General features: G+C 38.4%; 2 protein-coding genes across 2 annotated transcripts in view; one reads left to right on the forward strand and one right to left on the reverse strand.

The window, feature by feature from the left end:
• Window positions 1-12,124, forward strand: part of atrnl1b (attractin-like 1b) — a 57,670-nt gene extending 45,546 nt beyond the window's left edge. Inside the window, exons 27-29 of the mRNA XM_078278859.1 lie at window positions 4,591-4,698; window positions 10,531-10,645; window positions 11,432-12,124. Coding sequence (XP_078134985.1) covers window positions 4,591-4,698; window positions 10,531-10,645; window positions 11,432-11,556 — 348 coding nt within the window. The 3' untranslated portion in view covers window positions 11,557-12,124. The remainder of the gene's footprint in view (window positions 1-4,590; window positions 4,699-10,530; window positions 10,646-11,431) is intronic.
• A 9,804-nt stretch (window positions 12,125-21,928) lies between these two features.
• On the reverse strand, window positions 21,929-47,640 carry gfra1b (gdnf family receptor alpha 1b). Its single transcript, XM_078280000.1, has 10 exons — window positions 47,029-47,640; window positions 46,346-46,654; window positions 45,375-45,458; window positions 32,981-33,159; window positions 32,365-32,537; window positions 32,065-32,174; window positions 29,489-29,623; window positions 27,471-27,670; window positions 25,277-25,324; window positions 21,929-24,627 (listed from the first exon to the last, which is right to left on the reverse strand). Exons 1-10 carry the CDS (start codon window positions 47,066-47,068, stop codon window positions 24,490-24,492), a joined length of 1,416 nt encoding a protein of 471 aa, XP_078136126.1. The 5' UTR covers window positions 47,069-47,640; the 3' UTR covers window positions 21,929-24,489.
• Window positions 47,641-72,089: the final 24,449 nt, after the last annotated feature.

The following is a 72,089-nucleotide window of genomic DNA, read 5'->3' on the forward strand; positions in this document are numbered from 1 at the left end:
AAAGTAACATTTAATTAATATTTTATGTTAGAATTTACCCTCATTACTTTTACTATTACTGCAATATTACATATTATTCATGTCTTCTAATGGGTTCTTAGTACTTAGACACAACACCACACCAATATCACATCAGTGTGGTAAACAGTGTCAGTCTACTAGACAGGATATCTTTATTTAGGGAATTCCATTAATCCCAGTCTGTGTAGATTGTTAAAGCATTTGGTTTTTTTTGCATTATATTTTTATTTTAGTTTTTTTATTCTGCTGAGCAGCGCCTGTGGGCATAGCCAGTGATCTTTGAAAAGGACAAAGTGACCTGCTTAGGTGTAGAATATGCTCAGAGGCGGGATGACACTTACCCTTTTATAGAATCCAATGAAGGGAACAAAATGCTGTATTCACAAGATGGATAATTCATGCACCCACTTGCCAAATTAATCAAGTTGCATAGCAATGCACTGCATGCCCACCCTTATCACAACCGTGAATGGCTCCAGCTTGTATTCTTGACAAAATCAGTTTCATTGCACAAATGTTACTTGCTTTTGCAGAGTTCACTCTTGCCTTTTTTGTCATTAACTTTGCATTCATTTCTAGAATCTCTCTGGACTCTTTCGATGATTGTATTCCCAGCACAGTCTTTGATGCCTGTGCCGGACACAGAGCAAAGCGCCAGCATTCTCTGCCTTTGCTTCTGATCTCATGCTTTGTTGCTTTAAATGAATTCTGTAACATGATAAGTTAACATTACTGCTATCTGACATTTAGAATGAATGTTCAGGTTAGTAGTTGGATTTGAAGCTCTTGTGTTGGAAACCATAATAAGCCGTGAGCTGTTTCGTTGTTTTGCAACAACCCCGCCGGGCCCTCCATCCTGCTTTTATCTTTTCGAAAAGGGCAAAAATTCTCATTTCGACCTGCGGTGGCCCAGCAGCTCAAATCTATCGGTTTGGTGTTGATGTTTAATAGTAGAGATGTACAACAATCCAACATGGGCCCTCAGATTTAAAAAAAGTAAAAAAATCAGAGCTACAAAGGGAAAAAATCAATCAGGTGATCAATCTCAATTTCATATGGCTGTTTTTTCTTTTCTTCTCAGCTTTACCTCCCCCTGGGGAATGTTTTCAGAGTGATTCAACAAAACTTCTTTTGTTCTTTTTGTTGTTACATAGAACCCACCTCAACCCTTCTCTCACTCCCCATCAGTAAAGCTGTACAACTAGTCTGTAAAGGAACAGTTAAATGTTCAAAATGCTTCAGCATGGGCTGCATCAACACAAATAAGGCATTATGTATGATACACACATAACATATATAAAACACACTGACCATTTTTCTAATTTTCATCCTTTTTGCATGTTTGTTGCTTTTATTTACACACATCAGAGTGGGGAAACACCACACATTTGACAAATATGTTATACAATACAATATATATTGTGAGCCTGTGCAAGATCTTTTTTTAAATTCAATCTCTATAAAAAAGCCGCAGCTGATTGAGGCTCTGGCTGAAAAACTGCCCGTGTAAGTACTAGTCATGAGTCACTGTTAGCTCTCAAGTATCTAATCAAGTGACATATTAATTGAATACCACCCTTTCCATCACGTTTAATGTTTTCCTGTGTACACCCTCAACAGAGCTATAACAATTTGAAAGAATGAATACAGTGCTCTGAATTACTCTTTTTCTAACCTGACGTATAGATGGAGTCATTGATTCCCCAAGACGTTAATTCAAAGCGCCATCTTCCGAATTTCTTTTTACCGCTTGTACAATGCCATCAACCTCTCCAGACCTCATCTGAATTTTTGCCAATTAATAGCCAGACTAATGAATACTTTATTGAATTCAGAGTGAGTGAGGGTGGGAGGTCTGGACACAAGAATACCAGGGTTCATCACGACACCAAGGACAAATTCCTATTCAGGATTGAGACCACCAGAAAACTCAACATTCTCATACAGTTGACCCAAACAGGCACATTATCAGAGGGATAATGTGAGATAATTGGAAAGTGCTTGAACAGTCTAGCGTTGAAAAATAAAAGATTTTCTTCTTTCGTGAGCCAGTGGCAGCATTGCAGCAATATAAGTATTTGGGCACTGTCCTACGGTTGTTCTTTTGAAGTAAGTTGTGACGTTTTAATGTGGACATGACACTGATGAAAATGTTTTATTTTCTTTATTGAGGCCAAACTTTTTTTTCCTTTTTTTTTTTTTTTTTTTATTATTTTCTGGTTTTGCAGTCTCAGTCTTTTAAAATAGGAACAAACTGGAAAAGAATGTCAAGCTGTGCAGTGCACTTTGGACCCTCAACATCCTTTACATGTTGAGTTCCAGATGCTTCCATCAAGGCGGAGGTTTTGTCTCCCCAAAGGTAGCACTAATAGATACTGATTGTCCTTTGTTCCATCTGCTATTGTTTTTTTTGTTTTTTTAAACAAACTATAACCCCAGATGTTATGTCTTTTTTTCTTATTTTTCAATGATTCATGGTGACAGTGTAGGAGATATGGATCTTGTGCTGTGTATGTATTTGTGTTGGACTGTCTGCTGGTTTTTAAATCTTGAATAGATTTTCTTCTTTTCAAATTTTGGCAGTAAAATGAATACTTGGATTTTTATTATGTCCCCTTAGTTACTCACATGGCACACATGCAGTTTACAATGATAACGGTGGCATATTTACCATATGATATTTATAAGTCTTTTTTTAAACAATGGTTCCTTGATTTTAGACGGCAGTAGATAAAAGCAGTCTTCTTATTTTTAGCTGATTCATCGCCTTTTCAGCTGAAATGTCAACAGATTTTATCAGCTGTAGCTAGCTATCATTAGCTACAGCTGAGTTGAAAACATCGTCTCTGACTGACTTTTAATGTCTCCATCTGACACATTTTAAAACAAGCATTTGATATACATAATACATATTACATGATAACATGCTGCTAGACTGACGCTAAAGCTAACATGCAAAAAGTCAGCATCCTCACCATATGTATAATACTTGTAAATAAAGAAACAACCTTGTTTGTATTGCAGTGTTGAGGTAGTTAGAGTTAAGTATGATAAGGAAAAATGTAGTTAGCTAATGACATGCTCCTTGGCCTTGGTAGTAAGCTAGTAAGCCAGACATGCTAACGTTTGCTGCTTATGTACATTGAGCAGACAAACACTGTATTTCTTACACTTTTCTATGCTCAGTTTTTTTGGTTTTGAAAAGGCTAAGAAAAAACATATGGCCCTCCAAACTATTTAAGTAGCAAATATCATTCTTTGTACAGCTGCACGCACACAGCTTCAGCATGTGGAGAAATCCAAAGTGTGACAGGTTTGCTGTGTTTAGTTACAGTTGCTAAACTATGGGTTTATCATTTCTACTCGTATTAGTTTTAAACTACTATTTCTACTTAGTTTTAAACTTCCTCACATACATAAAGTGTAGAATGTTACAGAACCCAGAACATCCAGCAAATTATTTTCTACATATCTACTATATAATGTGTATTAGTATTACTTTTGTATGAGAAGGGCACATGACGATGCCGATCATCACAACCGCTTGATTTGCTTAGTAATCTGAAGTACAATTAGAATCCTAATGCAGCACACTTAAGCTCATCACAAATCCAATAGTAATCAGTGATGTCCTTGGTGCTAAAATGGTGGCCTGTGTAGATATTGATCAGACACGGCATTGCTGATGAAAGTATGGCGCTAGTTGTTTTACAATATTGATTAGTGGGGAACAAGAGATGCTATTTTCTGTTCAGTCTAAGCAACAGAAAAGGTGTCACTCTGAGGCAGTAACCTAAACAGCATTTCTGTGCAGAGAGAATCGTCTGGATAGTTCTCTGTGGTGGTGTCCTGTATGTGTGTGTTGATTAGATCAATATACCCATGAGTAAGTTAAGAGTTCTAAGTTTTTAATGTTAATTTCAAATTAGATTGTCTAGGTTTAAGGCTGTTCCTATTTCTAGTATTTGTAGTGGGGATGGGTTATAGTGTTGTGTCACTGTAGTTTGCGTCATATTCAAAAAAAGGTTTGGAATAATTTGGTACTTCGTGTATGAATGGACAAAATATTTTAAATTTCATCAAATATAAAAAAATATTTCAGTATTCAAGTCAATTATAATGCAAAATGAAAGAACACACAACTGGAACTCCTCATATAAAGTTGGAGCTCAGTGAGTAATAATAACACAAAATAATAATAATAATCTACATATTTTGAGTAATAATAAGTATATTTTAAGGAGTTGGATTGTATTTAATAACCCTGACTGTCAGATGTGTTTGTTGTGTTTTTATGGAGTAACAGGATAGCGTTGGATAGTGACTGTAAGTTCTTTATAATGAAGGGCTGAAATTCAAAAGGTTTCTTTCAACTTCATTAGAAATGTAATGTGTTGAAGGTTTTTATATTTAAGATGTATATTACATGTAAATAATGTATGTACTATTATGTATTCATATATTATTATTTCACTAGAGCATATTTCTCGTAATTCTCATTCATGTATTGTTTGATAAGACTACGTTCTATGTTCATGCTCATCTGTCATCTGTGTTTGATTTTTACAGCAACTGATGAGAGAGCGTCAGCAGATGGCCAGTCGTCCATTTGCTTCAGTTGCGCTCGCACTGGACGCCAGGGGCGAGGAAACAGAACTGTTGCAGCCTGTGGTTGACGTGAGTCCTGCTTGTTTTCTCACACACACACACACACACACACACACACACACACACGCACGTTTGTTTCACTATCTTTGTGGGGACCCGTCATTGACATAATGCATTCCCTAGCCCCTTACCCTAACCTTAACCATCACAACTAAATGCCTAACCTTAATCCTTACCCTCACCCTAACCTAATTCTAACCCTAATCCTAAAACCAAGTCTTAACCCTCAAACAGCCCTTTAACCTTGTGGGGTCCAGCATTTTGGGCCCCACAAGGCTGTGCAGACCCCACAAGTATACTGTATTCCCCAGTTTTTGGACCCCACGAATATAGTAAAACAAGCACACACACACACACACACACACACACACACACACACGCACGATCATTACACAATTTTGATTATTGTGAGTCCTGACAAGCACCAACAAGTTTGACCATGTATCCCCCTTTTGTCATCTTTGCACATCTGTTACAATCAATCTTAGATTTGTAAGTGCTTCTACTGACATGCATACAATAGTTTTGTAGTGCCACATCATTGGACTTTATTGTGATGTACTCAACCAGCTCATGTGCTCCACTCATAAGATGTCAGCCTTTTATCCGCTCCCCACATCAATAAGAAATCTGCCAGTGATGGTCCTTTCTACTCATGTCGTCTTTATATATATATATATATATATATATATATATATATATATATATATATATGAATTGTCCTCTGCAATCAGGGCTACAGACTGACATGCTGACATTTTTCAATCAATGTTACACATCTTTTATATGAAGTGATGTCACGATGCCAATTATTCAAAAGATTTGTATAGATTTTTCAAAAGTTAAAAAAGAAAAATCTAGATTCTATGGTCGTTTTAATCTTCTTGCAAAGAAAATAATGGTTGTTACTTTGAAAAGCATCACTGATTTGGAAAGGGATTGCTCTGATATTAAACATATGACATCAGAATGGTTTTATTTTATCGTTGTTCTTCAGTGTGCATGTTTTAATTTTGCCTAATTTGTTCTCCAGGGTTGTTCACTGGGAACATACTGCACGTTGATTTTGCACTCAGATTTTGATTCATATGTCATTATACCTCACATGCTTTTGCACATATGAAATGTTCTGTACAGTTGCTACTTCACCTATTTATTCCTACGATGTGAATACCTCCCAGACAAATAGAAAGTAGAGAAGAAGTCTGACGCAAAGCACAGTCTAGGGCTCTATGACACATGGGATAAAAGCATAGCTTAAACACAATATAGGGAGCTATATATACAAATTGACATCGGAGGACCAACAGTGTTTCCTCAGCCAGAGCCACCTCTGTGTCATCTGCCGCTGAGAGAAATAAAATCACTGTGGCAACCAGGGAAGAGGCACTACATTAGCTATCAATGTATATTACTGAGTGGTACTCAGTGTGCATTATGGTGTTGTGAAAGGCAATGTAAAGAGAGAAAGAGTAGAAAAACAATGCTTCTTAGCTCTCTGAGTGCACTTTTTGAGTTGTGCTTTCAAAGCAGTAAGGTACAGTCTGAATCTGAATGGTCTGAGTGGAAACCACTGCTTTGCCTTTATTTAGGTAAAATGTTAATTACAGACTTGTCAGTGGGACGTGTGTGTCAATCTGTCATTTAATCATTTATTCCAGTAGTGTTCCTCCCATTTCTGCATACAATCCAAAAACAGTGTTGTTGTTATAGAGCGCATTAAGGCAGAGACTTTGCATCCACTGGAGAGTTTTGCTGTAAACAATATCCCAAGCTGTTTTGGAAATGATTACTGGAAAAACAATCTTCAGTCTTCTGTTTCTTGACCCTTTCAAGATGCAGAATGAACCTATAAGCACTTGACTTTCAATTTCACTTAGATGTCCATACAGCCTTTAAGGAAGTTACAATACAAGTTTTGTTTGAGAAAAACACCTGAGAACTCTGATTTACATGCTTGTGTACTAAATGTATTTCTCAGTTTGTATGCTGAATGCTTTTCAGTAGCGCCTAAGACAAAGTACGCTGTAACTTCAGCATACAACTGTACAAGCAAGCAGTTTTCCTGCCCAGTATGTTGCCTAAATGTGTTTTAAAAACACATCTTATGGTGACAGCCTTAATGGTAAATCCTGCACACATCTAATTCGCCAAGCAGCTCTTAATTAAGTGTTGCTTGGTTAATCATTTACATGTCATCATTACATATTCAGCCATAGCACAACGTAGCTTTTGACAGCTTTTTAAATATGTCCGTGTATTTTGGATTCATCCCAGAAAAATCCAATCTATACGGTTTCAAATGTGCAAATGCACATGTTGGACCACATACAGCTCCATCACATGCCTTGGCTCCAGCTGAAGGTGAAGCATATGAAACGAGTCTAATTCTCTTTTATAAAGGTTAATTGGTCAGCATCTGGCACCACTTAGCTATTGGAAATATTTGTTGATTTCAAAGAGGACACTGATGTCACGCTAGCACCACTGGTTTCCTATTTCTTTCACCAGCTCTGTTTGTACTTTTAAACTCAGGCCCACTCACTCACTGAGTTAGTGCAGGCAAGACAAACTGTACAGATAATGTACGTTTAGATGCAGGCACATTGATGTCAGTCTTGAGGTTTGCTTGAATTTTTTTTATTTACGGTATTTCAGGGACAAAGTTTAAAGCATATTTTAGAGGATCATAACCACACTAAGAGATGATGCAGCTTGCACAGGAAAAAAGACACAGAGGGGCTGCAGTATGACCCCATGACCAAAATGACCCCTCACACCCATTCCAACACATGAAAACATTTAAGACCCTTTTTTCCGATTGTACTGCCAGCACTGATCTCACTAGTTATTAGTTATTACCAGTTGTCTGTCACTAAATCTTTGCAGCAGGTCCCAGATAACCTCACAACAGCCTCTGTGCCCATTTCCTCTATTTGTGGTTGGTTTAAACCCCCAAGAGATGGACATTGCTTTTAGTGACCAAGATGTCAGCAGCTGTTGGACAGAGAGCCAATCAGGGTCCAAACACTGCAGGCCTAGGCCTCAATGTCACAGATGTCTCTATTCACTATGGCCGGCATTCAACATATGGAAGCACTAACGGACAGCTAGTATGATGGATGACACCTGTCAGCAGGAAAGCAGATACTCTGTGTGTGTGTGTGTGTGTTGTGTGTGTTGTGTGTGTTGTGTGTGTTGTGTGTGTGTGTGTGTGTGTGTGTGTGTGTGTGTGTGTGTGTGATTATGAATGCCCATAATGCAGCTTGATTAATGCATAGTAGAGTTGCAGGCTGTGTAAACCTTCTTTGAAAGATATGAAAATGGAGACAGCAATTTTAAAAAGCTTTGATAAAAAAAAAAACTATGATTGAAATTATTTATTGATGGGGTTTTTTATTTTCCCCTGCATTTTTGGAATCTTTCTATTATCCCAGGTTAATAGAAGAAGAAAGGAGGTGGTTTGACTTTGCTATTATCGCTGCCTTTCACACAAACAAAATGTTTTTTTTTTTTTTTATGCTTTAATGGCAAAAACCACAGCATTGGTGTGACGTTACTTGTGCAGTTCAGTGTAGTTCCCAAAAGAGTGCACAACAAACAATGTAATGTGGAATTGCACGCTCCAAGGAATAGACAGCACTAGGTTACAAGCAATTATAGCTCTACTAATAATACTACCAACATTTATATTAATACTAATACTAGTGATATTATCAACTTTGTGTATGATCTGTAAATTAAGAAATATGTTCAGATTAACAGAGCCAGTGTAAACACAGCCCAACAGTCAAACATGAGGTGATGGTGGTAATCCTGCATATTTAAAATGTACAATCAAAGGTTCTACAGTTACGTTTGGAGTGGCAGTGCAGAAAGGATGTGTAAACAAATGGTCTTTTAATGTAAACAGAGCTCATTTGGAGCCTTTCAGTGATTAATGTAAAGATTGAGACAGTATTTCTACATATACATGTACCATACAGCAGTGCTGCAGCTTCTGTTACAAGAATGTTGCAAAACCTATGTCTCAGTGTTAGGAATTAGTTTGAAACAGCTGTAATGATGTTTCACCCAGTGGTCCATGTCAGTAGAGCTTAGAGTGAAAGCTGCCTTAAAAGCTCCCTTGCATGAATATGGCTTACATACTGTAGCTATTGATTAGCAGAATCACTTGAATGGTCATGAAATGGCTGGCAATTTAATTGCCCTTGTATGTCAGTGGTAGATCTAAAATGTAGGCCTCTCTCGATCATGAATGCAGCTGAAAAGATGCATGAGAATTTATTCTGATCATGTGGTTTAATTGGGTTGAGTAGCGATGCACATAAACAATATCTGTCAGTATCTAGCCTGCCTGTAATACAGAAACTCTTGTACTCTTATGTACAGTATGACTCCTTGTGTTTAAAATTGAAGTTTGGCCTCCTTGTGTTTGCTTTCACACGGTGCCTGTGAAGGTTTTAAGTCCTTCGGAGCATTACATGTAGTATAATCATATGTAAGAGGCAACAAGACTAATGAATGTATCTAGGTTGTACTTACAGTTGACCCAGGGTTGCATGTAAGTTAATTTTAAAACTAATGAAACAAACAGTGATAGGGTAGATGTTTGAAATCAGGCCTTGTAATGTGTGCACTCATCAAGTTTTGTGGCCTGAGTAAAAACTTTACAAATGTCGGGCTTCTTAGAACAGTTTAACAACTGATTAACAATTAGAGTTTGTGTCTGTCACATTTAATGTACTTTCTTTTTGTACTTTGGTTCTCCTCATCTTTCTGTCCCTCTGTGTTAGTTCCAGCTGATTAGTAGTACAGGCAAATGGAAAATAACGCAGGCCAATGTTGACAGCATTCATAACCTCAGCAAATTAGTTATGCAAAGAGGTTTCTCTTTTGATGAAGGACTAATCCAGTACCTATCAGAATCAACTTCCAATAGTTTCTTTCAATTTTTCAAGATTTCAATTTCTTATTTGCTCCAAATGTTATACTGTTTGTATAATGAGGTTCCTCATGTAAAATGTCATGAAACACCTATGTCACCAAGTAACAAAGAAACATATTTTAGTTGTGAACTACGGCATTTGAATTGGCAAACTTAATTGAAAGTTGCATGGGAAATTACACTCCAAAATCTGCATGTAACTTTTGTGTCACAGAGAGAGAGAAAAAAGTCAATTCTATTCAGACATGTTATTATTCCCCAATTTCTATCCCCTCATCCAAAACATGCTGTGAAACCCTTGATATTTATTATCAGGATGGCATGTTTTTCACGCTTGAGACAAGCCGTTTTGGCCATTAACTGAGAGGGTAGGTCATTGCCTCAACACGTGGACTGTCTGACAGGGACACACACACACACACACACACACACACACACACACACACACACACACACACACACACACACACACACACACACACACACACACACACACACACACACACTCACACACTTTTGTTGTGTGACCAATCAAACCATTTGTCTCAGGAGGAGGTGTTCTGTGTTTAATGCAGCAACTTCAGCAGCTAATATCACTGACTGTTGGTCTGCTGGTCGATTCCAAGTGTGACTGTCACATCACTTTGATTTAAGATGGGTTGGTAAAGAGATCCTGGGTTCTTGTACCAATCAAGTCAATAAAGTACTTCTATCATGCGTCCTGTCCGTCACACCTTATCTCAAATCACTATAATTGGTGTCTGTACAGCTGATAAAGCTATTTTATTTACCGTAAAATCCAAATAAACCAGTGAACATTGGAAAGATGTCTTTCTTAGTCGTCCGTCTTTAAAATGTGTAATTTTTTGTTGTTGCTGTGTCTCTCTTCTCAGGGTGCACCTAAACCTGTAGCGATTGAGCCGTGTTCAGGAGGGAAAGCTGCTGTGTTGACTGTCCTCATGCGTCTGCCCTCTGGGCTCTCAGACTTACCTCCCCCAGGACAGTCAGGTAACAATTGTGTATATATGGTGAAGTGTGGTTACAAAAATAAAACCGCTCTTTTACTGTCGTCATGCTCACCATACTCTGCTTAATTCTGATAAATGTTAATCAGGTTTGGGTTGCACCTGTTGCATTGACAATGCCGACGGCGTCTCAATTAATTACTGCACTAAACATCTATTTATGAACATGTTGCCTGGTCAAAGGCAGGCACATATTACTGCATATAACATTAAGCACAAACTCTACTTCTCTCATCCTCATGGCCAGTGATTTTACTACTTTGTACTACTTTCACTCAGCCTATGTTGTGTATGTATAAGACATGTATTTCCCCACACGCACATGTAGCGTGGTTCAGTGACCCATAAGTCTGTCGCGTTGTAAATATATTGTATTTTTAGAGTGAGCAGGCCGCAGTGAGACTCATTGAATCCAATTTACTTTTCATAAAGCAGGTCCATCGTTCAAAATAAATCATTTCAAACATCACAAACAGCCATCCTGTACACCATCAGAAATACATATATATATATATATATATATATATATATATAAAGCAAATGTCACACATTTGCACACAAATAAATATATAACCATGTCCTATTTACTGATGTTACTACTGAAAATTTAAATTTTGCTCTTGGAAGCTGCAAAAATATTCTACATAAAATTGGGTGTTTTAAATATTATAGACACACCTGTAATCCTTCTTTCTGAGCAAAGAAAAATGTGTGGAAATTGCCTGTTTTTCACCACCCTCACAATTTTCTTGCTCTTTTCCGTCTTTAGGACTCATCATTGCCAGCGCGCTGATAGACATTTCACAGCAGAAACCATCAGATTTTAAGGACAAGACCCAGGGTTTAAAGAACCGAAAAGCCCTTTTTCCAGCACACCAAGGCACCTGTGTCTGAGTCTCAAGCTGTCAATCCAGTTGGGTCCCTTTTTTTATACCATCTGAGGTCACATTATTTCTCTATGGCGCAGGTCCCAGTTGGAGGCCTTTCCACAGACAAGACATTGCTTCATGTAGAAGATTACATTCGGCTGCTACCACTCAAGTGTTCACTGAAACTTGCCGAGTCCACAAGAGCACAACCTTGCTTACCTTTCCTGTCCCTTTGCTCTAATCTGCACACATCAACCTCTGGTCCAATCTCTGAAACAACCTTTCTCCACCTACTGGCCGCAAAATTGCTTCCCTTCAGCTTGGGCAGTTATCATGGCAAAACTGTGTCTGCTTGTTGTCTGCGCTAAGAGGGAATCCGCCTGACATCAGAGTGACATCAGAGACAGATTGAATGAGGGGGATCTGCACCTATTGGTCGTGACTATTTTGTGACACCTCATCGTCCATCTGCTCAGCATGAGAGAAAAGCGAAGGTGTCTGTACCTTAAGGTATATGAAAGTTTAATTGATCACATCAAGTTGGAAATACAAGAGATGATTAAAAACATGGCTGGTAGATATCCAGCACATGCTGCCTGTGTTTTTTTTGTTTTTTTTTGCTTGCCAACAAGTGGTATTCTATGGTGCTAAGGCATTCCTCACTTATGAGAAGCCTTTGCTGTATGGACTGATATCATTCTGCCTTTTCGTGGGGGAAGCTATGCGCTAGGCTAGGACTCTCTTTAACACCCCGTAACCACATGATAGGGTTTTGACAACATATTTTCGTCACACCACTTTGCCAATTACCATTAATGATTTAGCATTTACTGTACATATATATCATCCACCCAGCTGAAGCTAACGTCTGTATTTTCTGTGGAATACATGTACAAATGCTGCTGAGACATGAGACTGCAATCACTACTACCAGCGGCTGCATGTAGGTGAAGACTGCAAAACTGAAAGAGGCACGAACAAACCATCGGTCATAAAACTAAAGCATTTTAAAACTCCAAAACGTAAGAAAAGTTAGATCCATTTTTATTAGCAAACTGGAAGTTTCATTTGTTACAAAAATCCAGATTGTTTTTTGTTCAGTGTGCTCACTGTTAAAGAAGTTATATAATGCAGATTAACACTGACGTTCTGGTCAATTCTTTACCGTAGCTGGTTATTGGGTCATTTTGCTGTGCAACTTGCTGTTGCCCTTGGATTTATGTGGTGGGCGGATGCCATTTAAGAGAAAGACTGCTTAATAAAATTAGACCAGGGACATCATGCTCCTCTGGCTGGTTACTAGTTTGTTTTGTAAGGTTTTTTTTAGGAGCCCTCTGACACCATGACTTTATTTCCATCTTTGAGTACAATGAGTTACGTTACTTTTTTTATAATGTTTCCATGGAAGGAGGGGGCCTGTTGATCTGCAGAATTTTAAAAGCTGTCGACCATTTTTAGCCCCGACCTCCACCCTGAGCTGTACAGTGTCTTGTTGGAACAAATGTGAGTCTTTGGCCCTCTTATCTCTTGAGATTTCATGCGTTTGTCAGGTTTTTATGACAAAATGGCAAGAGATTATCATTTATTTTAGGCCTTGTCACCTGTTACTATTATATATATGATAAATTGTAAGTCTTTTGCTAAACTTGTGAAAAGAGCATTTCTGTTAATATTTTTGTTTTGATATTTAACAGATTCCTGTGTAATAGCATTTAACTTGATTTTATTGTTGACTTAAATTGGTTGTGTTAATGTCAACTCCTTTTGAATTGTGCATCTGTAAGGACTGTACGGGCATTGTCTTGCTTTTTGTTGCAAAGTAAGTTGTCGTTATGATGCATTTCATAAGGATAGTATGCCAGCTAATGTGTTTTTATTTTGTGTTTGTAGAGTAATCCTATAACAGTGTCATTACACAGGAATCAGGGTCTCACTGTACCGTGTAAAAAAAGATGATAATCTGCATATCAGTAATCTTCAGTGTATTTTAAAGATGGACAACATGCCAGAACATTAAAAAAAAAAACAGACCTAAAAATCTTTTGTGCTTTGAAGTCTTTTCACATACAGTACTTGTAGTACAGACATTGAATTGTACGCTTTTGTGTCTGCCTGTCTGGTGTTTTTGTCTCTGAAGTTTAAACCTACAATTTGTAATTGCGTTCTGGTGCCTGGTGTTCAACACGGGTTGATTGCCTCAACTAAAGATAATTATCCCCCCTGAAAGTGTCTGTGAGAGAAACTCAAACCCAGACCTGAATATTGGTGTATTTTGTGCCTGTGCAAGATTGAAAAAAAAGATATTTTCTACATAGTAATTTGTATAAATGTACAGTATATAGTGAAATGATTTCTTGGATGATACTTTCATAAACCTGTTATTAAAAGTGATGCAACTAAACATTGTTTTTCACATCAATCAATCAATCAAACTTTATTTATAGAGCACTTTCATACATGTAAAATGTAGCACAAAGTGCTTTACAGTTAAAAGCAATTGACCCCCTACCCCCCCATCACATACATGCATCCCAAGACACCCACAGACACACACCCACCGCCAACATCCACACACACCATCTCATACACACAATAAAACTAACATGTGACTGAGCACGGAAAAGCTAAGTTAAAAAGATGGGTCTTGAGCCTGCTCTTAAAAATCTGAACATTCTCTGCAGACCTGAGGCCCTCCGGCAGGCTGTTCCACAGACGGGGGCCGTAGTACTGGAACGACGCCTCTCCGTGAGTGTGTGTCCGAACCTTGGGAATAATCAAAAGGCCAGTACCGGAGGACCTCAGGGTCCGCGAAGGCTCATAGGGTAAAAGCAGTTGCGAAAGATAAGAAGGCCCAAGACCATTTAAGAAATTTAAAAACCAGTAAAAGAACCTTAAAATCGATCCTGAAACACACGGGGAGCCAATGCAGTGATTTTTAAAACCGGCGTAATGTGTGCCTGCCTTCTGGTCCTCGTCAGCATACGAGCGGCTGAGTTCTGTAACAGTTGGAGAGGGGAGATACTCTTTTTGGGGAGACCAGAAAGCAGGGCATTACAGGAGTCAATGCGACAAAAAGCAAAAGCTTGCATCAGTGTCTCCGTGTTGGCCCGAGAGAGAATAGGGCAGACTCTGGCTATATTTTTGAGGTGGTAAAAACCTATTTTAGTTGTGTATTTAACATGTGGGATAAACCCAAGCTCAGAGTCAAAAATGACGCCCAGGTTTTTCACTTGTGATGATGGATTTAAGGAAAGTTCCTGCAGTTTGGTTTAGGGTTTCTCTCTCTGAGCTTCAGGACCGATGATCAAAACTTCAGTTTTGTCTTGGTTAAGCTGTAAAAAGTTGACTCCAAGTCAAAAACTGAATTAAAATACAAACGGATTAAAAAGATACCAATAATAAACCCTCCTTTTAAGTGTTTTATGACAACCAGAATGAATCAAAACCCAAATGCAGGTTAGGTTAAAGCTAGTTTTAACATTGAATATTCTGCAGACATGCAGTCAGAACAAGCAAAAAAAATGCAAGAGACTGAGTAAAATAAAATGAAAAGATAAGTTGATTAGACAAATACATTATAAAAACCAAATGATCCTGTAACAAACTTTTTTTTAAATTCAATTTCACCTGCAAGGCTAAATGTGAAGAAAAGAAACATGCTCCGTTAAACTCTTTTAAAGATCAGCCTGATGTTAAAGCAACACAAAAGATTTTTTTGTACCTTTTAAAATAATGTTTCCAAAATCGTTTCAGTGGTTCATCAACTCGTAACAGGGTGAACAGCACTTCTGCATTCGCTTTGCGGCTCTCTATTGGCTATAACCGCACTATGCAAGTTTGCCAGATTGGATAGCTGATCTGTAGTTCGAATGAGACAGCGGTAATGGACAATTCCGCTTCCAAACTGTAGGGGGACTGAAGAGGAAAAGTGCTTTGGTGTTGCTTTAAGAGGTTTGTCCTTCAATGTACCAACACCTTTCAGAGTGCTTGTGCTCCCTCTTCAATGTCAGTGGTGTGCATTTGAACAAGGATGTAAAGCCAAAGAGCTACTCCGGATAATCCTCATTTATACTCATCCTCATATATAACAGTTTACTTATTAGCTGCAGGCGCTCTTGGAGAAAAGCCACCATAGTTCCATAAAGGAGTGTGGGTATACTGTATTATAATATGGTGGATGGCAAGAAACCTGACGAGATGAACCCATTAAGTGCTACTGTATATAAGAAGTGCACATGTATATTGTATGTGTCCTTTATGAAGATTTTCTACTCATATTTCAGATGGTCTTAGGGCTCCATTGCGCTTTGCAATTTTGTGAATGCTTGTGACTGCCAGTCCTACTTGTGTGAAGTGAAGTGCTGTATGCCTCCCATGAGTTCTCCCCTGCTGTTTTAGTCATGTTGACAATAGACATGTCTTCAAAAAATCGGTACATTAGTGCAATCTTTGCCATTTGTGGAGCAGCCAATATAGTCCTATAGTGAATAATAAATGATAATAAATGAAACACTGTACAATCAAAACTGATTGCTACAAAGAAAAAGGCGCAGGTTATTGCAGTGAAAGTAAAATCAGGATAGGGACATGAATCCCAAACTACTGTATAATTGTGTGTAAAGAATAGAAAATCTTCAGAACATGACTGAGGTTTTATGCCAGGCATATGAATAATTTCTAAGTAGGCTATATGAGGTACACGAGAGCAAAGTGTCAGGAAAAAAACCAAGAAAAGAAGAGCTGATGGCGGTTCTCTTTAGATATGTCTAAAGCAGCACACTATATATGTTATCTACATTTTTTATATTGTAGTCATTGACATGGTTTTTAAGTTGTTTGCTTGTGCACATGCATTTACACACACGTTTGTGCACGGCTTATAGTTGCATGTGAGCGCCAGGGCCAGCTGATTGGCCCTGGGTCTGACAAAGATCCAGGAAGGCACTAAAATCAGATTTTGACCAAACAGGCTACTGACTGTTCCAAGGCGTGACTGGCTGTTATTTTTTAAAATGACAGTTGAATGAACAGAGGTCATTGCTAAGCACTGGAGGGGGATGTGCTGAAAATATTCAGAGTGACTGCTGTGCTGAGCCTGAGTCACTGTTGGCAAACTGATGTCCAGTCTGGTCCAACCCTGATGGGTATTATTGTCTGGCTTTTGAAAAGATTGATTTGTATTTTAACTCTACCTAAGCCTGCTAATAATGTTAATAATAATAATTTCTAGCCAACAGCTCCTAAATGATATACAGTCATTACTTGACCTCATCATTCAAAGCTGAAATCTAAATTCGGATATCTGATTTTTGACTTGATCCCTCTCTATACATGACTACTATAAAAGCAATTGCTTAACCGAAACACTCATACAATCCGTTTGTGTCATATTAGTTTTTCTCTTCTGATGACCAAGTCAAATCACTGTGTATCAATGTCAATGTGTGTCCCCTTTCTTTTTATAAATAGGACCTAATTCAGTTTCCTTTGTCGTTGCCCTGATAACATTACAAAATGTTCCTGAGAGAAATTGGATAAAGTCGGGGAGACCTTGGCTTGAACTTGTCTTTTTGTGTAACTTGTCACAATCTACTTAATTCAACCCCAAATCTGCAGGTCACACAGGCTATATCAGGTTAAGAGTTCACAAACACGTGAATGGGCGGATTGCCTCAGATCAAAACGTGTCAGTGTAGACATTAACGCTCGTGAGTTCCCTGATTCGCTTATGATAGGGGAGTATGGGTTTTTATTCCTGATTGTATTAGTTCTTCTCCAATATTACCATAAGATGGTGATAAATACGTCACTTTCAGCTATATAATTCATGGGGGTGTGTCAGAAGACAGATCTGCCAAACCATCCAATATAATCCTGCTGGAAGAATTTGGATGCCAGTACATAGTGTAAATCAAAGTGTCCAGGCCTTAACTTGCTAATGTCAGTGTGCTTTACATATAATGGGGAAGGTAAAAGCAAGAAGAACTATCTGGGAGGTACTGTATGCCATTTATTGGTGATCATGACTGCCTCTGCCACCTCATCATTGGAATTCCATCTTGTAAACGTTTTGAGTGGCAAATATTATATTCTTTAGAAGTTAAGATCCTATTCTGCATTTCCATATTAACCTGCAATTTTTGGCAAAGGTGATAGGTAAGCTAAACTTGGTTCCAAAACTTTTTGCGTCAAGGACCCCTAAACTGACACAAATCAGACCACGGATCTCCATTTAATAAGGTTTTGTCCCAGGTTCCTGCATCTGATAGGATTTTTGCTTATATATGCTTTATTACAGAAAGTGTATGAAAGCCATGACCAAAAATAGTCATGCATTCTGTCATTGTGTTATATTTATGGATTAAATTATAGTGAAATCAAAATATTCCCCTATTTGTTAGGGATACCCTGGGCCCCCCTTAAGGACCCCACTTTAGGAACCAATGGGCTTCTGCACAGGAAAATGTAGGCCTATACCGCTGCCTCCAACAGTCCAAGTCAAGCTCTAATGCTGCATTCAAGCCCTGATGGCAGAATGGGAAAAATGAAGAATATCCCTTTACCCTTTAGTCAAACCAAATAAAATAAAATATAGCCTAAATTTGTCATCTGTATCATGCGATGTATTTGTAGCAGTTCGTTAGCAAGGTAGCCTATATAGCTTATATAAAAAAACTATGGTGGCCATATATCCTATTGTTTTTAAATTGCTGCATATTGATTGTATTAAGATAGTGGACGCCATTTGCGTTGAACTTCCGAGCAATGGCGCCAGGTATAGTTAGTGAACACCTGTGTACTGTGTACGTTGAAATATTTTTTCGGCTTTAGTGGACATTTTCCCTTACCTGCTGCTCATATAACAGTATTTTATTTACGTACGATATTACGTGAAAAACACACAAGGCGGGTTATGTTAAAGTAAAGCTGACTATAGTTTCTGATCTACTCGTTAACAAACTCTTCTGTAACTTAGCTGCGAGTTCACCGCTGGGTATGTAACATTAGCACTATAAGCTAACTTTGCTCTCCAACAATACTCTACTGTCGCTTCAAGACAGCTTTGTGAGAAATTAATTGAATAATTTGTTATGTTTACAGTGAGTTGATGGCTGACTCTATTTAGTTTATGTTAATGTTCCGTGGCTGCTCTTCATGTTTCCCACATGTGTCTTGGCATGTGCTGGTTGCTAATTTCTTTTTTTTATTCTGCTGCCTACAGTACAGTGTGCAGTATTTGCTTGGTATGTTTTTTGTGGCATTCATCTTTTGTTGTTTGGAAAGTGCATTATGGTATTTTGATTCACATAATAGTGAAATATAAACACTCATATTTAAGTATCATACATCTGAATTGCAGCACATTTCCCCCTTGCTGTTCCTGTTGTTTTGTGGGGTCTGTTGGCTTACTGCAAGCTTAGTAGAGGGTAGTATTGTATATTGGCTCAAGGGATGCTTAATAGTTTGTTTTCTTCCAAACTGTCTATATGCATAACTATTTATTTGTAATATTAGTTTAATGGCAAAGGTAAAATGGCTTACGTTAAGTCGTTATCTTCACAATTAGCCTACTCTACACACTTAATATATGTTAAACATTAATAACACATTTAAGTTAAACTAATGGGTTTATGTGAGCTTGCTTTACTGTTTTTCGTATCATGATTACATCTGAAGTGCTGAGCAGGTTCTGTCCATGCACTCATTGACAACCTTAAGTGGTGTACTTATGGTCATCTGCTACATACATTCATACATACATTTCAGAACAATATTTTTTTTTGAGCGAAATATCTTTAAGTTAATTATCTGCTGCATATCTGACTTTTTCTTTTTTAGATTCATCCATTGCCAAAAATACTTTTGCTGTTGCATTCCCTAATTTCTGTTGTGAGTGCTGTACTTAGTGTATGCTTGCGTTAAGTGACAGGGTCAGAGGCTAGTTGCCAACTATCAACTCTGTACTTGGTTTTACACATTACATCTGTTATATGTGAGTTGCCTGCTTGCTGATATTAAGTAGCTTGAAAACACGTTTACTCAACTTGTGTAATTTAAGGTATCATGTTTGTGTATCAATAAGCCACCAGCTGGGTGCACACCCCTTTCCATGAAGGACATGGCCATTGTGTTAAGGTCTCAGATGTGACCGTTATAAGCAATACTGCCTTCAAAATGAAATCACTCTTGACAAACAAAGAATAACTATTGTGGGGACATGACAAACTTTTCAAAATGTCATCAGATGTATTGTTGTACTTGACAGAACACATTTGCAGTAGGAGATTTCTAATATGGCATTATGCTGTATTAAAGCTGATTAGTACTTCCTTGATGAAGGCGGTGTAGGCTCAAATGCAGCCATTTTGTGCCTAAACCAGAAAGACACTGCATTAGTAAACACACAGATAGGAGGTTAGTTCTCACCCTCTCATGGACAATCAGTAACCATCTGTAATTTAAAGGGAAGCTGGAGGTTATTCTCATGTGGGAGAGTCATTACTGTGATTGAGAACAGCTGGTGTCATATTTTCCAGCTTCACCCCAGGTTGCCCTTTGTGGAAGTGGCGCTCTCCGTGGTGCTGAACAACTGCCTAAGCGGTACGACAGTCTTATCAGAATCAGAATATAAAGAACGTTTTTTACACATACAAGGAATTTCTTTTGGTGTTGTAGGTGCATGTCACACATTCTCTAAAATAAGAGGTTAAACAGAACAAAACAATATAAGTATATAGAAATAATGCCCCTACAGAAGAACCTGGGTCATTTTCATGAGTTATACTAAGCACTCCACCTCTGGCTCTACATGCCACTGCACTCTATCTGCTGTAGAGCCAGAGGTGGAGTGCTTAGTATAACTCATGAAAATGACCCAGGCTCTTCTGTAGGGGCATTATTTCTTTATTTTTGAGTTTAGAAGTCCTTTTTTCCATTTGATCTTGACAGAAGAAAGCCTGCAGGGGTGCAAACCCACTTTACTCTCTGCTGTGCTTATCGACTACTACAGTCATTTGGAGGTTCTACACACACAAAAAAAATCTTTTTATAGGGGCAGACTACGGCAGGGAATTTAGTTTAAAAAATTGTGAGTGAACCTTCATCTAGTGGGTCAGTTAGCCAATGAAGAAAATAATAGGAAATTAGTGGGCCTACTAAATAACCTGAAGTATTACCTATGTTACTGTGTTTCCAGATTGTTTGTAGCAAATGGTGGTGATGCAGATTCTTCTGTATGATGTAGCCACAATGTCAGATGATAAGTCATCAGTTTACTGTATCATGAAGTCTCAATAGTTTAACATGAATCTTACATTATGCCATGATTGACTAATGTCTTCAACTGAAATGCCTTTGCCATTCTAGTTGTTCATGCAGGTTAACTGTATTGTTGAAATGATTAACCGTCAGTAATTTTGGTAATCCGTTGTTTGTCATTTATTTAGTGGAAATACCAATCATTTCCTGGTTCCAGCTTCTCCAATGTAAGGTCCACAGTTGGACTGGTCAATTCAATAGCTCATATTCTGTTGCACATTTCTTAAAATAAGATGACTTAAGTGATGAACTCCTATCGAGGTCAACAGGTTAATGTGTCTCTTTCCAGCCGGAACAATAAAAGGTCATCTTCAGCTCTCATATGTTCTTAATCTGTCCAGTAATTTAAAACGTTTTCAATCTCTTCCATCTTTTCAAGTAGAGTTTATGATTTTGGCTTCATTGTGCAACCAATGAATAGATTTATTATCTCTTATCTTTGCCCGTGCACCGCTCTGGAAAACATGCGAGAGGAATCATCTCAAAATAACTGATGTAGTGTTTACTGCGAAAAGTCAGGCACACCCTGACATTTGGACACAACAAAAAAAGAAAGTAATAAAGTGAAATTGGTGCTGCTCTCCTGGTTAATAGAAAAGGTGAAATCCACAGAGTAGTTTTGAGGTGCTGATACAATGTTGCTGGAGAGGTCAAAGTTGCAGTAATTAGATGTGATCCCCACCAGGCATTGCTGCCATGATTGAACTGTTTTATCAGGACTCTCTTTAATCTATGCCAAGGGTTAACATTTGGATTGAGTAGACCTGCAGTGGTTTTATAGTTGTGGGAGGAAGAGTCTCAAAACACTATCTCTCGGCCCTGAGGGCTTTATGGCATGAAACAGTAAACCTGGTGAGCAATAATATTTATCATGGGTTTTAATGACAACTATTCTTGTCTCGAGGCTTCAGTGAACTATGATGTGTGTTGCATTCTAAGAACCTCAACAGTTCAATTGTAATGTCAGTCACATCTCTGAATGTAATGGTATTATAATCAAATCCCATGAAGAGGTTCACGAGTTTGGACATTTGAATAGTGCTGTGATAGTTTGAGAGAGTTTCTTTATTTACAAAATGCCTAATATCCATTTTCAGAATCTGAAACAAGATGAACATGACTTAAATGAACAAGCACACGGACATTGAACAAACAAAAATAAAAATGGCCTGTTAAACATTATTTTAGACTTGTATTTCCATGGTAAAGACCCCTGTGCTTGATTAGTGCCACATGTCAAATGGTGGATATCTACCTTTTATAAATGAAGCTGGTGATATACAGTCTATTTGTAATTTAAAACATCCAACATTGTGTTAGTCTATTGTTTAATACCTAGAGACTTCCCTATCCTGTCTGTGACTCCAAGCCCCAAACTCATTTCACTCCTACTGAAGATCTTTTTTGAAGTTTTTCTACATCAATAAAGCTCTAAGGCACAGAGGAAAAAGCATATCTCCCAATATGTTGAACGATTCCTTTTAAAGTGCACCATTTCTAACAACATGTTTTGTATAGTCTCAAATTATTACAAGGATTTGTTAGAAGTAACGTGTTAGATTCTCCCCAATCACTTTACTTCCCTCTTATATCAGTTTGAATGGACAGTTGCCATTTTCATCTCATGCATAACATGAGGAGCATATTTTGTCTCTTTCAGTTCTGTGACACGTCTAATAAATCTTAGGCTCTCGCTCTCTAGGTCAAGTGTTCCATCACTGTGCCAAAAACAGGTGTGTCATGTTCTTGGCGAGACGTGTCCCCGTCCTGTCCACTGAGCAGTCTGTCCTCTACAGGCTGCGTCCTTGTCCGCCTGTGTCACTCTGCACAGGGACTGATGTGATCTGACTGACAATAGCGGTCTGTCTGCCTGGTGCTATCGTATAATCCTGCTTTACAAGAGTCCATCCCACAGTAGTTGCTAAAAATACAGATAAACTAGCATTGGGGGGAAAGGATTGATATAAGCCCAAAACAGAATGTATCATTTGCTGTTGATTGTAGAAACCAGCATGAGTCACTGTTCACCAATTTTATTTCAGCTGTTTCACTGTTCACCAAATCTTAAAGTATTTTTCATGGCTACTTGTACATAAAAGTGGCCTCCTTTATGATATGTCTTCATGTGTAGGCTGGTATGGCTAGATGTCTACAGGGATCAAAGTGATTTTAACAGATACACATTTTCTTTTTATTATTTTTTTTTTTAGAAATGTTAGGATGTTTAAAAACAAGTTTTTAGTGTTCATCGTCATTATGTTGTACATCCTTTGAATGTCTGATAATTAGGGGTTTCATTACTTTTATAATAATTATGTACTTGTTTTTAACTTGGCCATTTGCATCAGTAGTAATTGCTAGCAATTTATGTCTACTGGCTTTTGTCTTTTGGCATTTGCTCTACTTGTGGATATGTACACTACACATTTTTTATTCATCAAACCCTTGTCCTTTTGCTCTCTACCAGGACACAATAATGTGAAAGTAAAATCTGGCAGTCTGAAGAATCTGGATCAAACCATCAAAAGTAGGACAGAAAAACAACATTTCTTTTTTTTAGCCATTAAAGACACTTTTGTAATGTTCTTCTTATTGTTACAGATTCAGAATTACAGAGTTCGATATTCCTCAAGAAAAATACTGTTTAAGATAACATTATGCACTTTGCAATCAAAATATAATCACACAATAGTCATATCTGTAACCACATTATTAATGAATCGTACCCCGTCACACTTTATAAATCATAGCTACACTGGATAACGCTGAGAGGCCTCAGTCACCAGATACTAACATAGACTCTCAAAAACATTACAGACAATATGTTACAAGCTAACAGCAGCATACTGTAATAGTGTACACTTTATGTATCATATGTACAAAATGTTCTTTTAGAGGTGATGTGATAAAACCACAAACCACCATAACAATCAAATCTACAAACCGGATCTATACCTAGTATGGAACATGTAGAAGAGAAAATTGTAACTTTTTTTTTTGTTTTCGTTTGGCTGATATGTCTTTGTCCTTTGAGGAAACTCTGACAAAATGTTATGGGATTTTAAAGGAGTTAAAATGTTTTATGAATCATATTCCATACAGTGTGTCTATGAAATTTGTTAGCTGTCCCTTTTGACATATTATAGACCAGCACTTTTATATCAACACTTAGTTTTCCTTTTGTTGAACTAAAGCATGTTTATTGGCTGGACAGATCAAAGCACAGTTATGCAGAGAATGATCCACTTTCAACACTGTTAAGCATTTTGGCAGTCCATTCAGTCAAATGTGCACTAATTGCAACACATTCAAAGAAGTGAATTTATTCACATGCTTATCAGATCACAGGGTTTAACTCCCAAAAAAAATGTGTGTTCCTCAGCGTGAATCTCATTCTTGAAGTCACCAAATTGCCCCCACGAGGCATGGAAGGCGAATGAGCTGATATCTCAGCTACAGTAAACATGGACTCCTCAGATAATAATAATCCACTGTTGTCTATGATTTTAGTGCTCTTACCGTGCTGTGTTTTCTCATTTCCATTTCAAGAAAAATGTAGGTGTTGCACTTTGGCAAATGTCTAAATCAAAATGAGTTGAACCACTTTGAGAGAAGAGGGTTGATCCACAGTCCTCAGATCCTACAAAAGCTGGAAATCTTCAAGCCGTAATACTATTGGCGTTAATGCCAAGGCTAATGCCAGGTGCATACTTGAGAGTTCAGCTGCTGAGCTTCTAGCACCGGAATTGGAGTCACTAGACTCATCCAGTTGATGGTTCTGAGGGAAAAGACCAGAGTTTTAGTGTTACTATGAGTGGAAAGTTGACACACTACTTTGAAATGGATTTTTTTTTTTTGCTGAGGGCTTCACTGTGAATATGTGTAGCTTGTTTAACAATACATTTATTTTGGATTATTTTGTAAATTTGGATACCAATGGCATTGTACATGTAAGACAGGTCAGAAAAATGCTGGAAAAAAGTTTTTACACCTGACTGAGTTGGAAATGTAGCGATTTAAAACCAAAATGTAATAAAGTGGGCATTTATTTGCTTTTTCTTTTGCATATTTGGTAAAATTTTGTCAACTGAGCTACATTTGGATGGAACAACTCGTTACACAGATTAATTTGTGTTTCTGCATTTGTCAGTTGTTGCATCACAAGACATTGCAGTACAGGAAAATTCTATAAAGATATGTTTGCAGTGTTGCCTTTACGGAATTTGTCTACCAGAGAGCATCTATACGTTTATTTTTAGACTGTAAAATGTTGAGCTCAGTGCATATTTTTGTTCTTTAAATTTAAGGGATCCACATAAAAATATTTTATATCAGATTTCTTGTCACTTTCAAATATCAATATCTTTATCGGGCTCACAAATATTGTTTGGGCTCGAATGGAATGGACTGAATAAAACAATTCTTACCTCACATTGAGCAGTATCCACTGTTAGATTTGACACCAGTTTTTGGGCCTAGAAGAAAGAAAACGTGGAGGAGAAGGCAGAGAAACATTAACTTCCATTATTTTTTTTAATTGTTTTTACTTGTCTGTCAAGATCACAGACTGGCTGATGATGGTGCAAAAATCCTATAAAAATACAGCAGACATTATTATTCATTAGCCAGTCTCAGTGCAGTGGAATGAAGAAATTGTCTTTGTCTGGAAGTTTAACTGTGGCTAAAGGAAGGGCAGAGTCTTCAAAGTAACGCAAGGTCGAGCAAAATCATTACTGCATTGAGCCAAACTGCCACTGCCACAGTAGCAAATACACACAATGAGATTTATGATAATACTTGCCCCCCACCCCAATTCCCATAGTTTAGACCGACATAAACCTCTTTGTATAATCATCCTCCTCGAGCAAGACTTGTAAGATTCGAGTGTGTGTTTGTGTAAAAGTTTGTTTGTGTGAGATCCTCTGTTTGTGCCAGCTCAAGGTTATGATAGTTTAATACATTCAAACTTTTTTTCAGACTGCTCCAAACCTTTTGAGCCACACACACTGTAAATATACCCACATACATTTGCACACACACAAACAAATGCACACTCACAGATACAGATGGAGTACAGAAAATGATAAAGTGACTCTATGGTGGTTTGGGAACATAATGAACACTCCACGCGTTGGTTCTTAAGTAGAAAGAATTCTGTGAACCAGGATTCTGGAGAAGAGTGATTAATTGCTCTATAGGAGGTCTTTCCTCTTGGGAGGATGTTTTTACTAGTGATAAATCATATTATCGCTATTAAAAGCCAATATGATAGATAGTCTCCCTTAAAGTATGTGATATCATCTCATTTAAAAAAATGTAGCCCCATAGTATTTATCAGAAGAGAATAGCAGAGGTCTGAAGTGTGTTGGCAAAGCCAAACCGTTCCAAAGGAGCTGGAGTACCTATAAGCACATTTAAGCAAAACATGCAATTTATGATACTAAATGTCAAAATCAGCATACTGAATTGATTTTCTACAATTGCGATTGATATTTCAAAACTAATAACCATTTTGCATCGTGTGACTGCTATAGACATTTCTGGTAGCACTTTTTAAAGTCACATTGGAATTTCTGGTAAGCAAGGTCTCTGAGACTCATGCATACTGTATGTTTAGACACATGTTGAATTAAATGAGTTAGATCTAAGAAGAAATGTCAGTTTACAGGGAAAAAACTATAACTAGTACCTGGGAAACGGTAGTTCAAATAACTCAATGGAGCTGAAGATGTAGACATTTACAAAGCATGACAAGTGTGCAAACATCGTCTGCTGAGGAAGATCGTGCGATATGATCAGAATGTCCATTAATGGACCTTGTGGTGAGGTTGTTTTGTCAACCACGGTTTTTGCAAGGTCAAAAATAAACTTTCGATCTATACTTTTGTAGGCTTTAATTTTGTTGAGTCACTTTCAGAGGAACTCAGTTTACTCATAATTATGTTTATATATATATATATATATATAGCAGCCATATATATATATATTTATATATGTATGTATAGGTTTTACAAAGCTAACAGGGATTTAAGTAAACTAAAACCTCAATCTGGGGTATGTGCTACATCCTTACAATGACACTGCGTACACACACACACACACACACACACACACACACACACACACACACACACACACACACACACACACACACACACACACACACACAAGCCCTGTGGGCCATTTCTGATGTTACTGTGGCAACCAATTAGCTTTGACATGACAGCTTTGGAACTTTGACTCCACACTGACGTCTCATCTTTCTGCCCAGGAGGGGGGATTCTGTGCATGCCACCATAACACCATCCCTGATCCATCAAGGTGACAGAGCCAGGCATCTGACACTCAGACAGATGCTCTGAATAGATCTGTACCTGATATTTAGGTCTCAATTTAGAGTCAGGCACTTTCACTCAGAAGTTTTGAGAGGTTTCTGATGACTTCAAAATTTACACGGACGAAAAGCGCGGAAAGTAATCAAAACATGTTGTGGAAAGATTCCATGTTTGTTCTTTTCCTTAAAAAAACCTCTGTGTTGTAAGTTAGCAAGAAAGATGCATCCTATATTTAAAACACAGAAATGCTACTTTTTAAACTCTTACTTTACTTAAAAGAATTCACCTGTAAGGTCCCACAGATGTGATATGATGAGTCGTCATCAAGATCCAGTTTGGTCATGTCTGTCAGTGCATCCAGTGCATTATTAGTTCGTTCTTTTCCCTTCCGAGTGATGCTAGGCTCTAGTACAGTAGGCTGAATCGGGGGTTGGGGTTGCCAAACTCCAACATCAGTGCCATTGCCAAATGCCTGGATGGCATTACCTGCAAGAAAATAGTATATTAATCAGTGGCATTCTTTATCCTGTACAAAATCTATGAATTACTAGAATACATCATGTAATGAAATGAAATGTGACAAAATATGCATCCAATGTCATTACTTTGATTTAATTATAGATTGTTATAAGTACCTGTAATAAGCACTATCTTACAGTGGCCCTGAAGTGCAAATCACAACAGCAAATAGAAAAACGCAACAGCAAATCATAAAACACGACGGCAAATATGAAAACATAACGGCAAATATGAAAACACGACAGCAAATATGAAAACACGACAACAAATAGGAAAACACGACAGCATTAACTTCTACCGGAAAAGGTAGGGCCTATCTTGCAGAGGACGGAGCCTCCTGATTGGACAGACGGACTGTCTCTCTGTTAAAAGTAGGCGCTTTTCCGTGTTTTTCACCTCTCCTTCCTGTTAAAAGACAGACATGCTGTCGTGTTTTCCTATTTGTTGTCGTGTTTTCATATTTGCTGTCATGTTTTCCTATTTGCTGTCGTGTTTTCTTATTTGTTGTCGTGTTTTCCTATTTGCTGTCGTGTTTTCCTATTTGCTGTCGTGTTTTCCTATTTGCTGTCGTGTTTTCCTATTTGCCGTTGTGTTTTATGATTTGCTGTTGCGTTTTTCTATTTGCTGTTGTGATTTGCACTTCAGGGCCACCGTACTATCTACCAGAATTCACCATAAACCTTGTTTTTAATAATATAGTCTGCACATCAACATAACAAGTTAGCAGATGTTTGCTGTCCTTTTCTTAGAAATAAGTGGAAGTGGCATGGCCAAAAACATTTTGTTCATGTCCAACTAAAAGCTGCTTATAATTAATACTTTAGATAATTGTGTAGGGAAATAAATCACTTGACCTTCCTCAAGAGCCTTTTTTAAAAGCAGTGTCTGCATATAATGGCTATGGTTCACAAAAATGAACTTCATAACCGCCTGAAATAAGAAAACTTCTAAAATTATGTAATGTAAATTTCTCATTTATTTGACATTTAATCAAAGATACCTTTCCATGGGCAAAATAAATTTTATACTCTTATGACTTGGAGTTTGAATGTAGAAATGCCACTAAATACCACTCATACTCACATATGAGTGAAAAACAAACAAAATAAATGCTCAAGACTAGGTTTGGGCATCGAGAACCGATTCCTACTTGGAATCGTTTAAAAAAATTACGATTCCATCGGAAGAGTTTCTTTATTGGAATCATTTGGAATCATTTAGAGGATTTGGTTTGATATCCGATCATCGCTTCCCAATTTAATATGTGCAAGTTTTGGTTTCTGTAGCGGCCAGGCGCTTGTTGTGTTGCAGCCTTGGAGCACAGTAAGCAGCGCTCTAGTGTGGCTTTATTTTACATTGAAAAAGCAGTAAAACAGCAAACCACCATTGACTCAAAATAAAACGTTCCTCTTTTTTGTGAAAATAGACATGTGACCCGTTTCAACTCCACCCCTCAAAGAATCGGAATCGAGAATCGTCGAGAACCGGAATCGAAAAGGAAGAATTGGAATTGGAATCAGAATCGTTAAAATCCAAACGATGCCCAACCCTACTCAAGACGCTGTTCCTTACACAACAGTCAAAGTAACAGAAACTGTATTTGAAGGGAGAACACATGATAGACCATCATCTACTACTATTGCAGTTTCTAGTCATCATCTCCCAGTCAACAATTTCAAAAGGCCAATTTAAGTCTAGACAACAATACAAATGGTCATTGCCCTATGCGGTGAAGAATAGTGCAAGGTTGGAAAGGAAATTCATTTCTGCAGTTCGGGAACTCACGTAGGCATCGATTGTTGGTGAAAAACTCAGCAAATCTGTCACAGTCTGGCTTGCTGTTCCCACTGCTGCCGCAGTCACACCATGGTGACAGGGTAAGACCAAGGGATCGCACATAATTTGGTGTCATCACTGTACCTGCAGCATAAAAGAGAAGTCAACAGTCATTGTAACTGTAGTCTCATTATCATAGTTGAAACCCTCTATAACAGGGCTCTTTTGGTTTCACACATTTTGAATGTTTAGGTCACTATAGGTTATACAGGTCCTGTATAAATGTGCCGAAATTGTGTTCATTGTTCTATGTTGCTGCAGAACAGGAACCTGCTGTAAACCAGTTTTTAAACTGAGTCAGGCCCGTTTATTGTAACTTAATTGTTGCTCTTAAATTTTCCTGTATAATAAATGAAATTGACTCATTGAGAATGAGCTTATTCAATATTATAGGGTGCCTATTATAGACTGCACAATATATTGTTTTTATTTATCATCGTCGCAATATCAACTAGCACAATATACATATCGGAAAGGCTGCAACATATCGCGATAGACACTGAGATTTTTTGTGTTAGTTGAAAGAAAATATCAGTTCACTAAATGTAAATTAAAATGTATTGAGTGGTGCCTTTTATGTTCAATTCAATGTTCAATAAAATAATGTTAGAAATGATTTCCTTTTATTTGTTTTAAATGTAACAAGCAGTTAGTTGTATTTTGGCAGAACACTGAAAATATCAGAACTGAGTACACTTTAATATCTTAATATCTCAACAACGTTATCGCATATCGCATATTTTCCTCATATTGTGCAGCCCTAGTGCTTATGATAAGCCTCACTGACTTGTACAGTATCCCCATTATTATGTGACATGGCCTGTTCAACAACATGTACATTTTTCAAAGATGTAGTGATGTCAGCAAAGGTGGCAAACTGCAGCTCTGGAGAGTGTTGTTAAAAGTGTTTTAAGGGCTGCTGTTGCTTACCACCTATTGGGAGTCAACAGTGGTGACCAAACTGGGGCACATTGTACTTCATGGGCAGAAAGCCACATTAAACCATTTCTGGCTATTTTGTCATCTTGATGTAACTGAATAAATCCGTTGCCTTTTTATAGGAAGCATGGGGGTTGAGTAGGCTCATACTTATTAGCTGTGCAAGTACATGCAGATTTCTGTGTGAAGAGACAGAGATAAGTGTTTAAGCCATGGGGCCCCATTAGAGGGTGTAACCTGTGTGAAGAAGCATATGACTGGACTAGATTAAAATGTCTGCCTGTTGAGTTTGCAATTGGTCACTGTTGCCCTCCATTCCAATCTCAATTATTAAAACATGTTTCCTTTCTACATAATGGAACCTGCTGATGGAAGAAAGACTGAACAAAAGGAAGTAAGCACTACTTCTGCACACTGCTATAGAGAATAAATTAAGATAAAGTTATTTAGTTGCTAGTTAACATCTGTAAAAGAACTGTTACATAGCTTGTGGGTTAGCATAAATGCCTACAAAGAAGCAGTGCCTGTGCAACAATGTAATCTATAATAAAACACCATAGTATGTGTAGAGTGTGTTGTCATATGACAATGGTGTGTTCATAGTTTAAGATTCAAGAGTTTTGATTCACGATGACATACTTGTACAGAAGTGTATTCATTCTTTAACAAGTGTAGCTGTGTGAACAAGTGAATTATCCAACCCTAACTGTGTGAAGAAGGCCATAGCTGTACAGTGACTACGTCATGGTAAAATGTTACCACTGTACTTTTAGCTATAAAGAACTAGGTTATAGTCTATCTTATAAAACTTATAAGACTGTTAGGGGGGTAACAATGCATTGATCTGGATCAATATATTGATTCATTCCTCAACGATCCAATGTAATCGATACAAAGTGAAAATATCGATAAATGTCATCATCTTTAAGATGCACCTTTATTTTGAAATTCCAACTTTGTATTTATTCTTTTTATTAAAAAGAGAAGTTTGTTTTTAATTTAAATGTCTGGAACATCTTAGTAATGACATTTTGAAATCACATTTTAGTTGTTTTATATATATATATATATATATATATATATATATATATGTATGTATGTAACTGATTTGTTAAATGGGCATATAATATTGTGTCGTATCGGTCGCAGGCCCCTGAATTGAATCAAATCGAAATCGTATCGTGGCAGACTTCGTGATATCAAAATATTGTATCATTGTCCTAAGAATGGCTATAATATGGTGTTGTGATATACTGTGTGATTTACACCCCTAATTTCTCTTGGTGTAGGAAAAAAATCTGATTAAAGCGTTATCCATCATCACACTGCTAATAATGAGAAAAAATAGAAACAAGTTTAATAGCTTAATGATTGACTGACATATAATGTCTATGATTTAAAAAAAAAACTTCCTTGCAGCAAGTTTATCTGAATAGATTTCACAGTTTGTTGAGCAATGGGACGGGCACAAAGCAAATCTTAAAAAACATCATTAATAGTCCAGCTATATGTCCAGTTACCAGTCTAGCTTTATAATTTATCCAGCAAATTCTGAAGCCAATTTATAAATGCTTCAGAGAACATACCAATGAGACCTGAGTAAGACAGCAGACAGTCAGCATAGTTCTCCCTCAGACAGCCGGATATGGAGTGAGCTTCTGGCTGACAGTTGCTCATGAAGTCTGCCAGCCTTGACCTAAAAACAATAGAGATACAAATTATAGATGCTAATTTCCTGATGCTGTTGTCAGATGTCAAGCTTATACTAGGCTAAGTGCTTTGTCACATTTATAAGCAATGGTTCAATAATTTAATAGTAAAAACACACGCTGGGATAAAGAACATTAGACTGAATATCTATTAAGGATCCCTCTGTGCCTTCTGACCTGCAGATGTAGTTGGTCTTGCATGTGTTCTGAAGAGACAGACAGTTAGGTTTGTCTTTATCCTCATAGGAGCAGATGGGTACAATTGTTTGTCGCCGGCGTTCTGCACATGCTGTCTGATCCCCCGCTGGACAGGAGCAAAACAGCATCCCATAGCTGTATTTCGTTGGAACCTTTATTTTTGGAAAGAAAAGATAAATAAGGTGTCCATTGATATCTGCAAAGTTGTCCTCTTTCTTGCGTCTAAAAACATCTTCAACTTTCAATGCAGCTTCCACCTGTACAAGAGTAGTTATTGTAAGTAACTTTCCTTACCCAGTTACCTTGTAGTTAAATAGTGACAAAACATGAACATAAAGACTTTAGACCCACTATGGCTTCCTCCCAAGTTCCCAACGAAAATAGTAGCGTTAATTGGAGTTACTGTAAGCGTTATGATAGGTAACAGAATTTTACCGAGAGATTGGATTCAAATTCGGCTCAATGTGAAATTGCACTTACAATAGCATTTTTCATTTGACGTGGTTGTGGTTTAGATGTTGATTTGAGCAGTAACTACAAAATCAAACACACACAAAAGCTGCAAATAGCTCTCAAAATGAACATACTTAATTACCTTGTCAAAGAACTGCCGCAGGGCCTTGTGGCATTTGCGCTTGTTGCAGAACTCAGAAGCAGACACCCTGCTAGTACAGGGGTTGATGTAAGCCGAGCGGTATTTCTTACATGTGTCATTCAGGTTGCAGGCCTTAGCAGCGTTGAGACAGTTGTTCTCCTTTGTAGATGCAGGCTCAACTAAGAGAGGAGAGACGCATCGTTTTGTCATGTCAGAATTATTGCTTTCCTGGACAGGTTACATTGTTGTTTACGCCTCATAAATGATCAGTACATCAAAATGACATAATTGTGAGTAAATGACATAAGAGGATACAGTGCAAACAAGAGATGTAGAGAATTATTTGAGTCGTTTCAAATGAAAAACGGAAAGAAATAATATTGTCCTGAAATGCAATTATTTGAAAGGATGTTACATTCATAATCCTCATTTTCATCATGTGTCCCTGACAGTTTAACCCTCTGAGGACGAAAGACGCTACGGCGCGTCCAAACGGTGTTTGACAAAACTCCTAATCAAAAAGCGATATTAAAAAATGTCATTTCAGACTTCATTTACTATTTTAATCATATACGTATAACCTTAGACTTTGGTAAACTCATTTCAAGCATCAAAACAATTCGTACGACACATCATAAGTTAAGGTTTGTTTTCAAAAGAGATTTGAGAAATTTCAAATAGCCAACATCAACATTTCAACTTTAGTGCCAAATTATCTCTTTACACATTGCTCTAGAAAAGATGTGGGCTTCACTATACGGAAAGCTGAGTTTGTTCTGAACATTCTGATATGAAACAAAATATGAATTAGTTATATGCAAATATCTTAAAAAGTTAATTTAAGAAGATATGTGAAAATGCCCTTAGACCTCAGGGAGTTAATTACATTGCACCTGAAAAATTGCACAACTCCATTTCTATCCACAGTCCTGAGAAAGTTTCTCAGTGTCTCTTAGGTGAAAATACACTCAAATGTAGATACAATTCAATCTATTGTGTCACTATTGACATGTGTTTTCCAAATGATGGGAAGTGACCATTAATCTGTTTTATGTATTTAAAACCAGTCCTCACAATTTTTTACTAGAATTGCATAATTTACTATATGCCTGTTTGAAACTGGAAAAGAGAAATTGTATGGGAGCTGAGCTATCGCACAAATTGGTTGTATCTTTTGCTTTGGTACACGTTTGAACTCAAATTCTCCAACTAAATGGTGTACTTCGGGTTGTTATCAGATCCCCCTTTCAGACCTAATTAGGTCTGGCATTTATGATCAAACCGCTGTCTGAGCAACATAGAGACACATTTATACCACACTGACCTCTCATCTCTCTGAATTAGACAAACACTCAAACCCTTAGTATTCAGAGCATTACCAAACATTCCACTACTCTTATCTGTATATTCCATTGTGTGCTTGTGTGACGGCTGCTGTTTTCTCTCATCAGATCTTATGCAGGTAAATCACGGGTGATTTTGTTTTCCTTAAATACAAACACCTGCTCCCTCGGAGGGGGCTTTGAGTTTTTAAGTCTTGCTTTGCCAGACCATCCACACGCTGCGGAGCGGAGGAGGGTCTAGCTAGTCCACATAGCATTCCAGAATGGGCGAAAAACATGCTCTGGTTTATTGGCATTTCTTTAAACCAATCACAATCATCTTGGGCAGCGCTAAGCCCCGCGCAGAGCCGCTGTGAAATAGTCGTGCAAGAGAAAACTCTGATTGGACAGATAGTCTAGCTAGCTGTCCCATTTTAACATGCAGAGATCTGAGGAGCAGTCAACCATAGTCCTCATAAATCCACCAGAGTTTAAAATTCCAACACAAAGAAAGCGGAAGGAAACGGACATCAGCGAAAATACCTGTTTCCTGTGGCCCCGGAGCAATCCATGAAGTGGAACGTCAAGGATATAGACTAGAGTTGCATAAACCAAGTGAACTATCTTTGCTTCCGTCCCTCTATGCCTGTTTTTCCATTATAGCACAGCAAAAGCACTCTTTGGCCAACATAATGACTCACATCTCATTTTTTTTATTTGTTGGTATAAAGTCCTTCCTGCTCGACTGGGTTCTGCATAGTAACGCAAACTGTATCCTCAGCTTCGACATGGAAGAGTGAATTCTGTAATTCTGCCTTTTGAGGTGGAATTGACGCTCACTGCACTCTTTCATGCACCACAAAAACAGCCATGATTAAATCTGAACCTTGGGTTAATCACATATTACAAAACCCATTACTTACATCTGACAAGTGCCTAGAGATGTGGGCTGTGATCCTTGAGTGGCTGTTTGTAGCTCTCGAGCCATAGGTGTGACAGTTCTAGCTTAATTACAGTTACCAACAGCGAAATGCTTACCTTAGTTGTATTAAAAACATACTTTTTTTAAAAGTTCTTACTCTTGGACTAAAACATGGTTGTAAATGTGCCGTGTGTGTGTGTGTGTGTGTGTGTGTGTGTGTGTGTGTGTGTGTGTGTGTGTGTGCATGTAGCCCGAGCTAAGTGTGAGTAAGAAGATTGAGCTGTAGGTCACAGTGTGACTCCAAAGACGCAACCCCACGGCAGGAAAATACCTTTTCCATTAGGAGCATTTTTGCATTTAATAAGCTAATTTTGGGGTCACAGTTTCTCTTTTTCAAGAGTACAATCCATGTTTTACTGTCTCCCAGAACCGATTCAAGTTTATGGGAGAATCATGATAATGTTGATATGGTGTTAAAAAGTTCAACAATCAACAATATTGGCAATGACTCATATAAACAGGGCTATGCCATGGTCTATGCTTTGTTGTTATGCTGCTTGCACTGTGATTGTAATCATAAGAAAACAATCTTTGCCTGTTTCTGTAATCCAATGACGGTCTTAATGGTCATGTTTCTACAGTATAAAGTGCAGAGAGAAATGCCAGACATTTTTAAATTAATCTTTAAGAAAAAGCCCATCAACTACCAAAAATGGTGATTTGTAAACAATTATTCCTACAATACTGTTCCAACATATCATTTAAACTTATATAAAGTATACATTCATTAATTTAACTAAACATTATTCAAGTTAGTCTATTGACCTTGCAGTGCATACCAAGAACTGCAATCCTATATGTCCCCCTGAAATATAACCTATCTTGTTAAAAGACCTACAGGCTTAAGAAAAAAACAATTTCACTCAACCTTCTTAAGTTGCACCCCCTGAGCAAGACCACCATGTTGCCATTGGTGTAGACCAAATAAAAACCAGTGTAGTAAACACTGAAATCTGACCCTTTGACTTCTAATAGGTTGATACAAAAGACCTTTTGAAAGACCGCCAGTCAGGTAGGGTTAAATATGAATCTCAAATAAGAGGTTAATTATGGTGTCCTGGGGGGCTGCGTCCACTAAGGTAAATGTCAGAATATGAGAAGCAAACCATTCTATTGTACAGCTGCCAAGACGTCCAATGTTTGTAATATCTTAGGAAATGCCTGTGAAGGTTTAGCAGTGTATATACAACATTTTACATAAGTAATTACTAAAAACACTATTTCAGATCAGTGGGCTTAAGCATGTTCAAATTGTGTAAGCTTATTTGACCCATGGCATGCATCGGTGTTAGTGTACTGGCCTATGAGCTCTTAAATATAGGTGAGGTGAAGTCTGGACCTAGAAAAAAATCTCTTCAAAGGTTTGCATCTGGCCTCTTCAGCACTGTATTTACTGAGAACAGCTGGTAGACTAAATTAACACTTTATGAGGAAAACCTTGGACTGTGACTAGTATTTTTTAAGTTAATTGATTAATTGTTTGATCTTTACAATGTCAAAAAATATTTTTAAAAATGCCAATCGCAAAAAGACTTTGACATAATTAAAATCATACCAGCAAACAATGCTGCAAATGTGGGCCATATTAGAGTGTGTGCCAGACGAGAATAGCGGTAAAACGCCTGACATTGGCTGCATGGTTTGCAGCATCCAAGCCTTGTGCATCTAATTGTGCAATCCCCTTATTTCTTTTTGCTTATGTCTGTAGATGCAGGCTTAGATGGATTAATCCTCTCTTTGCACAGGATACATGAAATAAAGAGCTCCAACAGAATTTCCTGGACTAATGCTACCATTAAACATGGGGGTGGTGAGATCAGAAGCAGTAGAGCTGGTCCTTAAACCTCTTTTCTCTATAGGGTTTAATTCCAGTGTCACAGTTCTGGATAATAATGTTCTGCCAAGCAATTGCTCAAGCCTACTTTTTCTTTGTTCTCTAAATATTCTAATTCAAGAACATAGATAGGAACATGTGGTCATGGAATTGCTCTTTTTATCTGTGTCTGACATAAAAAGTAAATCCTCCCATATCCATGGTACACAGATTATAGTAATACAGAGTATTAGTGTGACCCTCAGAGCAAACCTCAAGAGCCAACTGTGTGCATGGAGATCTCGAGGCAACGTGCATTTAAAAAGTCTGGATTACGTTGAAGCCCAGTGTACATAGTCAGTTAAAACTAGTAGCTCAGTCAATGAAGATGATCAGCATTGTAAGGTCATGCCACTGAGAACAAAGCCAGAGAACAAGAGTGTGTGTTCATTTAATACATATTGAATGGGTATCAGGGTTTCTGATTTTTATAAATTGATTTCATTGTCTTTTGACTTTTCTGTTTGTAACTGGTTTTTAAGAGGGTCTAGTTAAGCATTCTGTAAAATGCAGTTATAATTTCTCAATATTTTGTTTTGTTGAATCAATATTATTAGTCTTACATTCCCTCTCTGTAGCATTGTCTCCAATAAGCCACTTTTTTATGCAGATGATGCCTAGTTTTATGTGACACACAGTGAGGTGAGTTTATTTTCTCAGAGGTCAAAGATGAATGACAACTGTGTTGCACCTGAGTTCAGCCATATTGCAAGCAACAGTATTTATAATATGTATATTTGACATGTAATGTTTGGACAAAATGTCTAAACCTCTCTTGATTCTACAGTTTATTTTAATTGTCCCCAAAATTAACCATCCCAAATACTGATAACCACAACATAACTATATTGCAGAGCCTCTATATGCAATGGTCTAAAATCCTCTTCACAATGTATCACTGCCTTATTTAATCCTTTTAAACTAATACCTTTACTTAGTGCCCTCTTCATCATCTCCCATAATGGAAAGAAAAAGCAGTGGTCAGGGCCCACTCCTTCATGGCACCCTGCCTTCTATCAAGCTTCTTGCCAGCATCACTAAATCCACGCCAGTGTCTCAGTATTTATGACCAGACCCAAGACCCATTTATTAAGTGCACCTATGTAATTAGCAAAATCTCACTTAGTTTATACTGCATCAACTATTCTTTTTTCTATTTCATTTAATCCTCCAGTCTGTCATTCATCCTGTACTCATTCAGAAGTGCAATACCCTGTGCATTGCTCATGTCTGCCATATTAAGTATGATTCTGATATAAGATATGGTTAACATTGAGTTAAGGTTAAGATTAGGGATCGACCAATTATCGGCCTGGCCGGTTATCTGGGCCGATATTTGGCAATTTGCAGACTATTTGTATCAGTGTTTTATTTTACCGATAACCGATAAAGTTAATGAATTAAAAAGTGCACTACTTTGGCTCCGCTACAGCTCTGTAAGCAGTCTGCAACACCTGCAATAAACTGTTAGCATGTTTAGACTTCAGGAAGCTATTTTAGTATTTATTCATTGATTTATTTTTAATGTGTATTATGTTTAGTGTTTCAGTTTTGTTACATACTTGCCTGAAGCATTAAAACAAACTTTTGTGTTGGAGTTTGTAACATTCCAAAACGTTAATTTTGACTAAAAGATTTTAATTTTTTAATGTAAATGCATATCTGTTCAAAATATTGGTTAACGGCTTCATTAACTACTAATAATCGGTATTGATATCGCCTCTGAAAAACTAGTATCGGTCGATCCCTAGTTAAGATGACTCGACAATATACAGTATAACGCTACAATAACTGCAGGATATGGGAGTGAAAGCAGGTACGAGCCCAATGGTTGCACCTGTCGATGCAGTGCCTGAGTCAGATATGTGGATGCCCAGGCCCACTTTTGCTTTCTGTTTTTCAGAAAACCAGTTATATTCAGCTCAGCCAATAAAAAATATAACTGTCTATGCATTGTCTCACCTTCAGCAGTTGTCGAATAATATTACTGTTGGGGACTTTTTTTTTCTTCCTTCCTACTTTTAAGCATTAGTAGTTAAAACTATGAAACTATATATTCATGCACGTATACATTAATCTGAAAGATGTAAGGAAAGCCTGGGGCACTGAGAGGATGTGTATGTCACTGTCAATGTATGAATGTGTGCAGGGTGATTTGTATGTAGATGAGGGTCTCTATGTAACAGACATGCACACAGTAAGACTGATTGTGCGTGTACGTGTTTGTGCGCGTGGGTGCAGGGTGTGGTTAGCTCACATCAAATAATTCCATGCCTGACCGAAAACATTATTCTGTGTCACCTGCAGCCTACAGCGTTTTATTTTCTTATCTCAAAGCCATGATTAGCCATTGCCCGCATCACCCATGGTTGTAGATCGACTTTGATGATAGTATTTGCTCCATGACATTCTTGCCATGATTCATTTGATCACATATTATTTTTGTTTTGCATGATGTGGCCAAATCAAATTGTCAAAACACAGTAGCAAAGTCAGTTTCAGGTATGTTACACCTTACCATTTCATGTAATGTCCCCTAAACACAAGAGTAACATTATGTCTTTTCATAATAAACTACTCTCAGCACAAACTGAAAATCGTGCTGGACTTCATATTAATTATTAATCGTCAATAGTACGATTTGAAATTCATTTTCTCATTTAGTGACTCACAGAGTCACACACCAATGGCAGCGGGCTACGATGCAAGGTGCTGGCCTGACCATTGGGAGCAATTTGGGGTTCAGGATCTTGCCCAAGGACACTTTGGCATGTGCTGAAAAGCAGGCATTCTCAAGTATGTGCAATTTTAATGCAGTCCAGTGAACTATTGACATGCAATTTTCCAAATCTAAAGTATTATGAAATATATTGATATCGGGAGAAGGCCTTTTTGCTATTGTGATTTTATTTAATTTTTTCATGTTGCCCTCTAAAGTCATTAAATACATTTTCTGTTGCATTCTACATAATACCATCACACATACAAAATATTGCAACACTGTAAATATGGTGTGTCATGTTAGAGGTGTCCATACATCTTAGATTACAGTTTATTTAACAGATGTTGGTGTTATTGTGTCCACCCCTGGGTACACAGTTTCCCCTGGGTGCAGCCAACTTTAAGTGCTTTATGCACTGTTCAGATATCTCATGTTATATGAAACAATTATATTATGCATTCTATTATGAAGAAGTAAAATATTATAAGCTTGCTAATAAAAAGGATAACGTTGGTTTCACTTCATGTCACTAAATGCTTTAATATTTGATCATGCAGCGTCTAAGTGAATTTCAGATTTATAATCCACAACTTGTGTCTATTATTGGGTTACAAGCTCCTTCTGATAACTCAGTTGGAATAAATTGTGTTATTCTGCGGTCACAGAGGGGCAGAAAGAAAACAAAGGAGAAGTGTGTGAAAGGAAATGCCTCCAGATGATTCGCTGATATGGCTGAAAGCAGTCTTGTATAAAAGGATCAGCAGATTAAAAATGTTTCTTCTACTCTGATATTTAGCTGGAGCAGTTTGCTCATATACAGTATACAAAGTGCACAGGCAGGCCAGGATCAGTGACAGAGGACAAAAACTACAGAGGATGAATCTGTTGCTTCAGGCAACTAGACCCACTGAATTATTCTGGAGATCTTTGCAATGGAAAACTATCATGCCAGGCTTCATCTCTTGTTCACTGACTTGATTCTCTGTAAGACTACTGATGAGCTACAAGAATAGACTGGGAGGAGAGGGGATAGGTACTGGGCTCAGTGGTAGGGCCAGTACAAGTGAGATTACCTCTGCCAGAGTAGCTGCTTACATGTAAATTGAGAAACTGGCTGGAGGGCTTTTTGAAATCTTCTGAAGTTTGTCACTCTGAAACTGTAAACATTCATGCAGTTAAGAAAATGTGCTCCGATTCATAGTGGTTATAGCATCATAGGAACATGAATGTCAGGAGTTTATTGAAATAGAGTACAAGAGGTGTGTCTGCATAGAGACATGGCTATATTCTTAAATGCTCTAACACTGATTGACATATTCACGTTCAAATAAGCACTAGAAGCAAATAAAGTGATTTTAAGTATATTCTATCATTTTCAAGGGGAAGCAGTGAGAACACAATTAAAGGCAGAATGAAATTAGTTTTTTCCCTTGCGTATTCTTATAAACAGTAAGTGCGACTCCAACAATGGGATGTAATTTGTTCTTATACCACTGGTTTCAGACTTGTTGAGGAAATGCAGAATCAGTTAATCTTGTCTCTAAAAAGTATCTTACTTATACTGTAAGTTGGGAATGTGATTGTACAAGATATACCCTGCAGCAATTCTTCCTCTTCTTCCTCTGAAGTTGTCTTTAGCTCAGTGGAATGTAGTAATTCGAGTTTTCCTTGTTGGTGGCCTTGAGTACCCTGGTAAATAATTTTCAGGTCCTATTTGGAAGGTCACACTTTCTGTATCAGCTGTGGTGACTCGGTGTCCTCCTCTGCTCCTCTCTTGTGTGAGGTCCCACAGGGCTCAGTTTTAGGCCCTCTTCTTTTCTCTCTCTATCTGCTCCCGCTTGGTTCCATACTTAGGAAGCATGGCATTCTATTCCACTGCTATGCTGACGACAGCTAGATCTATATGCCCCTTAAAAAGAGCAACTCTCTCAGACCACTGCTCGAATGCATGGATGACATAAAGGCCTGGATGGCTTCTAACTTTTTAAGTTTTAATGAAACAAAAACGGAAGTGAGGGTTTTTGGTATCCACACTGGGACCCCTTTTGTCGACCTGGGTCCCTTGACTCAATATGTCAAGGCAACCGTTACCAATTTAGGGGTTAAAATTGACACTGATCTTAAGCTTGACAAAGATTGGGGTAGGGGTTAAAGCAGGCTTTTTCCAATTACGACAGTTAGCCAAAATAAAGCCGATTCTTACTAGGCAGCACTTTGAGACAGTAATACACGCCTTTGTGACCACTCGGTTGGATTACTGTAACGCCCTATATGTAGGCATCAGTGCCTCATCTGTTGCTCATCTCCAGATGGTGCAAAACGTTGTGGCGCGTCTCTTAACTGGAGCACGTAAATATGAGCACATTACCCCAGTTTTAGCTTCACTCCACTTGTGTTTAAATCCTTAAATGGTCTTGCCCCATCCTACCTGTCTGAGTTGCTTCACCCCTATACTCTGACCCGCTCACTCAGGTCAGCTGAACAACTGCGCCTGAGTGGCCCTTAAAGGGGATCATGCCTTTGCTGTGGCAGCTCCAAAAAGATGGAATGACCTACCTCTGCCTATTAGACAGGCTTCTTCACTGTCTAATTTTAAATCTCTTCTTAAAATTGGGCATTTCCCAGCTGAGGCTGACATTTTTGTGCAGATGTTGTAAATGTTTTAAATTATTTCTACTTTATCCTATACAGCACCTTGTGCAACATTGGTTGTTTTTTTAAAGTGCTTTATAAATAAATTTGATTGATTGATTGATAAACAATGTGTTGTACAGGAGCTGTTTTCCCTTTTTGTTAAGGGCAGTTCTCCCATCGTTCCCTTAGTCTGCACAACAGCATTGTGTTACATCTCTGAAAGGCACTTGTTCATTGATTTCTAAATGACGGAGCATTTAATTTCAGCTGTTCCTGGAGACTATATATAGACTGGAGACTATATATTATTAATAATGTTTTAAAAACATCATAAAGCTTTCGGCAGAAGTCATAAATGATGAAAAGTGACAACAAAGGTAGTACTCAAAACAGAAAGGAGTCATACTACAGTAGTAGTCGAGTGGGAAACTAATTATGGTGTCTTTGTTTTTTAGCCGTACTCGTAGCATGGCTCTATGGATAGCAATGCCAGTCTGCCGGTTAGTCAACCACTTTGGTCCAGACTAAAATATCTTAACTACTGGATTGGTTGCAATAAAGACATTCATTGTCCCCAGAGGATGATTCCTACTGAGTTTAGTGATCCCCTGACTTAACCTCTAACCTTTACGATTGGCTAAAAGAACTATTGGATGGATTGCCATGAAATCTGGTACAGATATTTATGGTTCTTGAAGGATTTCTAATCACTTTGGTGATGCCAAATTAATGCCATTCCTATCAGCCTCAGCTGTACTGTGTTTAGTGCTAATTAGCAAATATTAGCATGATAAATTAAGATGGTGAACATGATGAACATACCTGTTTAACATCAGCATGTTAGATTGTCATTGTGAGCATGCAATCTTACCGCCGTTAGCATTTAGTCAAAACACCAATGTGCTTAAGTACAGCTTCATAGAGTCGCTGGAATAGCTGTAGACTCTTAGTCTTGTTGATATCTTGTTGCTAGATATTTACATTTAGTAATGTCATTTATATGAAGATGAGAAAACTTTTGCAACTTTAACATGTCGATTTAAAGCTATTACATAAAATCTAAAATCAAAAACAGGATTGGAGGACTGTTAAAACAATTACATTTTGCTGAAACTTATTTTAAGTAAAAATTAATTAAATGTATAATAACAAACATTGACTTTCAGCCATTCAGAGTAGTGAGGATCATGTTTTAGCAGTTGACCCATGGGATAACATGGACCATTCTATGTTGCTCTCATGTGCATTATTTTACACTGTGGATTGCCTGAAGCCCTGCTTAGTTGCAAACAGGAATGAGGTCACTTATGGCAAATGGATTCTTGATATCTAACCCATTAAGTGATTTATTTTTTCTTAGAGCCTTTGGCTGTTTACACTGCTATACATTAAATGGGCTACTCAGCTCCAGCTTCATCTCTCGATTTATCTGCTCACATACACATCGAGATTTCTTATAATATAATAGAACCTAATAATGATAAAACACAAGTTAAACTGGCATGTCTTCAATATTCTAAGTCATTGACTTTGATAGAAGTGCACATTAGCAGCAGATCAGATTTTTGAATATATCTTAATAAAGATTAAAACATTTCACATTTGTTCAGTGGGATCTGCTGTCTCTAGTTACATCAAGCAAATTATTTCGTAAAAAATTACCTGCAGATTTCACGCTGCTTTTACATCGCCACCTTTTAATAATCCTGGATTTGTTTTACTGTTTCAATAGTATTCCCATTATGTAAAAGCCTCATGAATCCTTAACCACTTTTCCAACTTCTCTTTTCTTGCAATTCTTCTTAGTCTCGCATTGCTAGACCGATATTTGCACTATTCCAGCACTAGAAAGAAATCTGAATTCCAATAAATTTTTCTTTACTCTCTGTTTGAAATACAGTTAGCCATTATGTCACCGCATGTGGCGCAGAGCCACTTTGATACACTAAGTGGATTCAATCACAGCGAGAGCCAGACAGAGCGAGAGAGAGCGAGAGAGAGCCAGAGAGGGAGAGAAAGAATCAAATGACCATTTTTTCCCCCCCACTGAAATGGTAGCTGGCCTGTGCAGAAGACACCCTCCTCCAGCCAGAAAGCCCAACACTGAAGAGTGCCAGAGAGCGCTGCACTTGTCACACACACAGCTCTTGTTCTATCAGTGCCATTGAACGCAGACAGATGGTTAATTACTCATCTGTGTGTGTGTGTGTGTGTGTGTATTTGTATGTGTATGTGTGTGTGTGTGTGTGTGTGTGTGTGTGTGTGTGTGTGTGTGTGTGTGTGTGTGTGTGTGTGTGTGTGTGTGGTATTTAAATATGGGCCTACCTAGGTGTATGCTCCCAAATCCACCTGCACTCCATTGACATTTGAGGACACGTATGGCATTTAGATTCGCAACAACAAACTGCAAGCAACATTTCTGCTTTCTTTTTTTTATAATCCAGGCATTTCGCCCTGCAGGCTCCTGGAGCTCGAACAACACAGACTTTACTCTAAAAGGATAATTAATTCAAAACTAGCACATAAATACTACTTCCAGCAAAAAAAACATGCAAACCCCTCATCATTGCTTTGAGAGCTGAAAGTGAAATATACTAAATTACTCTGCTTTGTATACGGTGGGTCACAGTGGCAGATAAAAGCTTTTGTGATGGATAATGGCCGTTGAAAGCTGCAGCCTGAAACCAGACAGCAATAGAAAAGAGTGGTTGTCAAATAGTGACAGATTTGTACTGGTGATGTGGTGACTTAAGCTGGGTTTAAAGCACAACTGAGAAGTAATGGGTCTATGTACGCAGTGACTGAACTTTGCACAATGTCCAAACCTAAGGGGTGTCGGCAACGTAAAAGCAGCATCTTACCAGCTATGATGGGGGCCAGGCGGAAGATATCTGAGAGCCGGCTATTGACCGGTTCATATGGAGAGTACTCTAGCAAATCATTACCTGCATGGGAAAAAAAAATATTGTCAACAATATGAGCTGGAAAAGGTGTGTATGTATGTGTAAACATTTGTTATGTTGTGTGGGTGGATGTTATTGAATACTCTTTAACATATCAATTATACTAAATGGGTAATTGGATAATCCCTGTTAATTAGTTAATTAACTATTGTTTTGTAAACAATAATAACATTATGTAATTACGCAGAAGTTATGAGCAAGGCTGACCTTAGGTTCACTTTGTTACAAGTACAATTATCTCTATCTCAGAAAGGGTTAACACTGGGTTCTGAGGACGTTTCTTACTGCAATTTGACTGATTCACAGGAACGTTATCAAAGTACAATTACTGAAGTACAAGTTTCAGGTACCTACTTTCCTTGTTTGTTTCGCTTTTAAGATAGGCTACTTTAAACTACATTTTGGACATATATAGTATACTCCACTGCATATATCTGACCATTTCTTTGCAGTTTCAGATTTCACAAACAAAGCATTCAGTATGATAAGCTTATAACAATACTGCATCACAGATTCAACTACCTACAAGCAGTAAAATAGTTCCACTTGCAGCTACAGCATTGAAATACTGCTTAATACACATTCATGCTTAATAATTACCCAATACAAAATAGCAATGACAGGGCAGGGGCCATTTTGCCTGCATTGCTTTTTCGTTTGATAAGTACATTTTTCTGATGACATTTCTGTACTTTTACTTGAGTACAAATGTACAATTTAAATGCAGGACTTTTACTTTGGCTGTAATGGAGTATTTCTTTTACCAAGTAAAAGGATCAGAATACTTCATAGCCTACTTTTTTTTTTTTAATAGTAAGCTCAATCAATCAAATTATTATTTTTAATGATTATTAGTTTGCTCTGCATACCCTGTAAACTCTGAAATATGCTCCAAAAGATCCGGAGACAGTTTTTCTCCTTCTTCATGCCTCGTCTACACCTGCAGTTATTGAGGGTGCTCTGCTTCATGGCATCTATAGCGCTGCGGCACTCTCCCTGCGCCTCCGTACCGGTGACCGCGCTGAAGTTGTTTTCCCTGCCCGCCACACACTGCCTCATCGTCCGGTACTTGGTGCTGCAGCTGTACTCCTTCAGACATTGTTCACTGGCCTTTACGCAGTCCGGCCGGGCGGGCCGGGAGGACGAGCTGCCCTCACCCTTCAAGGTGAACACTGAGTCTGGGAGTTACAAAGAAGGAAGTCAGAAAGATTTGTGCGCACGATGTGAACTCATTTGTCGATTGTTGTACACACAACAGGCTAACCGATCAGTCAATTAACGTTTTTATATATATATGGAGAGTAGGCTGCATCATTGCATTGTTGCCAAATAACACAAAGATGCACACAATAGGCTACGCAAGCATTAGACAAACTTTCTGCAATCGTGCCTCAACAATCAGAACAGATCCAACAAATTTGTTTCCCCGTTTTCATTCCTCACTGCCAATGTGTGCGAGTTGAACTGTAAAAGGAACATGAGCCGTTTAAAACAAGACTATATAGCTATTGTAGCCGAAAGATAGAAATCAACAGATGCATGCGTGACTTACCCGGGAAGGACAATATCATGACAAAAGTTGTTAAAATCATTGCGCTTCAGAAGACTTCGTATAAGGTTTATAGAGGTGTTTCGGGATTAAAATAAACTTGTCAAACAGATCCGATTTTCTTCGGGTTGCACATTATGTGGGTTCAGGTGATGATGCATCCTGTAGATCCAACAGTGAGAATCCAAACTCTCGACCCGAGTCCAGCAGCTAAAACCACATCTTGCAAACCTGCCGGAGTTTCGGACGATTGGAAAAAACAAGTGAGACACAGAGAGACGCGCTGATGGTAGACCATTTCCACTTCACTCTGCTCCCATCTAGGCTACTCTTCTCTTGGTCCGCTGCTCTGTCACATAGATAGCGCGGGTGTGTTTGATTCCACACAGGAGTTGTCAGAGGGTTGGAGGACCAAACTTTACAGCCGCGACCGAAATGAGTGAGGAAATCGCAGCAAAACTCTAAATCATAATCAGTCCAACTTAATAGGAATTAATTCAACTTTTAATGCCCATCAGTGACCTGGACGGACTGAGTTTAAATGATACATCCCCATCAGCAACAATCCATTCCGTTTCGCAGGTGCGAAGGCAAAACGACCCCGTTTGATCCGGACTGTCCTCCACTCTGATGACAAACTGAGAGGCTCGGGATGCAAGGCATGATGGCGTGACGTCATGCGACTATGCGCACAATAACCTTAATAAACACATTAACAGCCTCAATTTACATCAGAATGCTAAGACAGTCCAAACTAATTGATGGCCAGCAGCGAGCATGTTACATCTGTAAGAACATTTTAGCTGGATCAAGTTTACTTATTAACTCTGCGGAAAATCAACATTTATAATAGTCCATTATATATTTATGTAACCTGCAGGCTTGCACAACACCAGAATCTAACAGATTTAAAGTATATTTCCTATCGAACAGCTAAATTGCAGCAATTTATAAATGTCTCAGTATTTCACTGAAGGCAGTTTACAGTAGGCTATGTTTTTGTCCTCTCAGCAGGGCTCCGTTTCAGAAAGCATGTTTAGTGAAAACTCTGAGTTTGTTAACCCTGAGATGAGGGAAACTGGGTTTTTTGTTTCAGAAAGGGCGGTTAATCACACCTGAGAGAGAGAGAGAGGGGTAACTCCAGCCCGTTTCAGAAAGAGAGGTAACTTAACCTCAGAGTCAGTTACTATGGTAACTGAGTCTGTGAACCTGACCTGGTCGGGAGCAGGTTTTCTTCAATAACCTTGAGTTTCTCTCAGTCTCCTCCCTCCTTTCTTCACTCATTCATTCATTCAGTCTGTATCAGGCGCATTTTAGAGCAGTTTGTCATCTGCATGAATAAAAAAACAGGGTTGGTTTATTAACTGTGTTAGGCGGACTATAACACGTTTTTTTTCTCAAAACATGGCATTTCCTTTTGTCGACGATCCCGTTGATGAAGAAGCTGTATTACTTCTCAGGGAGTTAAACATTCGTCGGGAGATGATATTGAGGCCCCGAATAGTTGCATTTTCATTCCCAGATACTAGCCTACCTATTTGAGCGATATCGTTTTTCTTCCCAGTCTATCTATATCTGTATGTAACCTACATAACCTTATCCGTCCTCATATCACTAACGTCACCCATCGAGGACATGCTCTACATCCCAGCAGATTATTTGTGTCACATTACGTTGTTTTTGCAAACGGCCATTTTCTTTGCAACCTTGGTGATGCGGGGCACATTAGTAAAGCCATCCATATGTGCCCCGCATCACATGCACCTATATAGCTAGGTGCCGTCAGAAATGTGACTCGCTCTATAACGTTTTTTAAACGTTTTTTGTAGTATTTCCGCCGACCAGTTTGTTTGTGGTTGTTACCATGGTGAATCGTAGTATCATGGCTCCATTCATGCTGCCTTTTTATTGTGGTGGTGCACGCGCTTAACTCTGAGTGAACCTACTCTGAGTTGATTGAACCAACTCAAATCAGCTGTTCTGGAACCTGAAACTCAGAGTTTCTCATCTCAGGGTGAATCAACTCAGAGTTCAGGGTTAGACTCAGAGTTTGTTAAAGCTCCTTCCTGAAACGGGCCCCAGCTCTTATAGAAACTAGCCTGCAGCACTTTAAACTGAGAGAGTGGGTAGCCTACAATTGTTTTTTTTGTAGGATGTTTAAAAGTTTCAAGGTATTTCAGTCCCTCAAAATGAAAGTGGTTAGTGGAATTGGGCAGAAAATAATCATTTTGCTTCCTTTTCTGAAGTTGTAGTTGCCATATAAATTGTGATGACTGTTGACAAAACTTTTTCTATCAAAGTTTTTTTTTCTGCACCGAAAAAAGATAAATCAGGTTTCGAGAATGAGTGGAGAAATGGGACGTAGCACTCAAGAATTTACTGGGTATAGAATTTTGGGAGCTTGTAGCTTACGTTGCTACTATTTAGGTGCCAATATAAATTTGTGGGCAACCTCCCCTGAAAAAAAGACCACCTGTGCTAATATGAAAATAAATAAAACATCAGCCTTAAAGCTGCAGTGGGTAGCAAAAAACCCAGCACCAGGCCACTCTGATGCCCCCGAACAGCACCGACATTGACTTTCTCGTGTAAAAACCAAAGAGTAATGAGAAGCAGTACAGTTATGTTAGGTTCAAGCACAGGTTCACTTTTTATACTGTAGAAAGGAGATGAGCAGCTGCAGCCATATAACTGTCTTCTGAATATAAAATAAATAAAACTGATCATTTAAGAAGAGAGTCAGTTCAGTGAGGGATCTCCACAAGGCTGCTGAGACGAAACTGTATTTTGTAAAGCTGATTGTTTTCATTTTGCCTGGGGATATTGTGTAGTTTGTAATTACCACTAACATATCTTATAATAATATACATTCTCTTGTAATGTAAAAGAGTTGGTAAAAAGAATTGTAGTATAAGTATTATTGATATTTTGCTCCAAACATCTAATACTGCATGTGAATAGCCTGTATAAAGGAAGAGAGTCTAACTAACAGAGAGTTTGCCAGCAAATTGAATCGATTGGAGCCTGACTGATTAATTAATTTTGAGTGCCCAGTGAATTACGTTATAAAAACTCATCCGACTAGATGTAATTCATGTCACATTCCCCAACCTAAGTAAAAGGCAGGCAGTAAAGACATTGATTTGTCTATTTATTGTGTCAAGACTGATGCAAAGATGAGAAGGCTCACAAAAACTACATCCAGCACTCACACACTGTCCCAATAGAGTTTGTTTGTGTGCAATTTATATTCAGTTGTATTGTGAACCCCATGACAATTTGTCCTCTCTAATAAAGTGTTTAAAAATGATTGGACGGCCCCCTGTAAATGCATTGGGCTACAATACAATGTAAGTCAATATCTCTCTGTAAAGCCTGAGCTGCACAAGTGCTTCAACTCAGAGTCACTGCAAATCATTAAATATGTATTTGCCACATACTGGGCTTGTTAAAGTAAAATCTTTGTTCACCTTTAAAATGCCGAAGGATTTTTGAATGACTTGGCAAAGCAAATATAATGACGTGATACAAATGTTAGGTCTATAACTTAAATATTGACTTGCAATATCATCGCCTTGTTCCACTATCACTGGGTTAAAGCATATTTATTACATAACGTAGCTAAATAACCATACAATGATATAGTGTTATAGCTTTAGGATGTGATTGATTGCCATTCATTAAAGGTGAGGAAGCCATCAGTTACGTTTCCAGTGACAGTAGCTAATGTTGTATTTCCTGCATATGATATGTCCTTCTTAAACAAATGAAAAATCCATACAGAAGCCGTAACAGGAGGAGGCTCAAACTCCGAGATCCCTCGCTCATTCCTGCCAGGTCCCTTTATTACCTTGCAAAAGCTCTCTCTCAGCATTATCCATCTCCGACTCTTTATGGTGATCAATTATTTGATGCGTCCCCTAAGAACCTCGGCTGCACAACAACACTTGCAGGATGAGATTTATTAGGGGCTAATCAATATTATTGTTCTGTGTGTATCACAAGATCAACACTAACCAATTGGGTCCCTATGCCAATCTCTGCACCTCTGACAGGATGCTTAACTCACGTCATGTTAAAAGGATTATTTTCTTGTTAAAGTCCCCGTCAGTCATTTTGTTGATCATATAAATTGCAGGTGTGTATATATATATATATATATATATATATATATATATATATATATATATATATATATATATATATATATATATATATAAATTAGGGCTGTCAAACGATAAATTTTTTTGCGATTGCGATTAACTGCCAAATTTCTATAGTTAATCACAATTAATCGCATGTTTTATCACATGAATAAAATTCTATTATTTTGCATTTCAGAACTGTTTTTAAGTACATATTAACAATGGAAAGCCATTCTTACCAGTGTATCTTAATTGGGAATCAAATGAATGCAAAGAAAGTTACTTTATGAACTTGACTTTAAGATTTGTAATTGTTTATCATTTATTTACTGTAAACAAAAGAAAAATGTGTGAATCTGTCATTATTGCACAATTCCTACAAGTACCTAACCTAACTGAGATGTAACACTAACACTTTGCTTATACAGTACAAACAAAATGGTCCAAAAACCGGTTGCCACAGCAGGACATTTGTAACCTTTACGTTTTTCTAATAAGAAATGTAACAATTCTCCTGGACAGAAAAGGGGGTGGACAATGTCCCAAATGACAAAAACAGTAAAAAAAAATGATACAACTGTACAAACTGAACAACACAGTCCTAAAACTGTATGCTGATATACATAGTCAATATAGTTTGCAGTAACTTCTAAATAATTTTGATTACTCACTGAAGTCCAGTGATCACCAGTTAATGAGACAGCGTTTGCAGCACTTTGCAGCAGTTCCAGTTGGGCTGCTTTCTCCGTGTCGTACAGGCTGTGTATGGGTGAAACTACTGACCCCCTCGACAACTTTTTAAAAGTAAACTTTCCATTCAGAATCTTATTGGCATCCATTTCGGAGTCTCGCGCTCGCCATCCACTCAAAATGTAACGTTAGCCTACTACTCTTTGGCCGGCTCGCAAGCCCAAACAAGTGTGTGCGCATGGTGTGCAGCGTGCCTGTTGTTTTGTTTCCGGTCTAGCTAGATCCAGTGTGGTGTTGTAGTTTTTCTAACGTTACTAGTTGTTGCAACAGCATGTGAAAAAAAAACTACAAAGTTTGCTAGGCCAAAAAATTGACGCTGTTAAAAAGGGTTTGCGTTAACGCCGTTAATAACACGTTTAACTGACAGCACTAATATAAATAATTAAAGAGTTTGACTTAATAAGTATTACTGAAAACCCAATGTATTTGTTATAGTATCAAATACTTGCCCCCTTTAAGCTTGAAAGGTAGCTGATAAAAGCTTGTTATTAAGTTCTTCCTAGAATCTAATGTATGGTCAGCTTTATTTGCTTACATTGGATTTCAATAGTGACAGGATTTTATGACATACAGAAGTATGAAAAAATCTATAGAAACTTTTTTCAAACATCTCCTGCAGCATAATCCCCTCCACTGTCCATCTGTATGGTCACCATGTTCTAAACACACAGTTGTGCCAAAATATGGCTAAATACCCAGCTTAAATCCATGCCAAAAATGTGAATGGCATGTAGTGCATGAGGACCATTAAAATAAAAGAGTGGAAGCTGTGTATTCAGCCATGTTTTGGCTCAGTGTATTCCAAACACCCACATTTATGCCAAATCCCTTTAACAGTTTGTCGGGAACACACTGAGCATATGGATGGACAATATGTGTGTTCATTCATTTTTGCCAAAATATGGCAAATCAAATGTATTACAAAAAGATGGACAATGGATACATTTTAAAAGTATATATAATATTTACAAATAAAGTTTGTTCCATATATAGTGGGTTCTTTTTCTTTTTTTTGTTACCCCCCCCCTTCTTTGTGAAATCTGGTCACCTACAGAATCTTTTCTGACCAGCATGACTCCAAGGTGACTGCTGTTTCTGATGAAAAAGCAAAATATATATGAGATAGCATAGATGTCACCTAACTTAAACTGTTTGTTCTGCCAATGATAGCAGATTGCAATTTTTGCCTTTGCATTCCAATTCTTGTTAAAGCTGTACTTAATAACTAAAATCATATGAGAGCACACCAGACTGTTGCATACATTTGCCATATTGTAACCTATATTAGAAAACATCTTATTTAATGCTGTGATATTGAAGATAAAGTCCAGCCATGTCAGCATTACCATTCTTCTTTGTTCACCAGCATTATAGCATTATAGCCTATAGACTAGTGGTTCCAAACCTTTTTGGAATATGACCCTTGTCACAAACCATGTCTACTCACAAGTCACAACCCCTTGTCAATTGACATATCGCCATGAATTGCTAGCAGTTCAACCTGAGAGTGAAGTTTTCTTTTTCTCAGCTAGTGTTATTTGTTTGAATAGTTTTCAGAAGCCTGAAAAAGGAAAACTGTCCAACATTTTGTAATTGAAAAGCAAATATTAGAGAATCCAATTTCTGGATTCATGTAGGCTGTTTAAACGTCTTAACTTGAAAATCAAAGCCTAGCTTGTTTTTGGCCACAATAATAGATTTGTGGTTTGTAATGTTTCCCCTTTTAAGTAGATTCTGGTAGTCGTTATTTGCAGAACATGCTTCTGTTAGACAACAATGAGCTTTTTAGTAGGCAAGGTATAAGCATCCCTGATCACATTGGAGGAATATAAGGATGGTGCATCTTGCAGCTTTGAGTAAAATAAAGAGAGACTACAGTACCATCTAGTGGAAAATACAACCCTGTCCTGTACCAGCTTTTCTGACCTGCTGAATCTGGGTCTGCTGTTAAAACCTCTACAATCTGATTTTTTTCAGACATGCTTTAAGAGAAACTTCTTTTCTTTGTTCGGTTTATAGTTTTGGCTCAAGTGCAGTAATTGTGCCATGTCAAACATCCTTTATACCAAGAATGAAGTATTCTTTGGTCCCAAAATAAAGCCACTGCATTTTATATTTGAGACATCTGGTAAGAGACAATCAAACAGACCTAGCCATGAAAACACTTGAATACCTTAAGTGAAATCAAATAATGATGCTACAATGGATTTGTTTTCCATTGTTTTTATTTCCAAAATTTGATATCATCACAGGGATTTATTATTGCTGTAGGAAAATTGCCATCAGCCATGCCTCTTCCTGGCTCGTGTCCAACATAAGAACTCCTCACAGAATGCGAAATCAACCTCTTTTCACATACTTTCTTTATTTGCTGGCACAACCATCTTATTATCTACCTGTTCCTTCTTTGTTCCGTATTGTCTGTGTCACTGATTATTTCTGTGACCTGCTACATCTGTTTGCAGCGGATCACTTGCTGTGTAGTGAACCCACCAACCCTTCCTACCCTCCTGTCTTCCTATAGGGAGATGAACACATCACATTACCCCAGACAAAGTTGTGGCATATTTCGAACATAGAAGATTCGGAGAATAAGATGCATTCCATTGCTCTCTCTCTCTATGTTTCCTAAGTCTGTCTGTGTAGACGCATTCTTCTATACACAATAAGTCAAGAACCATATTTCCACGTTTCCCCTGGAGAACTGATGATCTGATTAGATTTTGGGAGCACCTTGCTGCATTCATTTGCATATTTGTGATGCACATGGCAGCTCAAATGCCTCATGTTTAGCTCACAGTTTTCCTAAGGCAAGAACAAGGTCAGTTTGGTTGTGATTAGCATCAAGGAAAGGTTACTTTGATTAGGCTAAAGTAATGGGAACCACAGACATACAGTGGGGGTTGGGGTTTGGCAACAGTGAGCACATCTGTCTGGACAGAACGAGACGAGACGTGTATCCTAGAGCTCTAAAACTCCTTTCTTATTTCCTCTGTGACCTAGAAAAAAGGATGTTTGTGCTGCCATGTTTCTTGCTGTGCCGGTAATGGAGGATATAGAAGATGTTGCACTTGTCTCAGGTCTTGACGAAAGAGACATTGTGACATCAGTGACAAAACACAGCAGCAAACTATTAGCTCGTGAGTGAAAATGAGTCAGGAGTTTCAGGTTAATGTGTGTTTCTGAGCCTAATCTGAATTTAGATCTCTTACATCTGTAAAGCATATTGTGGGTTAATACACATCCATTTGCTCAGTAGCAGACATCTATTTTTGATGGCGTAGCAAATGAACTGCCCAAAACAGCCTACACTTTACCTTCCTCCCTCTTCACCTGCATTCCTCCAATTTTCATTGCTTTCTGGTAGGAGAGGAGTAGCTTTTAAGGAAGGTAGTGACAGTGTTTCCTTTAGGATTTGTTTTAGCAGTGGGGGCAGGTCCGAAAATCACTAGTTAACTTAATTTAAATTTGCAAGACCAGGCTTAAATGAACTGACAACATAAGTTATACAAGTTACAGTTCTCAAGGACGTACACGATCTCAAATGGCTAGTTATCCTCGTGTGTCCGCGCTATTCTCCGACACGCACTCTAACAATGCAGCCCTATTTCTGATACTGTGGGGGGCAGAAATGTTGCCGTGGGGGGCCACCACGGTCAAATCAACAGAGGAAACACTGTAGTGATTTAAGATCATTGTTCCCCTAGGTACATATCTGAAGGTGTGTCCAAAGTCCAGATTCCAGAAAATCCAAAAAATAAAATTCTCATCTACTTTAATTTGAATATGTTACATAACATTTTTTTTTATGTAGCAACATATTAAAGTTTTAAGCTAGTGTCTTGAGTTTTTATGTATTTTAGTTTTAGTTTTTGATCATCCCTTTTTGACAATGTTGACTTAATTATTTTGAGTTCTTGTAGTAGGCAATGGTGAGAGTTTGTTCACCACCAGGGTTTGGGATGGTGGAGCACAGTGTGTATCTGCTTATTATAAAATCAGTAATAAAAAAAATGTATCACATATAAATAAATAAGATTCCCCATGTGGGGTAACCCAAATTTCAGGCTAAACTTCATTTTATAGACCTAATTCTAACTTGCATGCAACCCACAATGCCAGCAGTATTTTATTTTAAGGCAGCTTTTTTTTTTTTTAATAATGTTTTCGGCATTTATTTGTGACAGGACAGCTTAGACATGAAAGGGGAGAGAGAGCAGGAATGACATGCAGCAAAGGGCTGCAGGTCGGAATCGAATCCGCGACCACTGCGTTGAGGACTGAGTCTTGTTATATGGGCATGCGCTCTACCGGGTGAGCTACCCAGGCACCCAGGGAAGCTTTCAACAACAAGCCACATCATGTGAAATTGAATACATGCAATGTATTGTTGTGTTAATGTTGTTAATGTTAAAGGGATACTTCACCGATTTAGCATTAAGCTTTGTATCAGTAGAAACACGGTAGTATTTTGGAAATTTTTTCATGTCCCGCTGAGACGAGAGATCTCTGTATTATGGGTCTGGAAAAAAGCCTCTGATGATGCAAAAATCGGCGTTTTCCGTCATGGGAGGCATTTTTGCCCAGAGGCAATGGACTACAGCCAGTAGTAGGAGCTACTTCCGCATGTTTTCAACCCGCCCATAGGGGGTTGGACTGTCGTCTTTCACAGAAGATTCCCGAACCAAAACGAGCGTCAGCCATCTTGAATCCTCGCTTACTGGCTTCTCAGCAGAAAACATGTAGATAGATAGATTTATTCATCCCGAAGGAAATTTTAGAACAACAATTATGTGCATTCAAACTACCGCACATGTGTACCACCAGGATACATTGGTACAGATCGGAGAATATGCAGGACACTTTATTATAGACGGAATACTCGATACACTACGCGAGTTTCGCCCGCTGGGTATGGAGACCAGCGGTGTTGCTCGATGCCTCTGGCCGGTAAAGGGACATCGTCAGCGGGGAACATTGAACGAGTGTGCTGGTGGAAAGCTAACGCTAGCCGGCCACCTGTTCCATCAATCCTGCTTACAAGTGTCCGCTCATTAGACAACAAACTGGACTACATCCAACTTCAACGAAACTCCCAATGCGAGTTCAGAGACTGCTGTGTTTTTGTTGTTGTGGAAACATGGCTGAACAACAGTGTACCGGACTATCCAGCCACCGGGTAAGACTAGCTAGTGGAGGTGGGCTGTGTTAACACGGACTGCCTGGTGCAGAAATGAGGTGCTTGTATCCAACTAACTGCTAACTGCTGGTGGAGTTTGTGACTGTTAAATGCCAACCATTCTACATTCCACGCAAATTTACGGCTGTGTTTATACTCTGTGTTTATAGCCCACCAAGCGCTAATGCTAGTAGCTATGTGTTAGCTGAACTTTACGGAGCATATAATGTGTGTGCACTAATTGTAGCCTGTTTCGTATGTCGTTTTTATATAATGTCGTTTTTATATATTTTAATTGTGTAACCACTTGGGCCACGGTGAAACGTTGTTTCGTGTATATGGTTGAAATTACAATAAAACACACTAAAGTTGAGTTGACTGTCTCACTGTCTGTCTGTCTGTAAACAGTAGGCGTGGCTTGGGAGTAGACGCTAAAGCAGCGAAGCAAGTGCATTCTGGGATTTGGTGTCTTTCATCCACATGAGCCACACATTTTCTGGCTTTTCTCGGCCTAGAAGCCACCAATTTCTAAAAGAAATTCACATTTCTACTACATAAGTGACCCAATGTAAAGATATATTCATCTTTTCAACGGTGAAATATCCCTTTAATGTTGCTGCATCTGGTTTGGCTGTTTTGGTTTTTATTTGATAAGAGTTGCAGTATTGTCTATGATTTACTGCAAATTACCATATGTGGCCAGTCAACATATGGGTGCACACACACAGCCACGCCCAAAAGTGTGCACACAGCCAGCTGGCGTTTAGGAAAGCAAACAGGCATACATGATGAGTATTTTGTTTTATGGCACGGTTACGCTCATTTGGCAATTGCTCTTGTGTCAGCTGTTAGTAAAGTGCATTCTATCATTAATTGCTATCATATGGCAAATAAATTGTTCCCTTACGGAGCACGGCATTTGTATACATGCACATTGTGTAGATATTGTTGTGATCTGCTGCGCATGTTAAACCCAGCAGGGGGCAGTGTTGTTCCACCATTAGGTGCAATTCAAAGACGTGAAGACTGCACAGCATTTCATAACACCACAGTGGAGATAATCTTTAAAGAAATACTGCTGAGTGTTGCACTGCCATTGTGTCATCACCTCAAATGCTCTGGGAGAATTTAACCATCATGCGACAACGATCTTGCAAGCTTCTTTTTGTTTTTTTGAGCTGCACTTTCTTTCCCCCAGTTACATTGAACTAAATTGACAGTTGAGGTGTCAGAGCCAGTCATGTGGAACATTGAATTATTTCTTTTAACATAAGCTTGGTATTTATGGTTTTTATTTTAACTCTGCACATATGCACATAGACAGTGTGTGGGCATTGTCACACAGTCCTGGAGGAACAGCACCACCAAGCTTCATTATCATTCAACAGGGCTTTACTTGGTATTGGCCAGTTTTGTCATGCCGTATATGTTCATTTTAGATGGTACAGTTCCATGTGGGTCTTGCGCCGTAGCATTACTGCTATTGTTTTTAACTCTCGACAAATATCCTGCAGTGTTATACTGGTGGAGTAAGAGGATGTATGTACACTGCAAAGCTTTGGACGGGGGCCTCCAACATTGCCCTACCTCCCTGCCTGCTGCCTGGGATGTTTTGGCCTCCAGTAGGTTTTAAGTGAGTAAGACATATTTAGGCTTGTTATAAACTTGCTCTGTTCTTGTAGAGCAATTATAACAAGCTGCTAGCAGTTGCTCCCATTTGGGAGGCTTCCAAAGTGATTATATAAGATTGTTTTTTTTTCTAGGGATTGCATACAATTTCACAGAGATAGTGCAATATGTAAAGAGCCTGTTCACATCATTTAATTGATAATCTATGTATAACCATATATGGCTACAGATAGGGTATAGTAATTACATGAGAGAATACACTAATTGTATGTTTGGGGATTGATTAAGCGCATAGAAACAATAAGAAGTGCAGGTTTTAAATATTAAACATCCTGTCAGCTCTTTGTAAGTTCATCCTGACAACAACATGAGACGAGAAACACCTTTAATGTAGACATTCATAATTGTCCAATTTATTTAAAGCTGTCTACCAGTTTTTAGACAATACTGACTCACTGCAGTAAATATAAGAAAAATAATGTGACACTAAATAACTAATCTAGTATCTTACAGTTTGGTTTCAGTATGTGAAAATTACTAAGAGAATAATAGATTTTGAACACAATCTAACTCCAAGTGCTTATGTTGTGTTTTGATAATTAATTGAAATGTAATTTAACCAAAAATGTTTAAAGAATATGGACGAACTTGCTCCTCATGTACCTTTTTTTCCCTGAAAAAATGAATTCAATCTAAATTCACTTTCCAGCTTACAAAGCAACATACAAAGACCGGAGTTATAGTGCACTTATAGAATTGTGATCATGTAACATATTGTGTCACTTCTGTGCATGCAGCTTGAATATTGTTTTTGGCTTTCACTGTTTTCCGTCACCATCATTTTGTCCTCTGTATCCCCGCTTGGTATTCCCCCCCACACTTCCAATTATCCTTGACGTGATGACACACTATAATGTGACCCGCAAGGGTAAACGGCTCCTCTGTCTAGTAACAGATCTCCCCTGGACCCACTCTTCCCTCTGCATACTGGTAAAGAAAAGTGTCTTGAAAGTCTCACTGAGTTGTCATTAACCAACCAAATCCCAGTCCCTCCAGGATTTCGCGATGTCGTGATCGCGCCATTTCACGCAAATTCAACCAATCACCGCGAATTTGGTGCGACTCGCAATTTTGACCAATAACCTGAAGTTTCCCGCGACTTCAACCAATCAGAGCAGTCCCACGTGCACTCTGAGAGCCATTGACCAATCGGGAGTGAGAACGGGTTGATCATTTCCTTGTTTTTGATATGAAGACGAGACGTGTGTGTGACTCATTTACCAACAAAACGTACAGCGAAAGACCGTGCAAAACATTTCAGACCGTCCAATACATTTTAACATCAATGTAGACTTTAACGATTTAAAAGTCGCTGAAGTTGCTGCCGTTTCCATCCTGGCTGTCGACTCTCTGCAGCGGGTGGGGCTACTGCTCCGTGCCCCCCGCGACTGACGCTTGCACACACACAAACACACACACAGACACACACACAAACAACACACACACGGTGGATGCAGGAGAAAAAGGAGATGAGACGACATGATGACCTAAATTGAGGACAGCTACGCTCGTTATTGTAAGTGCAATGATAAGTCAGTACTTTATCAAACCGTATGAATGTGTGTCCCAGCCCAGGCCAGCATAGTAACTAACAATAACTAACAATAACTAACAATACTAACAATGTAAAGATCAACAAGCCTCTGACAGATATGTTCAAATTTGATTCATTCAATAAATTATTTTTTGTATTAAATCCACCAGCCATTTTCATATTATACCAGCATTTACAGCATACTGAGCCTTTTTGGTAAGGTTACTAGCAAAACTCAGCCCAGAGTAATTTTATTCTCCCCAAAACAAGTTTCCTTTTTATTCTGAAAGAACTATACAAAAAAAAATTGCAACTTTTTAACAACTTTCACTGTCTCCCGCAACTTCATTGCAACAAACATACAAAACACATCGCAACTTTTATCGCAATTTTTTACAAAAGCTCCCGCGAAATCAGGCATTTTGGGATTCATTTTTGCAAAAAACAAACTAGTTCTGCAGTTCAGATAATAATCACAGACTATTTGAAAGCAGAAAAATTAAGTGAACCACTCCATCTGCATACAAACTACACCCATATAGCAGTAGGTGTGCTGCAGCAAATTACTATAATGTATGTCCAAGGCAACAATCAATGCTCTATTGCATACAGTTATACCACCAAAATACTACTGACAAAATATACATGCAACCTATATAATTAAAACTATGAACAATATTCCAGCAAACATGCCACTTAACGCACAAATTACAACATCCAGTGTCAAAGTACCTGTATCGGCCAACTTGCTGAAAGCGATAGCAGGCAGTCACTGCTCTAACTGCTTCCTTAGACAAACCTTTACAGCTTGCTTTAAGCTCTGTCCACAAATGAACAAACACATTGATTTACCTGGTAGACTTAAAGTTGGCTTTGCTGCACACTTTGGTATCCAATTTCCAAAGCACATCAACCTTTTACAGCTCTACTGTACCTCTGCTGCCTCTGACTTACTGTTTTAAGAACCGTTTCCATCAGAGGAACACTTTTAGGTCCACAGGGATTCTAAAAAAAAAAATAGTCTCATAAAACAATTTGGTTAAGTTCAGCTACAAATGTAATTCATTTAGTCCTTATAGTCAGAACAGTAACAATAGTAATGTAATAGCAGTAGGAGCTTCTCTAAATTATTTGAGGTACATTTGCACAGGAGGAGTGGCAGACCGGGTTGGTGGTTCCCCTTTTTAAAAAGGGGGACCAGAGGGTGTGTGCCAATTACAGGAGTATCACTCTTCTCAGCCTCCCTGGTAAAGTCTACTCCAAGGTGCTGGAAAGGAGGGTTCGGTCGATAGTCGAATCTCAGGTTGAAGAGGAACAATGCGGATTCCGTCCTGGTCGTGGAACAATGGACCAGATCTTTACTCTCGCAAGGATCCTGGAGGGAGCCTGGGAGTATGCCCAACCAGTCTACATGTGTTTTGTGGATCTGGAGAAGGCGTATGACCGGGTGCCCCGGGAGATACTGTGGGAGGTGCTGCGGGAGTACGGGGTGAGGGGGTCCCTTCTCAGGGCCATCCAATCTCTGTACGACCAAAGCGAGAGCTGTGTCCGGGTTCTCGGCAGTAAGTCGGACTCGTTTCAGGTGAGAGTTGGCCTCCGCCAGGGCTGCGCTTTGTCACCAATCCTGTTTGTAGTATTTATGGACAGGATATCGAGGCGTAGTCGGGGTGGAGAGGGGTTGCAGTTCAGTGGGCTGGGGATCTCATCGCTGCTTTTTGCAGATGATGTGGTTCTGATGGCACCATCGGTCTGTGACCTTCAGCACTCACTGGATTGGTTCGCAGCCGAGTGTGAAGCGGCTGGGATGAGGATCAGCACCTCTAAATCGGAGGCCATGGTTCTCAGCAGGAAACCGATGGAGTGCCTTCTCCAGGTAGGGAATGAGTCCTTACCCCAAGTGAAGGAGTTCAAGTACCTTGGGGTCTTGTTCGCGAGTGAGGGGACAATGGAGCGGGAGATTGGTCGGAGAATCGGCACAGCAGGTGCGGTATTACATTCAATTTATCGCACCGTTGTGACGAAAAGAGAGCTGAGCCAGAAGGCAAAGCTCTCAATCTACCGGTCAGTTTTTGTTCCTACCCTCATCTATGGTCATGAAGGCTGGGTCATGACCGAAAGAACAAGATCCATGGTTTCCTCAGGAGGGTAGCTGGCGTCTCCCTTAGAGATAGGGTGAGAAGCTCAGTTATCCGTGAGGAGCTCGGAGTAGAGCCGCTGCTCTTTTGCGTCGAAAGGAGCCAGTTGAGGTGGTTCGGGCATCTGGTAAGGATGCCCCCTGGGCGCCTCCCTAGGGAGGTGTTCCAGGCACGTCCAGCTGGGAGGAGGCCTCGGGGGAGACCCAGGACTAGGTGGAGGGATTATATCTCTAACCTGGCCTGGGAACGCCTCGGGATCTCCTAGTCGGAGCTGGTTAATGTGGCCCGGGAAAGGGAAGTTTGGGGTCCCGTGCTGGAGCTGCTACCCCCGCGACCTGACCCCGGATAAGTGGATGAAGATGGATGGATGGATGGATGGGACATTTGCACAGACAAGGCTTTCCGGGGTTAATGTCAGTTTAAATCCTGCAAAATGGCCTACCCTGAAACTGACTGTAGGGGTATTGATTAACCTTTCACATTTAAAAATGTCTTCATTAAATATTTTTGTTATCTCAATTTGATTGATGTAGTGGTAATAGAAGGGTCATTTAAATTTGAAAAAAGTCAAATCCTTTTATTGTTATGTGGACAGAGTGGGCTGGAAGCATACTGCTTTCCATGCACTACTTTGGACAATATTTAGTGCAGACCATGACATGAAACTGCACATATACGCCACACTAGGAGATGTTATATTTATTATTGTTCAAAGAGTGTTTACACACTTTTTTTCCATCACCTTAGAACAATGAACATTAGCAAAGGACAACAGTATATTGTATCTTACTTTTTCTGTTTTTCCACTACTTAATGGACTTTAATGGGGTATTTAATTTACTAACACATTGTAGGCATTGAACTCTGAACCTTAATGTGGATAATGCTGTGCTCTTGCCAGCTGAGCTGAACAGACTTCTCATTATATGCTTAGGTAGTGTTTTCAGTCGTGCAGCTTCAGCAAGTCTAAAGAGCAGCACATCCTGTAGGCCATAAGATGTTCTTTAAATAGGATCCTTACATTTTAATGGTTTTATTACGTATGTTATATCCATAGAGATGGAGGACATGTTTTGGAACTGATCATGGTTTTAGACTACAGGACATTAGTACAATGTGGCAAAGTTGTATTACACATTAGACACTAGTGGTTGACCGCTATGAGTGTTTCAATATTTACTTTTTATCGAGCAGTGCGGCCGATAGCCAATATACAGTATAATGCCGATATCTTTTTTTTTTTTTGCATCTGATAAAATAAAACAAATTAATTATATTAACAAATGAGACACAACATTGTGAACTTAGAGCGGCAACGATTAATCAATTCATCGATTAGTTGTCAACTATTAAATTAATCGGCAACTATTTTGATAATCAATTAATCGGTTTGAGCCATTTTAATGGGGAAAAAGTAAAAATTATCTGATTCCAGCTTCTTAAATGTGAATATTTTCTACAAGTTTCTTCACTCCTCTATGGCAGTAAACTCAATATCTCTAAGTTGTAGACCAAACAAGACATTTGAGGACGTCATCTTGGGCTTTTGAAAACACTGATCCACATTTTTTACCATTTTCTGACATTTTATAGATCAAACAACTAATTGATTAATTAAGATTAATTGGTCTATCACTATTAGACACCTTGACAACAGCTCATGTTTGACTTTAAGCTGCGGCTTCAAAAGTGGTTTTCACTACCTTTCTCTATAAGGGGATTACAGCATGTAAAATGCACAATTGTTATCAGCAAATTACTTTCACCGCCACATAAAATGTTGTCACGTCCACCAGGAAATGTCACCAATCAGAGGCACATTTTGATCACCACTATACTGCAAACTGAAGCTGGATCAGCAACTGAAAAGGAGAAATTTAGTCTAACGTGATTCTTTGAGTCTAGCAGAAGCATGGGTCGTCTGAGGACAGATGTGTTCTATTACCACCTTGTAGTATAATGTGTAAATCCTGTTATTACTGAAGGTGTAAGGCCTATTATATGGTGCATTAGAAGAAAAAGTCTAGTGTGATTGACTTTGTTTCTGCTTATTTCCTGCTTCCCAGTACAGCTTTTTTCACTTTTTTTTTTCTTCACTTTTTTGAGATACAGTGTTTGTTTTGTTATGCTAAAAATCAAGCTTCACTTTCATTTAATTTTCAGGATTGGGGTGTTATTGACACAAGGAGACTTCTAGCATCACCACATTTTGGAAAGGAAATCTATAGGAATATGTCAGGATTATAAACCAACACTTAATAATAATTCAAGCGGAAACCACAGAAGCAAAAGAATCAAACTATCCCCCTTCCATAGTGGTGTCCCTGTGTGTTAATAGGAAACTTTAATAGAAAGGTTTATGCCCTATTACTGTTCAGATGCAACATTGAAAAATGTTATTTGTAGCCTTCGGTTTACTTTGATGGATTGCTTTGACCGACTACATTTTATGTCTCTGAAGTTGTTTTCTTCGGCTTCAAGAATTGAATCAGCCAAAAAGGTATGACAAAACAGATTTTACAATGCTCTCGGTCATGGTGTGTGCATGTAGTTAAGTCACAATTGATTTTTAGTGAGAGAAAATGAAAATCAGCAAAAAGTCATCTTCCACTGGAAATGACCTTATAATGTAGTTAGACCTGAATCTGGGTGTGTAGCCATGCACAATCTTTATTTCTCCTTCTTTTCAATGAACAGTCTGACTTGCTGAATGTGTGTGGATTTTATTGTGCTGCCTGTGTTGCTGCTTCAGCTGTTCTGCTACTTCTTCATGGAGTGAAACTTCCAGAAAAGGCTGCTTTCATCTGCTTTTCTCAGTCCTTAGGGTCTCTCCAACTTCTTTATCATCGCTTACTGTGTTCATAAACAACGGATTCACATTATTTGTTATTTCTACAAAGGCGTTGTAAAAACTGAAATGACCATCCTTGTTGAATACTATCCTCTAACTGTGTGGTCTTTGGCATTATCTTTAATCTTACATTTGCACACTTGAACACCTCATGTATGCTGGATAGACTAAGGCTGTGCCCCAGTTCCCTACTGGATACAAGTTACATACAGAATGTTCTAATCCTTACATTGCCTGTATACTGTTTTTGCAGTTAGCATACAAGACATTAGTGTACTTTTGTTCCTGAAACCTTCTTACCACTTTTATCTGGTGAGCTGTGAGCAGTTTCTCAATTTTCTTTATACATTGGCTTTTTGATAATAGAGTTTATCAACTGCACAGTCAAACTTTCCGACAAATAATATATGTAAACTTACATGAGTGTTGCCACTTTTCTCGTGTGACAACCCAGTTAGAATTAGCATATAGTTTGAAATCGGGACACAGCTTGTGTGCCACAATCTCTCCCACACAAAGACATACTAAAAGAGAATACATGCAGGAGTCCAAGCCATTTCCCAGGACTTTAGCATTTTGCTATGACGTGAATATCTCCTTCTATCAAGTGCTGAATTAATCAAGGCAACAGAGATATTTGCAGGTATCACAACTCTGACTTGCCTTGAAGGCCCAACCTCTCTGTCTTAAATGGCTTTTAACCAGGGACATGCAGAGTTTTGTCTCTATAGTAGCTCAAGCCACTGCCCTTTTGCCTTGTATGGTGAAGTGCCCCTTGGGGACAAATTAAGAAATAATGATCATAATGATAGTGATGCTTTTGTCGCAGCTGCAGTTATTATTATACTTATTGTTGTATTATATATGTATGTATGTATTATTATTATAGACTATTAAAATCTGGTTTTGTATTGTGTGTAATTAGGGGTGTTTAGAGAAAATTCCTAGTATTTGTACATTGCATGTAATTATTGATTTAATCTGGTTTTATTAGATATGCTGGAGTTCAGTTTCTTAACACTGTATTTTAGACATATATTTAGATCATTTGGTTTGGTCGGTAACCATTTTGCACTCAGCATTACAGTAGTTAAAGCATATAATCTGTCCACAAATGGCATTTTACCCTCCCTGTAACCTTTCCCCACTTATCCAGACACTTTGATGCCTTATGATAGGCACAATCACCATAGGGAAGGCTAAAGGGGAAACTGTGCTCCCTATACTGCCATGATGGTTATATGCATATTATACTATAGTTTAGCTGTAAAGCACATCTCCGTATCTTACAAATATGACAGATTGTGCATGCTGTTTGGAGCCCTGATTCTCATATCTTATCACACTTGTCCACATGGTCTTTTCTTCAGGCTTGGTGTACATTATACATTACAGCTGGCTTATATACTCTGTGAGCTGTTACGACACGAGTTTACATAACACTATCTTTTATTAAACAGTTGTGCCTCTGACTGTGTTCAACTTGTATGCATTTAGATAAGGGGTCAGGCATGTGCAATAATGTTAGATAACTCTTTTGCAGGATGCATGAATCTATCAAAATATGATGCAGAATTAAGCGGGGTTGATTTTTTTTCCCCAGCCCTTGTGTATCCTGCCTCTTGTTACCTCGTTACCCTCTGTATTTAGTCTTTGTGTTCCCCTTGTCCTGTGTCAGATAATTGTATGTGTGTGTGTGTTTGTTCCAGTCATGTTTCTCCGTGTCAGCTATTCTCTGGACTCCCTTGGTTATTTTTTGTGTTTTGGTTTAATACATCCTCAACTTCAACTTTCTCCTGCCTGCCTGCCTGCTCTCTGCCTTTGGGTCCTCAACTTCCCGGAACTTAACAGAAATAATGATCGACTGAATTTGTGCTGATTTTAATTGAGATACCGACACTGTGACAAGGTGTTAGTCACAAACAACGTTGACACAGACATGAGACGCTGTCTGGCTAAACTGTTTTCTTTTCACAAATAATACAATACTCATCAATCAAGCTACAATAGTACAATAGCTGAGCCCATTTCAGTTAAAGTGATGTAATGCATTTTGTGATCTCTGATTACACAGGGAAAATGCTCAGAGCGACTTAACCGATTCATCATTCAGCATTCAAATACCGTCTCTCTGACTATAATCTCATCTAAAAAGCTTCCCTCTGCATAAATACTCAGTTGATGTGAATACCCTTAAGAATCCCTATATAGATATAATATGATAATATGCAAAAAGTGATGCCTTTTGTCGTAATTTATGTCTGTTTCTGTGTGGTTGTGTAGATTAGTGTTTTATGTATTGTACACTGTATATCTGTGTGCTGTTCATACATGCAAATGCGTATGCCTCTATAATTTTAAATCACCTAAATCATCTTCAATAATACAGTATATATGTGTCAAAATGGATTACAGAGTTATAGCAGAGGTGGGTGTTTTTTATTTTCTTCACATTTTCTCATTTCTATTTTAAAGAATGTTGTACAATTATTAAATTGTATTTGCAGATTTTGCCATTCACCACATTCTATAGTTTGACATTGCGACATTGAGTTAATTAATAACACTTCAGCTGCTACCACAGCTCATAATTATGTATAAGGGCCTTTAAAGGGTTTAGGCTGCCCCATATTTGCAAATCTAATTGATTAGTGTTACTCCTCTAGTAACAAGTTTTGAAGATACATAAATCATTAATATATGCATACATGCATTCATATATGGCTTTAAATTAACTTAAAGCATTCATTTACATGCAATTAGCTTTTTGTTGGCGTTTGTGATGTTTTGGGGCATTTTCGTTTTGCTGCTGCAGCATAAAGCTTGGTTGTAGGTGTGAGTTGCTGGGACATTTTAGTCAATCAAGAGTGATGGGAAGAAGTAAGAAGCAAAAGAACAGCGATGCGTAACGTGCAGCAGATCAGGACCATTCAAAACTGTACCTCAGCATCGCTTTTCTCTTGTCTTGCATATAATGCCTATGGATTTAGTATGCCTATGTTGGCCTAAAAGATGGCACTTAGTTCAGCCTCAGGCACCACACCAACTCAAAATGGATGGCACATCAATATGATTGACAAGTGTCGGAGAAGAACTTTTCCTGAGCTGAGGTGTAGCATGCGCTTCAGTTTTGTCTGAGAGTCAGTAACAGTATTTCATACAAGAGACAGTCGTTGACTCTACAATATAGCAAGAGGGATTTCCTGCCTCTACACATTTCCATTTTCCCAGACAAGGATTCCTACAGGGTGGAATAACAGCATAGAGAGCACATTCCCTTGTTTCCCTTCATCCAATTATCATCGGCAGGACTAATAATAGAAGGGCAGCTTCTTTTTATGGTCCATATGATGTGTGTATTTTCAAAAGCAAAACTGCTCCACCACGTAAAATAATAGTAGGAAATTGATGGTTAATCCCCGCAAATAAGTATTGTGTCTGACATCTGTGATTGGAGCTGTTGCAAAACAATCACTTTTATTATTTTAATAAATAATTACTTTATAATCAAAAATCTATTTTAAGGGTGAAATCAGGACATTGAAAGCCTCATTGTTATCAGATATAACCGTAATTCTATTTTATTTGTTGTTTTTCCATTAATAATACTATAATATAAGATTCAGATCCATTTTCCAATTTCTCTCAGCAGGAAATTCAAATTAATGTGTCTGGCAGCTCAAATGTCACACCCACCCACACACACACACACACACACACACACACACACACACACACACACACACACACACACACACACACACACACACACACACACACACATTATGTGATTCCTGAGGAATTCACAACCACTGATTTATTCTATTAGAACAATGTCCTTTGTTTTGGCATCAGTGAAAGCAACAGGAACATTTTGGAGGGAAGGTCAGGTGATCTGTAAAATGCACAACAGAGCAGCCACATACAGTATATGATAGTAAAAGTATGTAGATGAGTAGCTTGTGATGGTTCGAACTGCTGCAGATGTCGAGCCAGTGGGACGCCTGTGATGTGCTTTTGATAAAAGATAAGAACCACCCACAGTAAAGCAGTGTAGTGGGTACATAAATCAAAAGACAGATAAACGATATGAGATACTGCCAGTTCAGCAGATGACACTTGCTACTTGTTTAGACTACACTACAGCAGATACAATATTGTTAAAAGGTGGCATGTGGGCTATTTGCATGCACTCTTACATTGTGCACACACTGTGCTCTGACCAAAAATGTGGGACAAAAGAAATTGGCTCTCATACCTTGAGCATATTAAGCTGCTTAAAAGCACTGGCATTATATTTAAATTATGCTAATTAAATTAAACAAAGACCATTGCCAAGCAAAACTCAATGGTTCCCACACACCTGTTCAGTTTGGATGGAACATTTGGTTGATTTTGAAGCAATTTGGCTTCACAGGCATGTCTGACATTGGCATTGTTTCTGTATTCCTAAGCATACACAGCATTTTTATTAATAGTGGAACCAAAGCAGACTTTTAAAGATGAGGACAACTGATATAATACATTATATATGTTCCGGTTTAATGATACTAAGGGCCAGTGTTTACTGACCTCAAGGGCAAGAAGGGCTGAGCAAAGGAACATGCATCACTACAGCATTGGCAATTAATTCCAAATTAGAGAAAAAGAAAGGAGCAAGGTATAACTTATACTAATTATAATATATATATATATATATATATATATATATATATATATATATATTAACTAATACTTTTATTTGCTCATTACCCTGCATCACAGCTCAAATTGAGCTTGCTCTCATTAAAAGAAGATGGCATAAAGACAGCTTATAGACATAAACTCAGTCATACTGTGCGATTATCACGATAGCCTTTATTTGTGCCAGTTTTTCTGAGAAAGAAGTGGAGAAAACAGCAAATGTATGAGATTATGTTTCTTTGACGATCAGAGTCATAGGGGAGTAGTGCTTTGGGTTATATCAGACAGCCAGAGTTCAGTAAGAGCCCAGTTCCCAAATGCTGCAGCAAATCAGTCTATACATGCTTGAATCTATGGCTGATGTTGAGAAATGCTCAACAGGCCACTCAAACATTGTCTATAGGAGAATGTATTTCTCTGTGAGCATGGCTTTGCAGAATCTGCACATGCTTCACCAATCATTGTCTTTCTATCTTCCCTGGCAGTATCTTTCCCTAGGGAAGCTACTTGACTAGCAGCAGATCATTCTTGCCTTCTTTGCAGAATCCCCTCAGCAGTATATTCATACAGGGATGCCTTAAGTGAAGGTGCAGATAAAATGTGGTTTAATGTGTCATCATCCATTACATCTTATCCTTTCTGCAGAAGTAGTGCAGTAGTTACAGTAGCTTAGCTTTAGGAAATTAGAAAGCTAAGTAGCACTAATGCGAGCTATATTTAAGATGATATGCAATATTATCAAACTAATCACATACAAGGGTGGACATCACGTTTTTTTTGCACATTCCCATTCAGGGTTGTAGTGTACCGGAGTGTATTCAGTATTTACTGAGTGGAAGGCAGTGAAACACAAAGCCAAATATCAAAAAGCCAACAGAGAAAAGGCAGTTTAAAGTCTCCAGCGCCTTGCTTGTGAGAATGTGGAAAGAAACTCATCCAGATTTGCCATCCTCAACATGCCACCATGTTGCCCCTTCATATTAGATTTGTGATGTAATTATGGTGCTAACTGCAACTGCAAGTATAGAAATGTTTTTAGTTTGTGGTTTTGCTTTCCTTTGGAGGAAAATTGTATATTTTGAATAACCTGCGTCTTATTTACATCGTATTAGCCGTCATTACAATCTGTTATTATTATGTTTTACTCACCGATTTCATTGCTGAAATCTGAAAATAGATTTAATTTTTTAGATTGAATAACCTGCTTTTTCTTATACAGGTAAACCTGTAAAATGATCCTACTATTAAAATGAGCACATTTATTTTGCATATCAACACTGTTCACTCAACAGTTTACTGGTTGTTACAGATGAAACCGCTCATCCTTTGATCATAAAGATTAACTTCTAGACAAGGTCATCCCTGCCTTCAAATGGTGCTTTCAGGTGTGTCTCAATAATAATCGACAGGCAGCAAAAACATCCTGTGCAGGACATTTACCAGAACCAATCGAATATAGTCCCAAAACATAGCAAATTATGAAGAAAAAGAAAAGAAATACTGTGCATTTTAAGTTAAAAGTTTTCCCAGAGCCTGAAGATTAGACATTCCATTGATCTTCACTCTCTGTAACTCCAGTCGGTTTGTCAAGATGTTCAGAGTTTTTGACAACTGCTACAATCCTGCAGTTATGCCTGCCGCACATCAAACACTATTCACAACAATGAACAGACTGCTTAAGATTCAACTGATGTTTATCCAGGGATCTGAAACATGCATTCTAATCATATCTTCTTGGAAGAGATGAGCCCTCTGAACAATCAGAAGTTAAAGTATTGGACTTCTGGGTCTTTTTTTCTACTTATTAACTCTTTTACTGATAGTGACATGGCTAACGTGCAATAAACAAAAAGCACCTACTGTATAACTTGAACGGGAATAGGGGCAACCTTGAGCTCACTTTGGTAGAGCCTGTGCCCCATGTGGGCTGAGTCATTGGCAGCAGCCCAGGTTTAATTCCAACCTGTGGTCCTTTGCTGCATGTCATCCTGTCATTCTCAAACTATCATAAAGGCAATAAAAGCCCTAAAAAAATAATCTTTAAAATGACCAAAATACTGTATAGCATTTGGAATTTGCAAAACAATGAAAATGCATC

The sequence above is a fragment of the Sander vitreus genome, chromosome 21 (assembly GCF_031162955.1).
Source record: "Sander vitreus isolate 19-12246 chromosome 21, sanVit1, whole genome shotgun sequence".
NCBI lineage: Eukaryota > Metazoa > Chordata > Actinopteri > Perciformes > Percidae > Sander > Sander vitreus.

Coding starts and splice junctions, on each gene's coding strand:
- gfra1b (XM_078280000.1), bottom strand. CDS start 47,068: ATGATTTTAACAACTTTTGTCATGATATTGTCCTTCCCGG. Junction 32,538..32,980: donor TGCGGCAGTTCTTTGACAAG/GTAATTAAGTAT, acceptor CCAAAAATAAAG/GTTCCAACGAAATACAGCTA. Junction 25,325..27,470: donor ACATCTGTGGGACCTTACAG/GTGAATTCTTTT, acceptor TCTTTCTTCTAG/GCCCAAAAACTGGTGTCAAA.